Here is a 66438-nt window from a genome sequence, read left to right on the forward strand (position 1 = left end):
CTGCCCCAGACCCCCCCAAGCCTCCCTCAGAGCCCCCCAAGCCTCCCGCAGACCCCCAAGCCTTCCCCAGACCCCCCCCCCCAAGCCTCCCCCAGACCCTCTGAGCCTCCCTCAGACCCCCCCCAAATCCTCCAAACCTCCCCCAGAACCCCCCGAGCCTACCCTAGACCCCCCGAACCCCCCGAGAACCCCCGAGCCCTCCCCCAGATCCGCCGAGCCACCCCCAGAACACCCCCACCCCCCCCCGCCCCACCACCCCCGAGCCTCCCCCAATAGTAGCCCAACATGATGCGTTGCCTCCGATAGGGTAACAGAGTGGCCAACGCCGAGTGGGGCAGTGCTTTTGAAACCGTGTGTGAAAAAAAAAGGGTCCGTCTCGAAAGCGTTGGGGGAGGGGAGGTGTGGGGGAGGGGAGGTGTGGGGGTGGGGGGAGATGGGGGGAGATGGGGGAAGGGGGGAGAGAAACTAATAATATTTTTTTTAAAAAATCAAGTCAGTAGCCCAAACCCCCTTTCCTCAGGCACAGTTAACGGCAGAAACCCGCCCAATTGGGCGTGAGAGACCGCCCAATCTGCGCGCATGGAGTGGTGGTGGTGGTTGTCGTGGGACGAGGCGTGGTGGTGGACTCGCGCACGCGCATATCAAGCCCCCCCCCCCCACACAACTGCTGTGGGTGGGGCCGACTTGCGCACGCGCATATCGCACCTGCTGCGGCGGGGTGGGTGGGTGGGGCCGACTCGCGCATGCGCTGCGGCGGCGGCCGTCGTCATCGTCGAATCGCGCATGCGCACATCCTCCCTCCCCCCACCAGCTGCTGCTGCTGACGCCGCCGCCGCCGTCGTCGCTCCGGGAGAAGTCGCTGCGCAGGCGCAGTTGCGTCAGCTGCTCCACCCTCCGGAGCGCGTGCGGGCGGCCGTGTCGCCCCCTCACCGCCCCCCCCCACACACACCGGCTGTCTGTCTGTCTGTCGTAAAGTGTTCGTAAAGTTTTTGCTCACAGTTACTTTGCTTGAATTGGAGGTTCGGCCCTGTGGCGTTTGCTCTCAAGTCCCCCCTCCCCCCCCACCCACCCCCCCCCACACACACCAACCCCCCCCCCACCCATCCCAACACCAACCCCTCCATCCCCACCCCCCCCCACACACACACCACCTCCCCCCACCAACACCAACCCCCCCCCATACACACCCCATCCCCACAACCCCCACCCAACACCAACCCCCCCCATCCCAACTCCCCCCCCCACACACACACCATCCCTCCCCCACACCAACACCAAACCCCCCACCCCCACCCCATCCCAACACCCATCCCCCCCCCACACACACCCCATCCCCACAACCCCCACCCAACACCAACCCCCCCATCCCATCCCCCCCCCACACACACACCCCATCCCCACCCAACACCAACCCCTCCCCATCCCAACCACCCCCCACACACACCCCATCCCCCACCCACCCACCAACTCACCCCCCCACACACACACCCCATCCCCCACCCAACACCAACCCCCCCCGACACACACCCCATCCCCACCACCCAACACCAACCCCCACCCTTCACACACATCCCCACAACCCCCACCCAACACCAACCCCACACACCCACCCCATCCCCCACTCACCCCACACCAACCCTCCCACTCCCCCCAACCCCTTCTCTCCCACCACTGTAATGATGGACAAACGGTCTACCAGTACTAGTAGTGGTTGTCTCGCTGCATCTCTACAAGAGACGAGCACGACCGTTCCGAGTAAGGTAAAATAGCCAATGTACTGTTAACCCACATGTTGTTTTGAAAGATGGTTTGGGCTTAGCTGACACCGTGGACCAGGCTCAAGACTATTTTCTTGTCTATTGGGTGGGGGGGGGGGTGATCATTTCACCTCAGATATTGCTGGAGTGTTAACTGCTTTGAGTTTAAAAAACAAAACAATTAAGATTTAATTGTATTACCTGAGCTTTGGGTTCTTTGAGACGTCCTTTCCCTGCAAGACCCCTTCCAATCCGGTTACTCACGATACTGGGACGGCACTGATCGAAGTCACCAATGGCATTCTCTCTTATCTATGTGACCAGGGCTTCCACTATTCGTCCTTCTTGATCTCTCTATCATCTTCGACACAGCTGACCATTCAATTGTTGTCCACCGCCTCTCCTCTCAGCTCCACCTTCATGGTGCTTTCCTTGTCAACGGCTCCAATTTGTATATATCACTGGCTTCTCCCCTCAGCCCTGCACCGGCAGATCATACCCAGTGTTTAGGTTTCTGCCTCCACCCTTGTTTCTAGGACCAGTTGATTATCAGACCGATTGCTTGTCAGACATCAAGTCCTGGATGAGAGTTAACTTTCTCCAGTTGAATACCTATATGTCACAGGATCTCCTGATTGACTGCCATTTGTGACCTAAAGCCTTACCAACCTGCCACTCCTTCCTCTGAACAGACACTGGCTTCTCGCCCCCTGCTTGTCCACCAGACCAACAGAAGTTGGGCCTTCACTCTTTTCTGGAACTCCATCCATCGCTGTGCCTCACCCTTTCTTTTGCCTCCTTCAATGTCGGTCTCAAGATCTTCCTCCTTGACTGTTCCTTCTGTCATCTTCCCACCTCCACCCTCTTGGCTTCCACCCCTTCTAAAACCAACTCCCAGCTCGAAGCAAACTCTCAACTGTCCAGCCCCTTGGGAACGGATGTCCTCCCAAGGACAACCTGTACTCCAGGGAACTTGGCGAGATGAAAATGGGGATGTGTAAAGCACTAACAAGCAGTCAGTCAACACTAGAGTTATTGACAGTAAAAACAAGCAAATATAGTTGCTGTATTAAAGAAGGGTAGTTGGTTTGACTTTAATAATTGAAATTCTATTGGGATCAATTCTTAGAGGGAAAGTGTGAATATAACTTAATAAATGACTGTTAATGTAGATTCAGAAAGTGCAAGTCTAGCCTGCTCATACTTTTTGAAGATTGACAATTGTTAATAATTAATTATTAACGACTGCATTTTGATATAGTGCCTTATCGAATCATCAACTTTTCAAAGTGCTTTATAGGATTTTACTATAAAGTATAGACTGAATTTCTAGATGAATGTGGCAACCAATTTGCAGTGACCTACAAACAGCCATGGAATAAATCACTGATTTTATCTGATGGATTGTTGGTCAGGACACTGTGAGAAACTCCCTTAGAATATTTATGCATATTACATAGAATTATATGACACAGAAACAATACAAATCTACATGTATACAGTATCATGCCTTTCACGCAGGAGGGTGTCCCAAGGCTCTTAACAAATTAGCACTTTGACACGTCACAAAGACATGATAAGGCGCTACATCAAATGCAAGGTTTATGATTATTATTGGCACCTGAGCTGGGATTAATTGGAATTGCAGTGTTAATCAAAAACTTCGTCCATCGGGGTTACACTACCACAATAGGGCCACACTGTGCCATCCAGAATTCGAAGTTCACTGGGGGTCTGAGGCTAAGTGAATGTATGAACAGTCAGTGTATGGACATAGAGTGTTCTCCTGTTCTGCTTACGTCATTCGTATAGAAACTCACTGGACCAGGCTATTAGTTTATTGCAGAAACACGTCCTCTCCTAATCCTTGTGCTTGATAACGAGTAACATTTATCACTGCCATTAATTCAGATAATTCTTGTACTTCCCGCCACAGATCTCAGTTAATGAAAATAATGGCTGCTCTCAAAGTGAAAAATTAAACATTAAATCAGTTTGCGAGAAAGGTGGAAAAATGTGGAGGCCACAGTTAGGTATGTAATACAAGACGCTACTCGGGTGAAGAATGCGATATAAATGTAAATTGTTGTTGTATCATTTGTAACCCAATTTTGGTTTGTTATGTGTTATGTGTGGAGTCCTGTAGCTCAGTGGTTAGAGCACTCGCTTTGCAAGTGAGAGACCTGAGTTCAATTCCAGGCAGAGGGCGAAACCTTGGGCAAGTTTCCTTACTCCACACAGAGCCTAATAATAATCCCTCCAAAACAAAGCAATAATAAATTGGTCATTTTCAATCTACGACTGTTTGTGGGACATTGCTGTGCGCAATTGGCTGCCGCGTTCGCCCACAAATATACAGTCAATTCACTTTACAGTCTATTCTGTGAAGCGCTTTGGGACGTCCTCCCGACGTGAAAAGCGCTATATCAAATGCAAGGATTATTATTATTATTATTATGTTTGTATGATTGTATTATGATTTCTGTCGGAGCTATACTCCATGGTTATCATTTAATTCCTCGTCTATTTCTACAAATTAAATTTATAAGCTTCTTTGGTAATGTTGGACAAGTAGAGCGTTTTTATACCCATCGTTTCTTCTTAAACGTTGTGTGTTCGATTTTTCTAATGATTACTTCATTAAGTCCGGTAGCTCAGTGGTTAGAGCACTCGTCTCGCAAGCGAGAGACCTGGGTTTGATTCCCGGCAAGGCGAAACCTTGGGCAAGTTTCCTTACTCCACACGCCTGATAATAATCCCTCAAGAAAAAAAGTAATAATTTGGTCCTTCATCCACGACTGTTTGTGTGGACGCTGCTATGTGCAATTGGCTGCCGCGTTTCGCCCACAAAATATATAGTCAATTCACTTTACAGTATATTCTGTGAAGCGCTTTGCGACGTCTCGAAGACGTGAAAAGCGCTATATCAAATGCAAGGATTGTTATTATTATTATTAACATATGATATATTCCTGCAATAAACTGTACTTCCATTCCCCAGTCTCCTCTGGCTAAAAAGGAAAATTCCACAGGCACTGGTTACCCACAAGGATACTTGGCAACTGGGCAGATGAAATTCAGTGTGGAGAAATGTAAAGTCCTTCACATGGGGACAAAAAATCCAGGAAGGGACTATTATTTGAACGGAAGGAAAATAATATGTATGGAAAATTAAAAGGACCTGGGGCTCCTGTTTAACAAGAAATTGAATCTCTCGAAACAATGCTCTGTGGCAGTGAGTAAAGCAAACCAGATGTTGGGACGTATCAAAAGATCCAATAGCAAGCCGAAGCAGTGGCGTAATCCTGCCACTGTATAAATCATTGTTGAGGCCGTACTTAGAGTATTGTGTACTGTTCTGGTCGTCACAGTACAAAAAGGATATTGGAGAAATTGAGAGGAGACAGTGGAGGGCAATCAGAATGATTGAAGGAATGGAGGGACTGGACTATGAGAAGCAACTGAGTAAATTGGACAGGTTCACCTGGAAAAGAGAAGGTTGAGAGGCAATATGATTTTAAAGGGGTTAGACAATGTAGATCACGACAGGCTGTTTCAACTATCCCAGAATCATAAAACCAGAGGACATGGCCTGCGATTGAAGGGGAGGAAATTCAGAACGAATCTACGCAAACACTATTTCATTGAGGGAACAGTGAACCTGTGGAACAGGCTCTCTAGGGACACGGTTGAAGCAGGAAGTGTTGATTCATTCGAACACAGATTAGATCATTTTTCTTTTAGGAAATAGCATTATGGGATATGGTACATAGGTAGTTCGGGGCATTTGTGCATGCGACCGCCGGGAAGGTCGGTGGAAGCCGAACTGGACGGTCCTTGGTCTTTTTTTCGTCTAGCGTTTCTTATGTTCTTATGTTATGTACAATCCGGTTACCTACCCTGGTAACTGTTGTTCATGTAGGACCGTGGGTAGTGAGCGTCGGCTGACCACTTGGTTATAGAGGCTGTTGCCTGACCTCTCTCCACCCAGTTGGCACACAACCAGAAGAGGGTGCAGAATAGACCAGGCAATCTAGCTGATTTTACCCTCCCTAACCCTGGGGACACCAGGGTCAATTTAACCTCCCTCCTTACGCAGCCCCAATTGATCCCCAGGAAACTCAGCACCAACTTGGATTCAAACCGACAAGCTTCGGGTCCGTGAGCTGTAGCTCTGTGCGCGACACGTTCGCAGCTGATCTATACCACGTTTCCTCGTCGTGAGCTTCAGACAGAAGAGTCCAAGTTATACAGCTGACAGTACAAAAAAACAGCTGTTACTGGCTTGTAACCCCCAATGTTTAGATGAAAATAATGCATAAGAAGCAGTTGCAATATGCTGGACCGCTGGTGCATGTTGTTATGTAATTGGAGGCTTCCCCACAAGGCGGCAGTAGATTAATGCGTCTATTTGTCTGCATGAACCAGAACCTTGTAAGTTGAGGCTACGTGACTAATGGTGCACACGTTGTGTATGTGGAGCAAGTTACATCATCTGGACTTTAATAAAGTGTCGGAGGTGCTGTCTTTCCAGTGAGGCCCCCGCGTGCATGTTCCTGTGAACCTGACACTCATCGAAAAGAGAAGAGAGTTTCTTCCGACGTCTTGGCCAACAATTTCTCGAATAAAGTTAACCGTTCGCGCCACGGCTATCTGTAGGACGTTGCAGGGCCCAAATTGGCTGCCACGTTTGCCCGCAAAACACGCAGTCGCTCCACTTTATAATATATCCTCGTGAAGAGGTTGGCTCATCCGCCTGATACGAAAGGCACTGACTGCAGTGAGCGCAAGGGTTATTTTATTTTTTTCAATTATTATTAATGCTCACCAGAATTAGGTGAGCAGCGTGCACCCATCCTCCCGAAGTGAAAGGCGCTATACAATGCAATTTGTTTTTGTTGCACCCTTCCTTGAAATGCGCATTCCAGTCCAGACGCAGAAATGTCCATGTGTAGGTAAGCACAAAATGTGGAACTCTCAGTCTGACTTGGATACTCTTAAGCACAGTGATGGATTTCAGCACATCAAATACCTGAGGGGACAAAAGAAACAAAACAGAGGAAGTGTAAAGTCGTGCAGGGCCAACCGTGAAAACATATTTGTCACCATCATCTATAAATATTCCCCTTTTTTAGCCTTTAGAGTTCTCCTGTACGTTCTTCTTTCTGGTTGATCCTTAGCGATACCTGGATGCTGTGTTCTGTGACAGCAATAATAATAATAATCCTTGCATTTGATATTTGATAAACTTGTTGGATATCAACTGAAGAACTAGGGAGTAACCTCTTTGGAACCGAAATAGCTCCAAGGTGACATGCTTGGATTTGTCAGAATCGCGCCAGCCCTCTGTGGCCGTCATGGCAATTCAGTTCCTGATCCAGGCGAGTCCGCAGTATTGGACTTGGAAGGGCAGACCAGTCACTGGGGGCAGGGAATCCCCTCAGTCAGCTCCTGTTAACCTGCAAGCCAAAGCCCATAAAGTGTAGGGTGGTCCCAGCTAGAGAAGCAGTGGGAAAGCTTGCTCGACAGTGCTATTGAAGGCAAGCTACGCCGCAGTTTTAGCTGGTTAGACTCCAGCAGTTACCCCAATACACATTCTGGGATCACCAAGCCTCGTCAACCTGCGCCTAATACTTTCCGGATTTAGGTAAGCAAGATGCATCCTCAAGGAAGGGACATTTATTGGTATGTCATTCCATTAAGCATCTCTGAAATTACCATGTATTGGTGGGATACATGGAACTCTGTTTGGTTTGGATACCCTTAAGCAGGGTGATGTGTTTCTGCATGTGTCAAACACCTGGCTGATCAAAAAATATTTCTAGTCCTCTGTCTTTAAGACTATTTTGCCTTCACATCTTGGTGGTAAAGTGTTAAACAGAGAACATTGTCATTCAGCCCATAAACCTTTACTCCACATGAACCAACTAATCTCACTCGCGAAACTTTCTATGTATTTCAATATTCCTCTTTTTCAAACATCTGTCTAATGCCCTTTTAAAGTAACGATTCGTGGCAGAGAATTCCACATTCCAGTCATCGTCTGTGGGAAGATTTTTTTTTCTAGTGTCCCTTTTAATTCTGTTCATGATTATTTTCGTTTTGCACCCTCTCATTACTGACCTGCTAACCAATGGAAAATAATGTACTTACCGTAAGCTTTCATAATCTTGACGATCGTGTCTCAGTCTTTCCAACTATAATGGGGAAAAAAAACCTCTCATATTATTTATCTAAAACTCCTTCCTCTTGTTAACTCCCTAGTGAATCTGCACTTAATTTTTTTCTATTGCTTTTATATCCCTATAATAGGGAGCCCAAGACTGGACAATATTCAGCTGTGGTCTAAATAAGGTCTTGTACAGGTTAAGTATTGCCTTGCTATTGTATTGTAGACTGCAGGCTTTTGTTTGCCTTTTCATGGCCTTCTCTACCGATGCTGTCATCTTTATTAACTCGTGTATTAAACCATACGAGATGCTAGCTACCCCACTATATAAGGGCGCTATATAAATGCAAGCTGTTCCGAATCTGCAAAACAAGATTCCTTTGCTTTTCTACCCTATTTAAAATCTACCATTTATTGTGTATTTCCTTTCCGTACTTGTACTGCTAAATACAGTATACTACAGGTGATTCACCTTTTTTTTGACACTGAACTGCTTTAGTCTCCAAGCCGTCCTCTCTTTTAGATTTCTGAAATCAAATGTTCAGGGCATTATCACTGATGCAAAGTGGAATAGCCTGGATTCCCAACCTTAAGATGGCTCTTTACATCATCGGCAGCACTGAACAATTCTAAGTTGGAGTGCACTTCGAGATGCAATACATCTTGGATTCCAGTGTTCATGATAAATTCCTCAAGCTTAATTGCCATGGTTTATGATGCCAAACATTCAGTCTGGTGAAAGACCTTTTCACCCAGTATTTGAAGGAGAAAGTTTGGTTCCCTAATTTGTTTTAACTATAAGCTTTCAAAAAAAGTCTGGTTATTTGTTTCAAATTGTGCGACCACAATAAATCTGTGTAGAATATAGTTTTCTGCAAGTACGAATCACTCCCTAAGCGTCAGCATGATTTACTTCAATACAGGAATAAAGCCAACATCAAATTAGTTTTTCTTATTTGGGGAGAATGAAGAAAGAGACCATATAAACCTATTTAAATAGACTTGTGCATCTATCTGTTGTATTATATATTGTTGAGCATGGATTTGAATCATACTCCTATGTGATTTAAGTTGTATTCTAGTTAAACAAGTATGGGGAGGAGTTGGAGAAATTTGAGTGACTAAGGCAGTGCATTTCTAGGAGACCATTCATTTTCTGCACATTGTCCACGAGGTCATTGAACAGTAAAGAGTCTGTAAAACATTTTCATTCTTCAGTTCCTTTGTGTACCCACGTAACCCGAGTGTGGAGAATTGTATGGATTGCACATTTCTATACAATAGTTTTTAATTTATAGAGTTTCATTCTTCTGTCCTGATAGTACAAAATAATAAAGTAATAATAATAATCCTTGCATTTGACATAGCGCCTTATCACGTCTTCGAAACGTCTCAAAGCGCTTCACAGAATATTCTGTAAAGTGAATTGGCTGTATATTTTGTGAATTGACTGTATATTACATTTTAATCTACAAGGCAAGTCACGGGCATGTTGTGTGCTTTGACGGAATCTAGACTTTGACAGAAGTTTAATTAAAGCCGGTTCCTCCTTCGATGGATGGTGTGTTTTGAAGGATTTGGTTGACTAGGCTGTTGGGAAGGGTAGGCCCATGCCATTGAGAGTGTACAATCCTCATTCAGATTCCTAAGTTTCTGGTTAACGCTCAATCATGGCAGATTTGTGCTTATGTCCATGGGGGAACTGAAATTACTGACATTTAACTTGGTTCCTACCAATGGACTATTATCTCCTCTTTCTGGGTTTTAACCGCAAGTCCCAGAGGTGAGAAGGACTGTGTTAACCCACGTGCGCACTGTTATTGCAATAAAGGTTTGCAACAAAAAAAAAAGCTCCTGTGATAGTCATGGAATTCTTTCGTGATCAGTTCTGGGTCAAATTAATAGAACTCGTGGTTTTTGTTTTGCAGGACGTGCAAGGAAACTCGCCGAAGATCCTCTTTGTTTAGAATTGCAGAATCCGGAGGCGCTGAGCAGCACCTATGGTGCGGAAGACGTAGATAAGATGGAGAATGATGACGAAACAGATTTTGATAATTATTCAGACTGTGACATGAGTGACTCTGATTTCCTGCCGCTTGAGCCCAGACGGTCACCGCAGCTCTCCGAGTGCGGTCCTCAGCTGTTTACTGAGAAAGAGGACTGGGAGAAAGAAATTGACGAAGCTTATCCCTACGGTAATGTTTAGGTATAGTAGTAATCACAAGAATCCTTGCATTTGGTACAGCGCCTTATCACGTTCGTCAAGACGTCACCAAGTGCTTCACAGAATATACTGTAAAGTGAATTGACTTTATATTTTGTGGGCAAAATGTACCAGTTTATACAGAATTGAAAGTGGGTCTATTTTCAAAACATTTTATTGAGCTTGGGCACTTTTTTTGAACACATGCACATACCGGCTGCATTGAAGTACGCATGCGCACTGTGGATTATTGATTCAATCGGATTTTATACGATTTATACAGTTTGTCTGAGACTCGGACTTTGCGTAAATCATCTTTAATGTTATGGTCCTGACTGATTTGACTTATGAGTTTTACAGTGTAACAGTTCTGTTCTAAATATTGGTGTCCAGCTTATTTGAAAATTGTACTTCTCATTCAATTTGATTTTTTTTTAGCTGCTGCAACAATTCAGACAAAATAACTGTTGCATTGGTTCAAATGTCTGTTGAAAACTTGTTTTCAAATTTGTTCGTGCATACTTTTCACTTTGTAAAACTTTCAGAGGATAACACACATGTAAAAATACTTTTAAAAAAACTGTACATTTAAAATAGAACTGATTTATCCACAATTTTTTTTGATAACAGTGTTTCTACATCAGGAAGATGTCTCAAGAGCTTCACAGGATACACTGTGTATCTTGTGGGTGAATATGGCAGCCAAATTGAACAAGGCAACCTCCCACAAACAGCCATGAAGTGAATGACCAGTTTTATTTGTGGGATTGTTGGCCAGGACACCCAGAACAATTCCCTTCTCCAATGAAACAACATTGACCTTTCATGAGGGTGAAGGGCAAGCGATGTGGGTCAGGTTAACTGGCAACCCACGGTGACAACCTGGTATAAATTAGATGCATATTTGCGAAGCTTATCTCAGATTTAACTAGGGTTTCATTTGAATTATGGATCTGTAAGAACTTGTGAGGTTAAATGTGCTGGACTCAGCTGCTCCCAATGCTGTGCTGTCGAAACATCTGTAGAGTTGGTGACATCTGTAGAGTTGGTGAAGGATGCGTGTCGGGACTTACAAACTCAGGTAGTTTTACCTCGTGGACTCCAGGAGATGCCAGAGATTTGTGAAGCTGTCCCAGGGAAGAAATGGAGGGCAAAGAGAGAAGCAGAAATAGACTGATTAGTAACAAATACAGATACAACAACAACAACAAGATTCCATTTATAAAGCGCCTTTCACGTCAGGAGGACGTTCCAAGGCGCTGCACAGTTGGGTCATGACCCGAGCATTGGGGGGAAATGGTCAGGGTGAGGGGAGGGAGGGAGCGAGTTGGGGGGAAATGGTCAGGGTGAGGGGAGGGGAGGGAGGGAGCGAGGAGGGGGGAAATGGTCAGGGTGAGGGGAGGGAAGGGAGGGAGCGAGGAGGGGGAAGAGAAGAGAGTCGAGAGAGTCGAGATAGGAAAGGATACTAAAGAGGAAGAGCTGAGAAACACCGCCAATAGGAGGTAGATTTGGGGTCAGATGCTATTTTGCCGAGTTATTACATTGTGCAGTCTGCACAGTATTAACCCAGTTAATGATGCCTGGCTTGTGGAGAAGTTCTCTTCAGATGAAACTGAGGTATCTGGCTTGAGGATGTCCAACTAACTTGCGTCCAACTAACTTGCATCCAACGTTGGTTTTAACTGAAGTAGATGCCTTTCATCATGCCAGGAACATACGAATTTGCTGGCGAAAGAAGACCAAGGTCCATCTCGTTCGCCTTCCACCATCCTGGCAGTCGCTTGACATGTTGTGTCCAAAACTATATACTGTATCCCAAGATACAGTAAAGCCAAGACTTTTTTTGGGAGGAGTCATTTTTTTTTGAAAAAAAAACCCAAAATATGATTTAAAAACATTTACATATTCGTGTCTGTGTAAACTACTAATTCTGGTTCAGTTTTTACCTTGGCCATTTCTGAAATTTGCATTTGCACTTACTGGAAGGCATGTTCACACCCTCTCTCTCTCTTTCTCTCTCACAGAGACATGCACTCTCTCTCTCTCTTTCTCTCTATCTCTCCCTCCCCTGTGGAACGGAGGGGAACCTTGTCCTGAATTTACCTTTTTTTTAAAAAAAATGCATACACCCAACATTTTTTTATGGCTTGTAAGTCAAAAAAAAAATGCTGATTTCTTAACTGCTTTGTTTCCTTTTGCAGATGAGGACGATTTAGAGATATTCTTCCGAGCAGGGTGTTCCCAAGTACAGCCCATTTTTCAAGATGAGAAGATTTACAACCCCAGCTGTGATCACGCTCCCTCATTAACAACCGGTGTTATAGAAATCCCTTTAGTCCAGGGACAGTTCGAAGACGCTGATGAAAAGTAGAAGCCATTTATATTTTTGACATTCATTTCTTGGATGTTTCATAGTGTTATAATAAAATGGACTTAATGTTTAAAGTCTGCTACTCACCTTTTTTGCTCTGTGGTTTGCCACGATGATCACTATTTAGACTATTACCCTCCTACCCTCGCTCGCCTCCACTGGCTCCCCATCCCCCAGAGGATCGAATTCAAGATCCTCATCCTCACCTACAAGGCCATTCACGGCCTTGCTCCCTCCTACCTCTCCAACCTACTATCCCCCTACCTGCCTGCCCGTACCCTCCGTTCCTCTGGCTCCGGTCTGCTCCACGTCCCCCGCCCCAACCGCCCTACTATCGGTGGTCGGGCCTTCAGCCTCTCAGCCCCGAGGCTCTGGAACTCCATCCCCCAGTGCCTTCGCCTTGCTTCCTCCCTTTCCTCCTTCAAGGCCGGTCTCAAAACCTTTCTCTTTGACCGAGCCTTCAGCTCCCCTCTCGACTCTCTTCCTCCTCCTCGCTCCCTCCCTTCCCTCCCCTCACCCTGACCATTTCCCCCTCCTCTCTCCCTCCCTTCCCTCCCCTCACCCTGACCATTTCCCCCTGCTCGGGTCATGACCCAACTGTGCAGCGCCTTGGGACGTCCTCCTGACGTGAAAGGCGCTCTATAAATGGAATCTTGTTGTTGTTGTTGTGTTGTATTATGTTTAATCGTGATCTCTTTATAGAACCTAACTCCGACATTTCAGTTTTAATATTAAACTATAATGGCAGATTATAGAAACTATGCTGACGATGTGATATTCTGCAAAAGCAAGGTCTGAATTCACTAAACAGGAATGTACAATTAAAGTTAATGTGAATGATGAATGTTAATAAAAATGTATATAATAATCATTACAATTGTATAGCGCCTTATCACGTCGAGACGATTCAGTGTGCTTGACAGGATGTACCGTAAAGTGGATTGAGTGCATTTTGTGGGCAAAACACGGCAACCAGTTTGCCCACAGCAATGTCCCACAAATAGCTATGCCCCGTATCCCTTGATACCCCTACCTAATGCAATCTTAGTGGTTAAAGGAAGTGAGATGACCTGGGTTCAATACCCGGGCAGGGCGAAACGTTGGGCAAGTGTCCTTACTCCACACGCCTATGTTTACCTAGCAGTAAGCAAGAACCCGGTTGTTGGCGGATCGCTTCTCCAAGGGTAATAATCCCTACAATTTTTAAAAACAGGAAATTCCTGTGTTTGGAATGAAATGCACAATCCTCACTCCACACCCCTCTGTTTATCTAGCGGTACGTAGGGACCCGGGTTGTTAGTCATTTAGCGGATCGCTTTCCGGGGATAACAATCCCTTCAAAAGACGAATAAATAAATAATTGGTCACTCAATCCACGACTGTTTGTGGGACGCTGCTGTGCGCAATTGGCTGCCACGTTTCGCCCACAAAATATACAGTCAATTCACTTTTCTGTGAAGTGCTTTGAGACATCTTGGAAGATCGTGATAAGGCACTACATCAAATGCACGGATTAAAACGATTTATTTTATTATAAATTACCCTCACAAACAAACGTTGCTGGCACGGTTTATATTATTACATGTTTATTTACAGATCATCCCATTCTTTGATTGTGTGGTCTCTCGAAGACGTGATAAGGAGCTATAGCAAATGCAAGGATAGTTTTTGCTTTATTATTGCTGTTTACGGGGCATTGCTAGCGCAGGCTGCCAACCCAACCATCTTCACTCTCATTTCTAATCAAGTATTTTGTAAGGTTCTTCGAGATGTTTTTGTTTCACGTGAAAGATGCCGCATCAACGCAAGTCACAGTAGCGTAACGCGATAGATCAGAGGTGCTGTGTTAAAACCAAACTGCTGGTGAGAAATGGTCTCAGCACTCACCACCAGGAGCTGTACAAGAGCCATTCAGGCTACTTTCCCCTGTCACAGACTGCTTTACTCCACTCGAGCACACTCTCTCTCTCTCTCTCTCTCTCTCTCTCCTGTGCAGCTGTTAAAATGAGTAAAGCTTCTCAGCCTTTTGGCTAAGATCAAGTGATGTTTTAACTACTTGGTTATAGAAGTCGATCGATCCGGCGAAAGAGATCGTCTCGAGATGAACAACAATGACATCTCGCATTGATACAGCGCCCTTCGTCCGGGGTAGCCTCCCGGAGCGCTCGACAGTGGCGGAGTCTGACTCCGAGCCAGGTGGGAGAGAGGGGAGGCGGGAAGTGATCGTAAGCGCCATCAAAAACAACCCGCAGCTCCGTTACTGATGATGATGATGATAATAATAATAATAATTCTTGCATTTGATATAGTTCTTCGTCAGGTCGTCGGGACGTCTCAAAGCGCTTCACAGGATATATTGTGAAGTGGATTGACTTGTGCTTTTTGTGGGCAAAACGGGGCACCCATTTGCGCTCAGCAGCGTCCCACAAACAGTCGCGGATTGATTGAGTGACCAAATTGTTGTTGTTATTTTTGGAGGGATTATTACCCCCAGAAAGGGATCCGCCAATTAACTAACAACCGGGTTCCTACTGACTGCGAGATAAACAGGCGTGTGGAGTGGAAATGGCGTCTGTCTATCTTCTGGTGCTTTCAGGGTCGGGACTATGGTCATGTCATCGGTGCTCTTGATGTAATGTCAAGATACTGAGGCTGTGTAAATGGCGTATTTATGCGATTGGGACTAATTCAGAAAAGGAGGGAGGTTCCCCATCGTAGAACCACAGGGGGAAAAATAACTCCTGTTGCAAGGCTATCATTTGTATTATTCTGTGCTCCTTAAAGAACCGCCCACATCTTAAATGGTTAAAATTAAACGCATTTGAAGCTCATTGCCTTTAGCTGGGCAAAAGTGATGTGAAGGCAAACAAATAGGAGATACGTGGGAATATATTAATAATTATTAATACAGTAATAATAAACCTTGCATTTGTTTAAGAGCCTTTTATGTTGGGAGGACATTTAAAACGCCTGACAGGATTTACTGCGTATTTTGTAGGCAAAGTGACAAGCGGAATCCACAGCCTAAAATATATAAATACTCCCATTTAGCTATGCAGTCACAAGGTGTTCTTACAATGATAAACAGTTCAGCTGCCAACTTAAGTGGTTTCCTATGTGATCTCACATGACCCGTGATCTCCGCTGGGACCGCCGCAGAACACCAGTTCTGAAAAGGCATATATTGTACTGTACAGCCCACAGCGCAGACACACCACTGGTCTGAGAGACTGCCTCTTTCAGGACTTAAAACGTAGAATCTGCGGGCATGAATTTCACTGGATTTGCAAACCAGAAGTTAACGCGATTAACACAAAAATTCTGGTTGCGAACGTTGAACATGGATCTGATCCGCTATTCGTTTTGATGTCAATCGGATTCAGAAATTTGATGGGCGCGAATCCTTTGCCAGGACTTTAAGCTCATGTTCTCGGCCAGAGTAGCCCAACCCATCAAACCAGGCACCTGGCATTTCTTTTTTCAATGTGATCTCACGGAGCGAAAAAATAGATCTGAACTTCCACGAATCCCTGCCAGAACCCCACGCTGTCCTTCTCACTGAGGCGTCGCTTTCAGTTCGCCAGCCGACCTCTCCAATCTTGCTTGCAACCAAAAAAAAAAAACAATCTCCGTAACAGAACGCTTGAGGGTAGGTTCTGCCCTATTCCCAAAGTTATATTCTTGGTTCAGGTGATATCATTGCATGTTGGTTGCCACCACTACTCGAAATAGCTGGGTTTAAGCAGCAGGTGGAATGACCTTTGCAACAGATAGAATAACAGTTGGCTTCAGATGATGGTGGTGCGCGTGGTTTTGTGAGCATCATATGAAGACACGAGACTGTTACACCATTGCAGCTGTTATTTTAATAGCGTGAGTGACCATGATATCATGAAAGGTTCTGAAGCTGTCCGCTGGCATGGTTTTCAGGGAGAATGCTTGCTGACAAAATGGACTCCTAACAACAGCGAGAAGCAACTGCACTGAAGATATGACCCCGTGGTTAAGAGGGTAGAAAGAATTAGAGAGATTGGACTGCGGTAACGTGTCCATCACAATCCCCAACCATCTCATCCATGCTCTTAGGGTTCCTGCTTCAGCGAACGAGGTCTGAAGACCCCATCGTCCTAGTCTCATCACCTATGTCTTAAAATCTGAGATTTTTGTAGAACTTTGCAAAGTTCTTCAATTCAGTCTTAGTCCTTCCGAAAAACAAGATACATATTCAGTTGACTTTAATTCAACATGAAAGAATTTTCCAAAATATCACATGCTAAGTGTTTAAGGCAATGGTTTCAACGCCAAGAGAAATGTCAGGCCTGTGAGAGTAAACTGCAACCGGAGGCAGTGTTTTAGGTAGCATCACTGTCTAGAGTAAACTGATGCATTCAGAAGTGGTATACAAAGCTCTGATCCTAGTTTGAGGATGGACGTGCAGCTGAAACAGCTCTTGAGTTCCTTTCGTAATTCTAAATCAAAAATAATCCTTCCATTGGATTTACTGCGAAGTTCAGTGACTGTTTTGTAGGTGAACGTGACAGACATTTTGCACGCAGCAATGTTCCACGAAGTGAATGACCGAATCTATCTGGCCAAGTCACTTCTCCTTTAGAATTAAGGCCACTTCAATGTCCACCTGAACAGGTAGGTGGGATCTCAGTTTAACATCTAGATTTCCTGTTTGCTCGTCTAATGCGGTGTTGTTATTCTATTCAGTTCCAGGATTTACCGAAAGCAACAGAATCTTCCTCTTTGTTTGCTGTTGTGGAAACCTGTAGCCCAGTTGTTAGAGCACTCGCCTCGCAAGTGAGAGAACTGGGTTCGATTCCCGGGCAGGGCAAAATGTTGGGCGAGTTTCCTTACTCCGCACACCTCTGTTTATCTAGCAGTAAATAGGAACCCAATCCGTCAATTGGCGGATCACTTTTCCGGGCGTAATAATACCTTCAAAATAATAATAATAATAATAAATTGGTCACTTCAATCCACCACTGTTTGTGGGACGCTGCTGTGCGCAATTGTCTGCCGCATTTCGCCCACAAAATATACAGTCAATTCACTTTACAGTATACTCTGTGAAGGGCTTTGAGACGTCTCGAAGACGTGATAAGGCGCTATATCAAATGCAAGGAATATTATCAGTATCATCTGGAGCTGTTCACAATGTGATACATTTTGATCTGATTTCTTACATATCTATCTCACTGATGCTGTCCGTGGAATTACTGATCAGAAAACTGATGTGGGCCGCTGAAACAGATCGCTGGCCAATACATCTGCTTCTAATCTGCCAGAAACCCCAACAGCTAGCATTTCACATTGGACAGTGGGCCTCACAAGCAGCGAAGTGCTGATTGTGTTTTGGAAAACGTGGCTAGAAACTGGCATTTGAACTTCGACAATTCAAATTTCCACAGATGGGGGAAACCAAGAGAAATATGTATATTAAATGCCAAAGAAGCAGGAGAGGATCAATTTAAGCTATGATTTTAGTGTATTTTTCAAACCTCCGTTCATTTCTTTAAAGCTCAGGAGAAAAATCATACGCCAATTATCAACAAATTGCATTTACAGCAACTTGCATTCAATACAACGCACCTTGGAGCACTTCAAATTTATTTAGTGCCTTTCATGTTGGGAGACATCCCAAGGCTAGACAGTCGAGGGATTTCACTCGAGCTGGGGGTTGGATTTCGAGAGGGATGGGGGTCAAGGGAAGTTGGGATGGGAGGAGGGAAGAGGACCGAAGAGGAAGGTCTTGAGATGGACCTTGAAGGAGGCAAGGGAGTAGGAGAAGTGAAGAGAGAGCAGGGGCAGAAAGACTGAAAGCCCGACTGCCTATGGTGGGATGAAGGACGTGAAGCTGGCCAGTGTCTGCCGAGCAGAGGGAGTGGGCAGGTTGGTAGGACTTTAAAAGGTCGCAGAAGTAGGTTGGGGCAAGATGATGAAGGGATTTAAAAGTGAAGGTGAAGATCTTGAACTCAATCCTCTGGAGGGTATGGAGGCAGTGGAGCTGGACAAGGATGGGGGTGATAGGGTCACAGAGCCTAGTGCAGGATAGGACATGAGCTGGAGAGTTCTAGATGGTCTGCCGCTTGCTAAGGGAAGAGTTGCAAAGTCCGGTGAGCAGAGAGTTGGTGTTGTCTGGCCGAGACATGATAAGTGGACATCGTATGGAAGAACTTTTATTTTAGGTAAAATCCAACATTGTGATTTTTGTTTTAGGCACTGATTGTGTCCCAAAAATCTGTAACTCCTTTTCCTCACATAGTTTGATTCCTTCACGCACTATGGGGTGAAGTGTGATGTGATGATTATCACTGTAATATTCTCACGTCATTGAAAATTCCACTCTTGTTGAGCCTAAATCAATATCTGCTGAACTCTCCCCTGACTTTTCAATGCAATCTGTTGGCTCGAATAATATGCATTCAATTCACTTGTATACCCTTGTGAAGCACATGTGAGACGTCTCGAAGACGTGATAAGGCCCTATATCAAATGCAAGGATTATTATTCAAAACAGATGAACTTTTGCCCAAAATAGGGTGCCTGAAATATTTGACACTCTAAGGCAATTAGTCTGTCTGCTCATATCTGGATGATTAAGTAGTGAAAGCTGGATCTTGGTTTCTAAGAATGATTGCAGTGTGCCCAAGTAGTGAGATTCGCGTCTCATTCCTTTCATAGTTCACACATTTCATGCTGAGCTGTGTTGCTCACTGGGAAGCTCACAGGAAGTTCTAGGCTCCTGCTATCCATCTCGTGTGGTCTCAAACCTGTGCTTATTAGATAACCAACGAGTAACTATGCTTGGAGAGAGGGAAGCAGGGTCTGCTTGGGGCTGAGCTGGCTCCAAGGTGTTTTGCAATGGAATTTCGGAATCGAATCGACCTTCTGCGGCTGTCTCAGCAGTCTGTTTCCTGAGCGAGTCAGTACTGATGTCGTACTCCAGGGCACAACTGATGACAGACCAGTCAGCGTATCAGTATGTGTTACGTCCCACGTTGTGGATGTTTTTTCTCAGTTGTTTGCCACTGGTGGAAGTAAAAGAAGACGGCTCCTTATTTTAACTTGAGAAGGATTTTAAAGTCAAGGTAAGGAAAGAGCTGAGTTGAGAAATGAAACGTTTTCCCCAACTTCTGCCCATTCCAAGTGCCATTCCAAACCTGTCACCCGGAACTCCATTCTGCAGTCCCTCCGCCTCGCCCCCTCCCTTGCCTCCTTCAAGACCCATCTCAAGAACCATCTCTTCGACCGTGCCTTCGCTCACCATGTTGGAAGGGAGAGGCTTTTAAGGACGAACATAGAAGGGAAAGGCAGGGCAAGGATGACAAAGGAGAAAATGGGGTACATTTTCCATTTTCTGCAGCTACAGCTCACATTTCCCTTCCTCCTCTTCTGTGACCATTATCACATCATCTGGGACCCAGACACACCTTTCCTCTCACTGTTTTGTTCCAACCCCCCCTTTGTTTTGCATCATTAACATCTCTTTGACCCATCAATCCCTGTCCTCTACCCCATTTTCTCCTTGGTCTTCTTTGCCCTGCCTCCCCCCCTCTCTCTGTTAGTCCTTAAAAGCCTCTCCCTCCCAACGTGCCCCAGTTCTGACGAAGGGTCGTGGACCCGAAATGTTGACTCACTTTCCTTTCTCCCTAGACGCTGCCTGACCTGCTGAGTGTCCCCAGCGACTTCTGTTTTTCTTGCAGATTTCCAGCAACTGCAGTATTTTGCATTTTGTCTAGAATCTCTAACGTTCAGCTGAAAAGTACTCAAGCGTGCCGAAACACTACCCACGTGAAGGGCATAATATCAATGCAAGTTGTTGTTGTTCAAACAGTAAGACTGGACCTTGGCCTAACATTTCATCCAAAGGACAGTCCTCCAATCATACAATGTCTGCCACAGTGGAATGTCTACCTGGACTATGAGCTCCAGTCCTGGAATCCTCAACTCTCTGACCCACAGGTGATAACACCTCTTCTTATTGTGGCATGAATGATTCAATCTCTTATTTGCTATTATAGTTGCAAGTGCCTTCTCTGTACAGCTTGTACTGTATGAAAGATCTAATTGGGAGTATGTTTCTTGGATAATGTTTGCAGTTCTCAGGCAACACGACCCGCAGTGTTTAATTGATGCAATTTGTTTAAGAGTTAGAACTGGTTGTGTTTTTCCCCTGCACCTTAGTAGTGGTCTGATTCCCTGTTAATGATTCTGGTGGAAGCCATTACCGACAGTCAATAATGTCAAGAAGTAGCTGGAAACTGGCAATAATTCTGCCACCATCACATTTATTACCCCCCCCACCCAAAAAAAAATGTTACTGCTGTTATTAAATCTGCCCAATTGCTAACACCCAATGCAACGACACTTTACAATGTTTCTGAGACACAGAAATAGTTTTCACACTTTAGTTCTCCTATTTTACAAGTGCCATGAAATTTCTCGTGGTCTGAGCCTTAAGAGCATTGCGTTTCAAATTTAAGAGAAATCTTCTAAGATTTAAGACGATGCAGAATTTTGGGAGCATCTTTAAATTCAGTTTTCGTTTGGAAGATGATTTGCTGCAACTCTTAAAAAAAGACTGTGGGAAAACTATCTTCCAAATTAGGGCTTAATTGGACACTTTTTCAAAATTCCCCATGAATGTAAATTTTTAAGACAACAGTCTCGAGGCTAACACCTTGAGAAACTTCGGGCTCTGGAAATCATGCAAATAAGACATTTTTCCAAGAGTTTAACACGTATCTGCCTACAACAACAACGTGCATTTTATTTGGCTTCATTTAGGGTGACATCTTGGCGAACATTACAGGGGGTGGGGGGTGAGATTTAAGAACAGGTAGAGAGGGGGATGAGGCCAGGAGAGGCAGAGGGGTAGCTCCGGGACACAAGGGGAGGGGCCTGCCTCGGTCAGGGGGGGAAGGGGCCTGCCTCTATAATGTCACCCCCTTCCCTCTCACGTCACCCCTGTTCCCTTTTTTTTGAAAATATATATTTATTTATAAATATAATATTTAGTCCAACAGAAATCCCAAACCAACACCACATCTTCTGTCCCAATTTCTGTTGCAGGCCCTCACCATCCCCTCGTTCTGCCAGAACACCCGGTTTCGGGAATGCCAAAGGGCCTCCGTTACCGAGTTTATGATCTTCCAGGCGCACTCGTTGTGGGTTTCGCTGTGAATGCCCGGGATGAGACCGAACAGCTCCGAGTGCCGTGACAGGGACGAACCGGGAGAGAATCCATTCCATCTTTTTCCCCCAAAATCCTTCTGATTTCACAGTGTCTATCATTGCTCCATTTGTTTGGTTTATAATGGATGACAACCAACTGGGAATAATCAGCTATTTGACAACACAGTACATATAGAGTTCATCCGACATGAACAATTATTATTATTATTATTATTATGACGTCCCAATCTGCCTAAGGTTTCCTGAAATGTAAATTCAGAAGTAGGGGAAGCTCCCCAGTACATGTCAGGATTGACTAATTGTTGGATAGCTTCCTACCATGGTATTTGATATTATGCTCTCTCTCTAGTGTCTGACATGAAATGTGAGCCCACACCTGATCTAACTGAGTTTCCCCATCCCCTCCACCACCACCACCAAGAAATCGGATGAAATGAGATCCTGCTTTATTTTTAGATTTACTTCCGAAGCCAATTGGACCATCTCTCTATTCCTGTATGTGTCAAGGAATGAACCTTGGAATAGTGTGCAGTTAATCTCCTCTGCCTCTAGAAATTCAAAGAGTGGAGATTTGAACATTTACTCTTGTGTTTTCCCAGGCATACCTCCAAGATATGTCTCAATTTTAAAACCATTACTAATTGTGTTTTGGCCAGAACCGAGGTCTCAGCCAGATGGTTGAAAAAGCAGAAAGTAGCCTTTTGTATGAAATCACAAAGCTGTGCAGCTCCTGCTGCTTTATGGAGATAATTTTTAGCACGAGGTAAGCAATAATTTTCACCACCAAGCTTTCGTGTTGACCATTGCATGAGAAATAGGGATTTTTAGGGGCATTATGACTTGTGAAGATAAAACATAGCTGTCCCAAAAAACCCTAATTTTTCTTGCTGTTGTTTAAGCACACGGGGCTTTCCAAGAAATTAAAGCTTTTCCAATACGAGAAATAGTAAATGCCTCCATCTGCATTGAGCGCCAGGAACCAGAGCTGAAAACTGTAATGAGCTCAATACACCCGGAACTAATCAGCATTTTCTCCATAAGCTCCAGGGCTACACTAAACTTAGGATAACACAGCCTAGAGTGGGTTACATAAGAGCGACACATGAAACAGTTCAAACTGTGTGGTTCAAGTGGTTTCTTTAACACCAGTGTACTCCAGCTCTATTCAGAGATTATATTTTGTTGGTCAGAAACTTGCAGAAACCCATCACCGTACTTGAGAGTAGACTGAGTTCCACATATGTAATGGCGCATACACATGGAAAATTTTCTTTTATGGAATGCACACTCTCTCCCTGGAGGGATGAACCTCATTTCCAGAGAATATTGGGTGCAGGCGAGTAAGAGCCAAGATTTGGGCATCCCGAAGGATGTGTTAGGTACTGCTAGCTAAAAAAAACTGCATAAAGAGCATTTAGAGCACTGTCTGGCAAGCTTCTCGCTCAGTTAAGATGACACTAGCATTTAGGGCCTTGGCTTGTAGGGTTAACAACAACAACAAATTACATTTGTAATTTGTAAAGCACCTTTCAAGTCACCAGACCAAGGCACTGGACAGTCAGGGATTTGAACCTGAGTAAGGGGTTGGGATCGGGGGGTGGGGGGGAAAGGCAGGGACGCTAGGGGTTGGTGGATGGCCAAAGACATGGTCGAAGAGGAGGGTCTTGAGATGTGCCTTGAAGGAGGTAAGGGAGGGAGCGAGGTAAAGGGACTGTGAGATTGAGTTCCATAGGGTGGGGGCAGAGAGGCTGAAGGCCCGACCGCTGATGGTGGGGCAGGACGGGCGTGGGATGTACAGAAGCCCGGAGCCTGCTGAGCGGAGAGAGCGGAAATGTTGATATGGGGTCAGCAGGTCACAGAGGTAGGAAGGAGCAAGGCTGTGGAGGGCTTTGAAGATGAGGATGAGGATTTTCAACTCTATCCTCTGGGGGACAGGGAGCCAGTGGAGCCGGGCGAGGGTGGGGCTGATGGGGTCACGGAGCCTGGTGCAGGAGAGGTCTCGAGTTGCAGAGTTCTGGATGCTCTGCAGCTTGTGGAGGGAAGAGTTGGGAAAGCCGATTCTATTGTCAATCACGTCAACTTTTACGCCCACTCAGCTCCAAGGAAACCACTCTTTCACCACCCCCCACTTTCCCTTCCCGAGAAGATGGTAAGTTTGGAACAAACCTCTGTATTTTTCTAAAATAATCTGTGGTCTTTAGCAAAACATATAATTGGGATGGTTATTTTCAAAAAAAGACTATAGAAGCCCAATTGTCTAATCACTAGTCAAAATGAAGGGATATTTTTATCATAAATTCTCATTACAGTGATATTTTGGCTTGAAGGATATAGTACAGGGATGATGTGGGCTGGTGGGTTTGCATTCATCTCTTTACTCTGAGTCGATGAGGACTTGATGGGCCAAATGACCCTTTCTCCGCTGTAGATTTCCATGTTTCTATGCATCTTCAAAAGGAATTAGGAGGCAAATGATAATTACTTTTCAAAAAAAACTATGTAGCATTTAATGGTCACAGTAAATCTTGCCCTCCTAAATGTTTCTTGGTCTGGAGATGCCCTCCATCCCTAGATTTCTGCTGTTTATCACAGAAGCTATCCTGGCTCACTCATAGCTCTCAACAGCCTGGGTCTCTCTTGGATGGAAGTCTCCCACGATAAAGCAATAATCTTTTTGATCTGGATTCACGCCAAACCCGATGGGAACATGCTCTGTGCAAACTAATAGAAGCTTGCGCTAAGGTGCAGTGTTTGCACAGTGGTGACAAGTGAATAATGCAAGAGCGAACATTTCTGTAAGTTCCTTATCATGTTGAAACATTTGAAAGCAAATTACAATAATTAATGGGTAGGTTATAGGGAATATTTTCATAACCAAACGCATTTGTATGGCACAATCAGCAATGATGGCCAATTCCCTTCTCTTTTTGAATAGTGTCACTTGAACAAGTTCATTCGGTCTTCCTGGTGTGAAAAGCCAGAAACTCACTTACCATCTTACAAAACTACAATTTGATTCAGGCTTTGCTCTAAATACAACACAAAGTTACACTGATATACGGCACCTTTTACGTTGGGAGGATGTCCCAAAGCTGGTCAGGCAACCAAGCTGATGAGCGCAAATGTGATCAAAGAGGTACAACCTTGACACTTTAAATAAGCGAGACTTGCATGTACTTGGTCCTGATTGATTGCTTGTTTGCATTTAAGTGCAGAAATCTTTGGTATAAATAAGTCACCCGTCATTGCCCTGCGTTCATTATAGCAGAAGATTCGAGACTAAATCCAGAGCAGGCAGCAAATAATGCAAGATTAAAACTGGGACTTTGCAGGCCAGTTGGTGCAACTTTGTGACATCTTGCTCACAAAGACCCAGTCTCAAACCCACTGTACCCATCATTCGGTGATTGTCTCATTCAATAGGTACATTTCACTTGTTGCTCAATGTCTTTTCACCCTGTGTACCGATGTAGTTAAAATAACTTTATGACGTCTTTAGGGGTCGTTTGAATTTCATTTATAACAATATTGTGATGGCTGGATCAGTCTTGTTGTTAGTTTTCTGCCTTAAACCTGAGTCACTACCAAAACTTAGTCTCAGACGTGTTTGAATACGCTTGAAGCACAGGCAATAAACTCTGTGATCAGAGTTAAAGGCAGATCCTCTGCCACTCTCTATTCGCGGCTGCTATTCTTTCTGCTTCTGTCTGATCTGTCCAACCCACTAGACATAGCCTGAGCAGAGTCATTAAAAGTTTTGAAAGTGTTTCTAGCTACACAATTAATTGTAGGCAAATTTGTGCAAATTCCATTTTGCAGACATTGCTTCTCTTACTTTGTTCTGGAATTAAAGAGGAACAGTAATAACAATCCTTCCATTTGATATACAGCATCTTTCATGACAGGAGGACATCTCAAACAGCTTCACTGGACATACTGACAGGTCATTCGGTCCATTATGTCTTCGCTGGTGTTTCTCTCCACTTAATGCAATCTTATTTTTTTGTTTGCTTCTCCCATACTCTTTAAAGTCCCACCTATGAAAATTGATGGATTCTGGATTGGATTGACATTTAAATGGCAAGAAGAAGGAATTGGTAAGGTGCGTCCTCTAAAACAATCCGGTAAACATAGTTGACCTCAATTTTACTGGGCATTGAAACCCAAACAGGCCTTCCCTAGTACATATATTTAATATATTTAATAATAAGCATTGCACTTGATATAGCGCCTTATCACGTCTGCAAGACGTCTCAAAGTGCTTCGCAGAATCTGCTGTAAAGTGAATTGACTGTGTATTTTGTGGGCAAAATCGAAATCGATAAGAAAGTAACAAACAGTTAACATAGATAATGCTCTGTTGATCAGCACCTTCTTTTTTTAAAAAAATGAGATCTGGTTAGAACAGGATTGAGCGTTTCCAGCTAAGTACAGGTAATTAAATTGTTGTGCGAAACATGTGGAACTGTGGAAAATGTCACAGCAACTGGCCTGGGATGTATAGCGTAGGATAGAAAGATAATATTTCTTCTAGACTTTAGGATGAATAAACAGAACTGAAGAGGTGACACTTTGATGTTAACTCTCGGCAAAGAGATAGCTCTGCTGGTAACCCACTCCGGACCAAAGCAGCCTACAGTGTGACCTGCGTTGGAAAGTCGTATACATCAAGTCATCTGACAAGGGCTTAGCTCTGACTCGAAATATCCTCAGAACCGAGGTCTTGTGAGATGATACCTGTGTCTCCCAGTCACGGAGTTTCTAAATTGCCGCACACGTCATGACTGTAATCAGAAGAATCCTATCCCCTTGTCCGGGTTGTGATAGGGTCGTAAAAATTCTTGCAGCCAACAATGAGATTGGAGAATTATAAACAAGGGGCTGTGACCCAGGCTGGAACACTTTAACCCGTTAATAACTAACTGTGCTGGAGATTTTTTTCTCAACCAGGTCAAACCCAAACGTGCACAATCATCTGTGATTAAACTGTCAGGAAGGCGAAGCCAAGTGCGAAGAGGTCCTGGACTTCTTTATCTCCAGACCTGGCTGCCTCCTCCTCCTCCTCTTCCCCACCCACCACCATGTCATCGACCGCCTGCCAATGCCTCCTCCGCCACTCTCTCCTCCTACCACGGCCCACACCTTTGCCCCCATCTCTCCCTCCTCCCTTTCCTTCACCATAATCCTTGCATAATAATAATAAATGATCCTTGCATTTGATATAGCGCCTGATTGCGTCTTCGAGACGTCTCAAAGCGCTTCACGGAATATACTGTAAAGCGAATCGACTGTATGTTTTATTTTTAAAAGGAACTATTACCCCCGGAAAAGCAATCCGCCAATCGACTAACAACCAGGTTCCTACTTACTGCTGGTAAACAGAGGCGTGTGGAGTAAGGAAACTCGCCCGAGGTTTTGCCCTGCCGGGAATCGAACCCAGGTCTCTCGCTTGCAAGGTGAACGCTCTCACCACTGAGCTACAAGCCTCCATCTACATCAACCAGATGAAGCCAACCAACTGCTGCCTTGACCCTCTCCCCACCCAGCTTCTGGGCACTCAACCAGTCCCTCTCCTCAGGCTCCATCCCACTCCCCCTCAAAACCACTCACCTTCTTGAAAAACCTACCCTCGATCCCTCCAACCTGACAAACTTCAGAGCCTCTCAAACCTACCCTTTTGGAACTCGTTGCAAATCAACTTCACTCAAACCTCTCCCTCCATTCCCTACTGGAACCCTTCTAGTCCGATTTTTGCCCGGCCCACAGCACAGAGATAGCGCTCGTCAAAGTATCAAATGACATCCACACTCCAGGGCTCCCTCTGCCTCCTCATCCTCCTGGATCTCTCCGGCACATTCGACACAGTCGATCACGCCATCCTCCTCCACCATCTCTCCTCCCTCATCCACCTTAGTGGGACCGCACTCGGATGGTTCGAGTCCTGCTTAACTAACCGCCAACAATGCATCTCGGCAAATGGTTTCTCCTCCTGCCCGGAAACCTGCAGAGTACCCCAAGGCTCCATTCTTTGGGCCCCTTCTTTTCCTTATCTACACGCTCCCTCTCAGCAATGTCATCCACTGATATGGGGTCAACTTCCACATGTATGCGGATGACACCCAAATCTACTCCTCCTCCAGCTGTGACTCCCATGTCCTGTCAGCTTGTTTGACGGGCATCAAAGCCTGGATAAGCACAAGTTTCCTGCAGCTGAATGTCGGCAAGACGGAAGCGGTGCTCGTTGGCTCCCCGTCAACGTCTTCTCTCCTGCAGGTCTGAACTCCTCAACCTCCCCGGGCTCTCCCTCAGACTCTCCAAACCCACGCGCAACTTAGGCGTCAGGTTAATCCCCAGCTTTCCTTTCTACCCCACCCCGGTTCCCTGATCAGCACCGCTGTTTTCCAGCTCTATCACATTGCCCGCTTCCGACGGAAACTCACAACAAAAGCAGCCGAAAACCCTTGTACACGCCTTTGTCACTTCCCGGCTGGACCATTCCAATGCCCTCCTCGCTGGTCTCCCCAGCTCCACCGAACACAAAATTAAATTCCCACCCGCACCAAACTCTGTACCCTCATCGCACCAAACTCTGTACCCCCATCGCACCAAACTCTGTACCCCCATCACACCAAATTCTGTACCCCCATCGGCTTGCCAGGCTCCCCACCGGCTCCCGATGACTGAATGGATCGATGTCAAGATCCTCTCCAGCAAATCTATCCGATTTGCTTACCCGCCACTACCCCCTTGCCCGCTGCCTCCGTTCGGGCTGGCTTCGGCCTCCTGACCGCCCCTCCTCCTCTCCGCTCCACCATCGGTGGCCGTGCCTTCAGCCACTGCGCCCTGAAACTCTGGAACCCTCTCCCTCAATCCCTCCGCCTTGCCCCCTCCCTCCCCACTTTAAAATCCCGCCTAAAGACCTTCCTTTTTGATCGTGATTACAGACACCTCACCCCCTCCCGTATGATGGGCGCCTCATAAGCACAAGTTGTCGTGGACAAAGCTCGATCGTTCTGAAAGCTCACGAAAATGGGGTGAATCGTTCTCATTCAGAGTACGAACATTCTCCTGTTTAAGAAGAAACTTGAGAAATGCATGAGGGAGAGGGAAATATCGTGGTGCAGGAGAGATTAGGAGAGGTAGAGGCATGGTCTGGAATAAACCATATAGTATAGACGTCTAGAAGACGTGAAAAGCCCTACATCAAATGCAAGGATTATTATTATTGTGGTCAGGTCAAGTATAAACACTGGCCTGGGCGAGGCGGGCTGAGTGGCCTGATTCCGTGCTATCACCACGAGCAATTCTCTAAAATAGTTCTTTGCTACTTCCATTCGATCTGGATTTCTCCTCTTGCTATTTCTGGTTTTCCATTATTCTTTGTGCATTATCCTTTCGCTGAACAACACTTGAAAGTGCAACACACGCTTCTTTATTCAGTTAAAACCATGCAGTGAGCGGGGGGACACCGCCGCAAGGCAGCAAATGGCTTTAAGCTGTACGCTTGGGAGTCTTTTCGGAAAGAAGGACGGCAGTTGGTGGGTCCGAATCATTTCGTAAAGACACTCAGACCACAAGTGAAAACAACTGTTGCTTCGCAGCAGCGGAAACTGAACTTTGATTAAGTGCAGCAACCCCTCCTCTCCTCCCCATGTTACATAATCAATCTGTGGGACTGTGGTACGTCGAGGCTCATTTCTTGTTATTCCATTAAACATTCCTCTGCCTTTCAGACGGCCGTTGATGGAAAAGACAAAACAAAACGGGAGCCCTGAAGTGACATTGTTTATTATCGCCCACCGTTGAGGACCGCTCAGTGCTGCTTGCCTCCCATTTCCCTGACCGTGAAGTCCTCAGCGTCAGCTGTGTTGTCGGGATGCGCACAAAACTAATTCCCTGCGGACTGGCAACAACAACAACAACAACAAAATCACAACAACAACAACAAAATTACATTTGTAAAGCGCCTTTCGCGTCGGGAGGACGTCCCCAGGCGCTGGACAGATAGAGTTTCGGACCCGAGCTGGGGGGGCGGGGGGGGGGGGGGGCGCGGGGGGAAGCAGGGAGATCGAAAGCAACGGCGAAGAGGAGGGGCTTGAGATGGGTCTTGAAGGAGGCAAAGGAGGGGAGCGAGGCGGAGTGACTGCGGGATGGAGTTCCATATTGAATGTTTGCCTGCTCTCTTAGTTGGGGTTAATGGAAGCTTGGGATGGTGGTGGGAGATGGGGTGGGGGTTGCGGGAGGCAGAGGGGTGGTGGGGGGGGGGGTGTTGGAGGGTTAAAAGTTACAAAACTGAGGAACACATCCAAACATACAAAATGACTTCTCCCCTTTCGCACGACGAACATGGCCTGTTTGTAACAAAGTGTGAAACTGAAAGTGTAAATGCTTACTGCAGTACCGCTTTAAAATTCCAGCACCTCTCATGACCTACTTCAGCGCAGTTTGGAAACAGCCAGAAATCCAATCTTCTCCAGATACTGCACAACACATCCTGGTCATGCTGCACACTGCTGTTTGGTCGTTATTCTTTAAGTAACGTACTCCCCAAGTTGTCTCATCTGCCACCCGGCCATCTCAGGTCCTGGGGAGGAACACCCTTCACTCGTCTTTATCTCTTCCTTTGAAGTAGTTTGCTTGGTGTGAGTTGCCACTCCTTCCTACCAACTTGTTTTCTTTTCCTTAGCCCTTCCTCTTCACTGACGGCACATTGCTTTTATACCCAGAGACCAGTCAGAACCCACCCACCTTGGCGCGAGCCAGTTTTGGTAGATTGAATTGCAGTCTCTTCCAACCTTATCCCCCCCTCACACGCACACACACACGCACGCACACACACACACGCACGCACACGCACGTACACACACACACTCAACTCACTCACTCCCCAACCCTCTCGAATCACCTGACCCTCAGAAAAAGAAAAACTGCCAAAAATACATTTACACTGGACAGCCTGCAGTGAAACAGTTACATAAAACACGCTCGCTTAGTTTGACTTTTAAAATGGGAGGAAAAGAAGTTGGCAGAGAGCAGGCAGACAGGAACCCACTAACCCACTCTCATCCAAACCCAATTGCCTCGACAAGACAAAGGTTCGGGGGCCAAAAAGAAGCAAACGTGCACCAGCGTCCTCTCCTGTTAGCGGGGTTGGAACTTGAATCTTGCTTGCTATAAATATGGCCTAGGGTTCCTATATTGAAGCTGTAAGTCATTCCCCCACTCGGTCCTATTCCCTACCCTCCCCCCACCCCCCAAAAATAGCTTGGGTTTACCCCCGTTTCTGCATCCCCTGTTTGCCATCTGATAAAAACAGAGTCTCTATTTGCCAGATCTGGAGTATCTAATCTTTCCTCGGATGGAGGGGAGGGGAAGCAACACACTTTGGTTAGAAGGGTTAATATGATGAGTGCATATATATTATATATATAGCAACACATTGCCATCAAGCTCCAGCTTATAGCCAGGACATGAACCTCACTGAACAGCAACATTACCAATTGGAAGGTCAAACTGCTTATCTACACCTCAACCAGAATAGTCACCGAATCCCAGATATAAGAGTATGTTTTTTTTTTAGCGATTACCCTCAGCAGACATCAATCTAAGCCTTCCAGTTTACTTGTCAAATCTTTTGACAAGCATCAGCCTTCCTCGTGGTGTATGGATGTACACAACTTACCAGTCCTGGAGGTCCAAGTCCAATGTTGCTTGCAAAGCTTTCTGGATGCCAAAAGCTAAATCCAGATCTTATAGTAATAAATCCAGATCTTCACGTCAAATACGCATCCACTAACTCCAGGATGCTGACCGACAGTTTGTTTTATTTCTTTATACCTCACCTCACAGCTTAGAAGGGAGTTTCTCTCCTCTGGTGTCTTGGCCAACAATCCCCCAAATAAAACTGGTCGCTCACTCCACGGCCGTTTGTGGGACGCCGCTGTGCGCAACTGGCTGCCGCGTTTTGCCCACAAAATACACAGTCAATCCACTTGACAGCATATCCTGTGAAGCGCTTTGAGACGTCTCAATAATGTGATAAGGTGCCATATCAAATGCAAGGATTATTATTAGTAGTAGAATTATTAGACATGGATCTGACACACGGGCTGCAGGACACCTCCCCTTTGTATTCCTAGGAACAACGAGGGACAACTGTTTGGACATTCTGTTATATGTCGTAAAATGAACTTGTCTCGGGACTTTTCAAGCGATGAGAACGACTCGAGCTTCACTCCTTTTCAGTACGATCCTCAAGAATTGTTTCCAAGCAAAGATCAGGAATCCATCAAGACTCGAGAGGCCTAAAGTTCCGTCTGATTAAATTGTGAAGCCACATGTCCAAGGAATGAAACGGAACTGATCAGTTCGAGCCTCTTCAGTTCTTTCTAACATTCAAAAGGCAACTCTAAAAAAATTGGGCCGCACATTAGGTGCAGTTACACAGCAAGGAGTGAACACATATCGTAACTGTTTCAGATGATCCACATCTTCCACCAAACTTTGCGTTTCTGGAAACTCAGCAGTGCTATCATTACATCAAACAAATGTACAGCGACTGAGACATAATTCTACAGATTCTCAGTATGAATGTTAGTAGCTACACAACGCACTCGGCCACGAATATAACTTTGGGAAGCTATTATCTGAGTTCAGTCCCTCTTATTTCCAAGTGCATTGGCAGTATGGATTTCTATGTAGTTTGTAATGAAATTTCAGGCTGCTTTTTGGTGAACCCAAGACAAATTTGTCTCTGGATTCATGTGATTCTAACTGATGAAAATTAATTACTATGAGTTCTTTTACAAAATTAAACATCAATAATAATCCTTGCATTTGATACAGCTCCTTATCACGTCTTCGAGACATCTCAAAGCGCTTCACACAATATACGGTAAAGTGAATTGACTGTATATCTTGTGGGCAAAACCAGCAGCCAATTGCACACAGCAGCGTCCCACAAACAGTCGTGGATTGCATGACCAATTCATTATTATTTACTTTTTTGAAGGATTTATTATCCCTGGAAAAGTGATCCGCCAATTGACTAACAACCACGTTCTTACTTACTGCTCGGTAAACAGAAACATGTGGGATAAGGAAACTTGCCCAAGGTTTCGTCCTGCCGGGAATCGAACCCAGGTTTCTCGCTTGTGAGGCGAGTGCTCTAACCACTGAGCTACAGGATTCTGAATATCGACAACAATATTTTAAGTTAGTGGCGAAGCCAAAAACCTCAGAACAAGTGGAATTTTGTTTATCTCGTGGCTCATTTGATTGTTGCATAACGAAGAAAGTAAATCACTTTATCCACAAAACAATTACGGAGGGAGGGGGCGGGTGGGAAAACATATGCAATCGTGAACAGCATAGCTTGTCTTTTTCATCTCTGACCTTATCAACCCCCAATTCTCGTTGGGTTCCATTGGCCCCCCCCATCCCCCAACAAATCAAGTTGAAGATCCTCATTCGTACCTTTAAATCCCTCCATGGATTGGCCACACGCTGCCTCTGAGACCTCCTAGAACCAGCCCGGTTGCTCCCTCAGCGTGTATGGACTCCAACCCCCCAAAAACCTTTTCCCACCCAATCTGGCCCAACATTGTTGATTGAGCTTTCAGCAGCGGCAACAACAACAAATTACATTTGTGTAGCGTCTTTCACATCTGGAGGACGTCCCAAGGCTCTGAACAGTCAGAGAACCCCACCCATTTCAGCCATTCTGCCCCTGCTCTCTGGAACCCAAGCCGGGAGTCCCTCCAACTTACTCCCTTCCCCCTTTTGAGGCACGTCTCACCTCTTTGACTGCACTTTCGGTCATGTTTCCCCCTCCTCGCCCCCAACTCCATCTTGGGTGCCCTTCCAGCACCGTGAATGTGTTTGAGATGTCCTCCCGCCCCCTGAAAGAAGCCGTCCAAATGTAAATTGTATTGTAAATCTCTTTAAGCGGGTTAGGCTTGGAAAATCTAAACACAATTATCTGTGTTGGTAATATCCAAGCTGTAATGATATATCAAATAATAATTAAAGATAATCCTTGCAATTGATGTAGCGTCTTGTTAGGTCGATTAAATGTTTTTAAGTGTTCATAGGATTTTATTATAAAGTGTGGAGTCCTGTAGCTCAGTGGTTAGAGCACTCATCTCTCAAGCGAGAAGACCTGGATTTGATTCCCGGGCGGAGTGAAACGTTGGGAAAGTTTCCTTACTCCACACGCTTCTGTTTACTTAGCAGTAAGTAGGAACCCAGTTGATTGGGGGATCGCTTTTCCCGGGGGTAATAACTCCTCCAAAAAAATAATAATAAATTGGTCACTCAATCCATGACTGTTTGTGGGGACGCTGCTGTGCGCAATTGGCCGCCGCGTTTCGCCCACAAAATATACAGTCAATTCACTTTACAGTATATTCTGTGAAGTGCTTTGAGACGTCTCAAAGACGTGATAAGGCGCTGTATCAAATGCAAGGATTATTATTATTATTATTAGTGACTGTAGGCGAATCTGTGATGATAGGTCACATTTTTAATCCCATTATTTTTAAATATACAGACGTGAAAACAGCAGAACTACCATATTTAAGCTGCTGGCAAGTCCCTGTACATAATTAACTGGACAGTTTATATTGGAGCTTTAAGATTTGCAGCTGATGCACACTGTAATAAAACAAATTAATATTAGAGCGATAATGTTACCCAACTGGCACAAACACTTTATTTCTGCTTGTCCTGTCTTTTCCTTATTCTCTCTCTCGCTCTCTCTCCCACTTTATTTGACTACTTTCATTTGAGTCTAGATCAGAAACAAGAAATCAGTTTTTTTCTAACTCTTTTTACGGTTTTCAAAAAAAATAAAAGTTCTCCTTCCTATTGGCTCAACTTGAACTTCCCTGAGGTAAAGATGCACAGTTGTTCCATACCCAAGATAATGCGTAAACATTTGAAAACTAAACACAGGTTAAGTCAAGTGGTCATGAAAGAGACCTACTCCCAACTCTATTTCTCCCAACTCTGTGCACGCACCTCATCTACCAGCAATGCCATTTTCATTTATTAATAGGCTGTACCTTTTGTTAATACTTTTGGTGAATAAGGCATTGGCGTTCTTGAAGGAGAGATGCCAATACTGGGGAATGGGACATCATCCCATCAATTTTGCTCTGGGTTAGTATCAAGCAAGCTGGAGTTAGATATAGCACAAAACTCACTGTATTCTGCACCAGCAACATGTCTTCACCGCAGTCTCAGAAGCACATTCCTCGCTGCAACATTGTGAATAGAGTACTGTATTTCCATTTCTCACACCAGCCATACACATTCTCAGCAAACTGTAGGCAAGCTTGATCTGTGGAGCTGAGCGCGCGCGAGAGAGAGAGAAAGAGAGAGAGAGAGAGCGCGCGCAATCCATTCCGACAAACTATCTCTGGGATTTCCACGTGTAGGCGGGATGGGTGGGAATCCTCAGCTTGGTTCGGATGCTCTTAAGCAACGGCGATGGGTTTCCGTGCGTGTCAGACACCCGGCTGACCAAAAAGAAAAGAAAGCGTCTTGTAAACGAACAATGAGCAGAAAGTTTCAATTTTCTCAACGCAGCGCACAGTACATTGTGAAGTGTTGGGAGAATGTTTGCCACCTAGTGGTAGCATCAGTTGGCAAACGCAACCGGCATTTAACCTTTTGTTGAATCCTTACGAAATAATACATGACCATCCTTCAGCAATATTTCACAGTATTTCTAATCTGTTCATACTTATTGAAAATGCATGGGTTGCTACGGAGGAGGGGAGAAAGGACCTCTATCCACCGGCCATCACTGGCTGTGGCAAACAATATTTTCTGTTTCATACTTTCGCTGTCTTTCAGGCTGAGTGAAGTGTCTGTGTTTCTGAGTCGTTCTACTTTTTTTTTCTCTCTCACACACACTCTCTCTCTCTCTCTCTTTATCTCCCCCCCCCCCCCCCCCCCTATTAGGACAGACGATTGGGAGTATTTTAATAATACTATTTTTTCACCAACAAACAAGTCGGAATTAATGCCAGGAAAGGAAACGTGGAATTACAGAACCAGGACACTCCAGAAAAGGCTGATACACTGAGCTAAGCCGCAACCAGTCATTCTCTGAAACATTCCCTACCTCCATATCCAGTGCACACGAGCAGCATTTGCCATTTATTTTGGGTATAAATACCTGTTGTTCTGGAGCGTGTTAGTCTTTCAGGATGCTGCAGTGGGTGAGGTTGCTGTTAGCTTTTCGAAGCTAAAAATACTGCAGGGACCCAAGATATATCAAACTGCGTGAAACGCTGCAAACAGTACCGCACAGTAACAGAAACACATCTCTCTTGTTTCATATATTGCTTAAGTGGAGCAGTCAGAATCCATGGAAACAAAAATTCAATGTTTCTGGCCAAAAGATTCTGTGTCTCGCTTAAGGGGTGTGTGGGGGTGGGGGGGGGAGGGTTGCACTGGCTGGTCTGAATAAAAATTATAATATTTTATACAATGAGTGATCAATACTATTCAGGTTTAATAAATCCTGAGTATATGTGACAGGTAAATTACAAGCTATTTCAATACATTGTTGTTGTCATTTGCTTTATGACTGACTCGTGCAGTGCTTAGCAAAATTGTCGCAGATGTATTTGCATTAAATCGCATGAATCTGTGAATGAGGAGAATAGTCCTAATGGCTACTTATGTAGGAGAGATTTAGGAGGGCATTTTCGCAGCAGCTCAGATGCTGGTGAAGGATTGACCTAATAGGATTCTTAAAAATAATAATCCTTCCATTTGATAGCAAACACTTTTTCAATATCCACTTGTGAAGGACAACAGCTCTGACGATGGAGCTTTACCCAACAACTTTCCTCGAGAATACCAGCAATTGAGCCAATGAGAGGGGAATTCGAGGGGGTAAAGGCTGGTGTGGAGCATAAACATCTGCACAGATGAGGTGAGGCCATTATAACAATCTATGCAATCCCTCCTTGTTGGCCTTCCCAACTCTTCCCTCCACAAGCTGCAGATCATCCAGAACTCTTCAGCTTGCGTCCTCTCCCGCACCAGGCTCTGTGACCCTATCACCCCCACCCTCGCCTGGCTCCCCATTCCCCAGAGGATAGAGTTCAAAATCCTCGTCCTCTCCGTCAAGGCCCTCCATGGCCTTGCTCCTTCCTACCTCTGCGACCTTCTGACTCCATGTCAACCTGTCCACTCCCTCTCCACGGCAGACTCCAGCTGCTCCACTTCACTTCACCCTGCCCGGTTCGCCCCACCGTCGGCGGTTGGGGCTTCAGCCTCTCTGCCCCCCACCCTCTGGAACTCCATCCCACATTCCCTTCGTCTCGTTCACTCTCTTGCCTCCTTCAAGGCGAGTCTCAAGACCCTCCTCTTCGACCACACCTTCGGCCACCCTTCTACCCCCCCCCACTCTAGTGAGTGGTCTGAACTTCCAGGTCCCGCCGATGAGCCAGCAGTGCCCTGGAATACTGTGGACTCACCTGACTCAGGTACCAGAATACAGAGACCACCTCAGAGGGCTCGCTCGATTTCCGACATTGCCAAACATGTCATCCTGGAGCCAGTTCAGTTCCAAGGAGACCATACTTATCCCCCCCCCCCAACCCCCTTCCAGGAGGAATGGTCACCGACCCATTCCACGTCCATGGTTGGGTTTTTAGCCTATCTACCCCGACTCTCTGGAACTCCATCCCAGAGCCCCTCCAACTCCTTCCCTTCCTCCCTTACCTCTTCTAAGGTTCGTCTCAAGACTTCTCTGTTCACTTGTACTTTCGGTCATCTTTCCCCGTCCCACCACCTTGGCTCCCACCGCCCGCTCGGGTTGTCAAGCGAGGAAAGGTGGTGCATAAATATCAATTGGTATTGCATTGTACAAAAATATTATAGTTTGCTGTTGGTAACATCCAAAATAATTTCCCCCAACGTCTCCTGCCATATCTATTCTGGCCACCGGGAAGCACTGCGGCGAATTAGATTGGATTCTATTGCAATAATGGTTCGAAACGTATCGACGGCGGTACAATAGGAATATAGGAAAGCATGGAACAGGTAAAGGCCATTCGACTGAACAAGCCCACTCCTGCTGGAGAACCACACCGAATATGGGCTTCTCCATTTCTTGGGTCAAGGCTCCGCGATTGTAAAGTCAATAAACAAACAAACATTCCAGAATTCATCGGTGAACCTTGATCTCTTTCCCTTCACAAGCAGCACAGTGGCACAGCACGTGTTGTGTCCTACGTTTCATTCGTCCATCTTTCTGACGTAAAGGACGCTATACAAGTGTCATTTGTTGTTGCTGTTGTTGTTTATTTCCCTGCAAACTAATCGCGGTGGATTCCAATCGCTGGATACATGAATGAGTGCCAAGGGGTCCAGAATGTGTATAGTTAGAGCGGGTCACTTTAGTAACCAAGCTATGGGCAACGACTAGACACGCTAGAGATCTTCCATCTTGATACAGGATGACTCGGAGGGGATCTCATGATGACATACAACATTTTAAATGGGATTGAAAAAGTAAACCCAGATTATTACGTGAGGATGTATTGTGACAGTAGATCAAGAGGATCAAGAGGTTTAGAGTTGTAAAGGGCAATTTTGCAACATGTAACAGGACGTTTCTTTACATAAAAGGTAATCAATGACTGGAACAGGTTGCTAGGAAAGGTGGTAGAGGCCAGAAACTGGACCCATTGACAAAGCAGATTGATGCAGTGATGGGGGGATGGGGATGAGGCGGGAGGGTGTGTGTGTCGGAAGGATGTGATCAGATGGGCCAAAGAGCCTGCTGGCAATGATAAGCTATGTGCTTTTTGCTGGTTAGACTCCAGCAGTAGCCAAGCGCACACTCTGGGGTCCCCAATCCTTGGCTCTTGCCAACCTGCGCCTAATACTTTTTTGAATGAGGTAAGTGGGATGTGTCTCTTCAGGGAGAGAGATCTACGCATTCCATTCCAACAATCTACCTCTGAGATTTCCAATGTATAAATGAGATGCATGGAATTCGCAGCTTGGTTTGGATACTCTTAAGCAATGGTGATGGGTTTCCACGTGTGCCAGACACCCGACTGAAGTTCTTCATCCAGACCAATCGGAAGTTGGGCTCAGAGGGATGTGTCCCACCTCTTCTGCAATAACAGTGGAGTCCTGTGGCTCAGTGGTTAGAGTTCTTGAACTTACTGTGGACTTAACCTGCCGGTCAGATTGGGGTCCACTTTCTTTGGGGGGCGAGGAAGGGGGGGGGGGGGGGGGAGGTGACCGTAAGCACAATCAAAAAGGAAGGTCTTTAAACAGGATTTGAAAATGTGGAGGGAGGGGGCAAGGCGGAGGAATCGAGGGAGTTCCAGAGCTTCGGGGCGTAGTGGCTGAAGGCATGGCCACCGATGGTGAAGCGGAAGGTGGGGGAGGGGTGGGGGGGAAAGGGGCGAATAGGAGCCAGTGAAGTAGAGGGAGCGGGTGGTGGAGTGGAGCTTAAGCAAATCGGATAAGTTTGTTTGCGGTCGTAGATGGGGCTGAGAATTGTGCAAAGGAATTGACTGATTAAACTTTAGATACACATTTCTCCTGCTTCAGATCTTACGTTTTGGTTAAACTAATGATGAAATAAAGTAGTACAATAAACAAATGTGTAACCTATTTATTGTTTGCACATCGCTACATCAAACATGGCTTATTTCAGTGGTAGTTCTTGGTTTAGTTTCTTCATTTGGATATGTGAAGTCATCTTTTCTGCAAACGTTGCCTCAATCCACATAACAGGTAAGAAAATTAAATCCCACAGCACCAAAGGTTAAAATTCAAGAAAATAACAACCCTACCTACCATTGAAAGGCATGAGAAAATCCATCGAGGTTAAAATTGATTTTAAAAAAAATTGAGATGCATTTGGACGATAACCTGCATCAAACCTCCCATGTAGTACTTTATTTTGGGGGGAGGGGAGGGGTGGGGGGGGTTGAGGAGAGGAGAGTCACTTTCCTTGGTCCACAATTTAAATAGAATCAACTTTTGCAAGTTTTCTGAGTGCAGCTGCCGCTTATAAATCTCAGCCACATTGATCACCATCCTTTAAATACTTGTCATAAAGCACGAAAGAAGGTGCGGAAAGGCTTTGATTGAATGTTCAGCACATGGGAGGTAGTGACGCATATAGAATAAGAGAATTGACCACCCACTATACGAGCGGGAGAATATAGTGTTCGCAAACCCATAGACAAATGCAGTTGCGAACCCCTGTGCTTATATAAGGCCTTCTAACTTCAACTTCTGGTCAGTAAAATCAGGACAACGCAACTTATATTTCTACTTTAAGACTTACTGTTCCCAAGTTAGGCTTAAGGCAAAAATTGCCTCCACAGTAGCAGTCCAACGGGGGGCGGTGGGGGGTGTAGGAACCTGCTGCAGAGTGACTGCACATTTTGTCTTCTGCTATGGAAATGAAGCACTCTTAATAGCTGTGGGCAATTTGAAATTTCCCCTTATCCTTGGTGCAGCATTTCAGAAAATCTGGACCGATTGAGCATTTGGGCTAAGTGACATTACAAACATGTACATTATACAAACATACATCAAAATGTTTGAAGGTGATCATTTACTGAAAAGTTACCAGGCAATGAATGGCAAGCTATTAAAGCTAGTCAAACATCAAGTAGTATCGCCAAGGCATTGGCCTTAGTCAATAAATGATCCTAATCTAATACAGATCACCGCTAAGGTCACATTTAGAATATTTTGTACATTACTGTAGGTTTGGGTACCTTATCTTTTTTTTAAAAAAAATTGAAGTGTTAAAGGGTAAAGGAAAAATTAACAACGATGAATCTGGTGCTGAGCACCATCAGGTATAAGAGGCCAATAGACCCAAACAAAGGAAACATTGAGGGCGAGAGACTAGATCCAGGTGTACTGAGAGGCACACATGGAGGTGGAATTTGGGCTATTTGATTCAAGAATACAGAATAAGGGCACATCAGTTTAAAATGAACCGGGATCAAAACAAAAGACAACACCTTTTCTCATCGAATGGTTTGATTTCTGGGGTGGATTCCTCATAAAAGCACTTGATCCCACCACACTATTTGTGGAAAAAAAACTAGATAAGTGTCAATTTAGGAAGAGCAATGTAAATTATGGGGAATAGGCACACATAAGAGAAAGAGATACTCTGCCACACACAATGCTCCCTGGTTGCTGACTGGGGGCCCTTGGGAAGGAAGAGAATGTCTATGTTGAGTCTTCACTTGATTATCTCCAAAGGCTTTCTTCCAGGATAGTGTCGAGTCCACCCCGAATAGGCTTTAAGTCATCGGTTGAAGGACCAAATGGCCTTTTCTCAATCCGTGCTTTCTTAAATTATTTAGGTGGATTTATAATCTTATAGCGACCCAGGATTTAGCTATTAAGGACCGGAAACAAAAAACAGCTACAGGTCTGTGTGAAAACCTTACGCAATGGTTTTCGTTTACTACCACTCTCAATCCACAAAGGTGCAATTTTCCTCAACCTTGTCCTGAGGCAAAGTAGGAGGAGAAATATTCTTCACTGGCCAGCTGAGCACTGTGCAGCTGGGGAGGAAAAATGTGTGCGGATGACAAAACATTTGCCAGTTATTTTTCAGTTTACTAAGATTACAAACAGGATAAAGTATTAGTCCTGCGCTGAGCTCACCGATTACAGCTTGGGGCAGCAGTAGGTGTCAGATAAGGGCCTCAGCACACCTTGGTTAGATGGTGGTGGGGGGGTGGGGGGGAATGCGGAAGGGGGTAGCTCATCCACCTAAATCCCAACAGGAGTTGGCGATATTCAGCATAAAAAGTCATATTTACTATCTCTATAATATTAGCACAATACCAGAAAAAATGTGTGCAACACGTTAGACGTGAACTCACTCCAATAACCAGTGATGTGACTTGAGCACATGGATCACTAAATAATTTAAGACAATTCGTTGCTGCAAGAGAAATACCGAAAACCTTTCTTGCTCAGGCTGTTCCTGGAGGACTGGAGCCAGCAGACATTTACAGCAATCTCCAGTCCTTTTTATACCAGGCGCGCCCTGTCCTTCTTTCTTTTTTTNAAATAGTGTCGCTGTACTACATAACTAGTTGTGAATCAGGAACATACTATTTCAGGTCAACCATGAAAGTTTTCCGACTATAAAACCGTGGCCAGGAAATTCCAAGAATGTACAGAACCAGTGCCTGATCATTCTTTCATCTTTTTAAAAATAAAAACAATGCAAGATGAAAAACTCTCTGAAATCTTGATATTCAGTTTTACTCCAGTTACAATAGGAAACTGATCAACTACACAGGACAACCAACCTATTTCTCAACCTGCTGTTCTACAATGTGCATTGTTTACTTTTATATGAAAAAAGTTCAGGAAATTTGCTTATTTCTAATCCATTTTCATTTCATTATGACCACCTTTTATATTGCATGGGCACCAGTGAAATTTTTCATGGTGTGTAAGATTAGTGGATTTATATTCAGTTTTATTCCACAGTAAAACTGGCAGCATAACTGGCAATTTAAGTAATCGTCTTTAAGATGAATTTCAGATTTTGTATGGTCATCACTAAAAACAAAGTTGAAACAATACAAAATACAACAGTTTATCATCAACAATATGACCAGCACTTAAAACGTTTATCAGAAAAAATAGAAATTTACTGAGGTCTTTTTTTTAAAAAAAAACTTAACTTTGTCTGATCAAAGTACAAAGAGAAAATTGTCATTTCAATTTTGACCAAAAAAGATGTACTACCCATCTTCAATATTTTTCCATTAGTGGTATGAGTAAAATCACCCGAACAATCAGTATTTTGAAGTAATTTCAGATTAGGGAAGAATCTCTGACCAGATGTGTTTGTAAATGGTGTTTCTTTTGACTCAGTAGTGTCCATCCTTTGTAGACATGTCCAAAACAAGAAATCTTGCAGGAAATTTACCAGCTAATACGACAGCAGCTAGTAACACACTTTCCAACATCCCACAATCTATATAGAAGCCACACGTGTAATTCTATGAGAAACATTAAGATAGAAGCAGTAAGAATGCCATTATGACCAGAGGCACTCTGGAGGAAGAAACGAGAAGAGATATTGCGTACAGACTGTGCATCCAATGCTTTGCAGCATCCATCAAACCAAAAATATAATCGGTGACCTTAGGCATTTATTGAACTTGCAGGTGAAGAGTGCATTTCGGACATTGCTAAAAGCTTTCCCTGGAATCGCCAGCCAGGCGGCAGCTTTACAACTGTGTCGCAAAATAAGGACGGCCATCATCCTCCAGGCGTCGCGTCAAGATTTCACAGCCAGTCTCTGTGACCAGCAGGGTGTGCTCAAATTGTGCGGAACGCTTGCCATCTTTAGTTACAGCAGTCCAACCATCTGGCCAGGTCTCATCGTGCCACGCTCCTGTAGTTAAAATAAACACTCAAGTCACTTCCTCATAGCCGTTCAACCCACTACCTACTTGGATCATTTCTGTACTATTTCACAAGGACCATTTGATTCTCCTGTCTTTTCGCCCATAAAATACACAGTCAGTTCACTTTAGAGTGTTTTGCTGTGAAGCGTTTTGAGACGTCTCGAAGACGTGATAAGGCGCTACATCAAATGATTATTGCTATTATTTCACCTCCTGATGCTGCCACGAGTTAGTGAGTGTGTTCTCACTTAGTGAGAACATTCAGGCTAATCGGGTTAATATTTCATTGTACAAAGTGAAACTGTGTTGGCTTTACATGTTTCATTTAACCTGACAAACATTCAAAAGCAGACCTCTCTAGATTTCCACTGGCCTTCCTGACTGTACACGTTAACTGAATTCTGTAAAACATGCAATTTGTATCTTACCTTCACAAATCATAGGTTCAATTGTAAAGATGTGACCTGCCTTCATCACTCCAACAGCTTTATTTTCTATAAAGAAAGAAATGTGGCAGGAAGAGTACACCCTATTAGGCGCAAATCACTGAATTTTTCATTACATCGTCAAACCGCCCAAAGAAGTAGAACGCCAAACAGAAACGTCCAAGACCAAAATATACCACAGAGGAAGACAACATTGTGAGCTCCTGATCTGTGTTGGTTTGTATCCAGTCAGACAGAAATCCACATACGTGGGCTCCCATTACATGCAAATTTCCCATTTCTGGAATGGAATGCGCACTCCATCACTGGAGAAACACAGCAAATTATGGACAGGATTAGGCTTAGGAAATGGACTACCAAAACCGCCAAAGAGGGTTGCCTTGATTCTGGCATTCCGTTGTCAAGCATATGAACTACGACAGTCTCAAAAAGGGAAGTTAAAAAAAAAAACAGGCTATCAAACTCCCTGCAAACTTCCTGAAATGTGTGACAGCATTGCTGCTATTCTCCTGCCCACAGCTCAGGCACACATCCTTGAACATCAGACGATGATTTGACTAGTTGGAATTGCGGAGTTTTGAGCAGCAGCTGCTGTTTCCACATTCCAAGGGGACACCTGGATATGAGTGAGTGTTCACAAACACAGACTCCAGGTGAATCCTTCCTGCAGTCGTCTCAACTCTCAAGATTTGCTCAGCACCTACTGAACAAACACTGCCTTGCTGTATGGTGGTGGACCTATAGTGGACACCAGGTGACATGTCAGCCACCTAGTCCAATGCTCAGAGGGGAGCTGGTGCACTGAGATTAGGCACCATATGGAGAAAAATGGAGCGACAACAGATCATACTCAGACCATACATTCAGAAGCATTAAAGCTCTAAGCCTGGGAATGGCTTCTAAAGAAGGAAAAAAAACAAAGCTGAGCTAACGGCTGTTATAGTTGATAGGTGACATGGAATTATTGATAATGAGACATGATCAAGACTAATACACAAAAAATGCTGTTTGCGGACATACAATCACTGAATGTAACACTTATTTTTAGATTGAGACGAAAAAAACATTGGAGGGTGCTATAAATCATTAAACTTCATTTCATCTGTATAGGTTTTGAAACGGGTTGCTTACTTGCGTAATGTGGCACATTAGGTGCAGTGTGGAAAAGTCGGTGGATCCCATGGCCACAATAACTTCGGACAACTGAAAATCCATTTGCGTGTGCGTGCTTCTGAATGATATTCCCCAACTCCCTGTACCGAATACCTGGCTTTACTGCAAAGAGTAATATTTAACCCAACAAGTTATTCCAATTGTTTCACTTTAACAAGATTACCAAAAAGTGAACTAAAGCTAGTTCACTTTAATACATCAATACCCAGGCCCAATATATGTATATAATATAATATAATATATAATATGCATTGCCACTCAGGATGCAGTGACAAATAGAAGCAGCAGGATAATGGGACTTTGTTATGTGGGCGCATTGTTGTAGTGGGGTAAAGTCTGCAGCACTTCCCAACTATCTTTGGAATTATGTCAATATCTTTCATAAAAGTAGAGTGAATAATAACAGCACTCCACTTATTAAGTCTGTAATAAAGCACAATTTACTGATCTTTTACACTGATAAGATTTTTGTACAACAATAATAATAATTCTGTTCAGTTTTGAGTTAACTGAATTGTCAGGGCAAAAGAACACAATTTGCAATTTACTAACTGATCCCAGAACAGTCTGGATGAACAATTTATCTCATTCCGCAGGTGTAAGAACATATGAAATGGAGCATTGTTTCAATGATATCACAATCTTTCTCTTTCATATCAGTGGCAAATCAAACACGGGGGGAGAAACAGTATAATTTTTTTAAAAATAGTCAAGCTAACTGCATTCTAGTTATGTACTTGGCACTCAAGGCCCACTCACCTGAATCAATAGCATGCATAAGGCATTCAAATGTTGTCTGAACCAGTTTCTTTGCTCCTTCATCGATTTCTCCGACAAAAAAGGTCTCATTTAAATCACCATGAAAACCATTTCGGTAAACTGTAATATCCACTGTAATCAAAGAAAGCAGAGTTTCAGACATAATGTTTTATCGTTTGAAAAAGTAATGCTCTGGTTGTGGTAAGTTTAGGGCACTTAAGAGAGAGACTGCAAGAGTAAGAGCTCCTGTTAGTGTACAAGGGTTGTACGAACTGTACGAACCTTGTTAGGTAGAAAGATAAGGCTTCAGTCAGAACATACAGCGATGATTTAAAATTCTGCAACAATGTATTTGCCACTTCTGTCAAACTACGTAATAATGCCATTTGAGAAATGAGTTAATCTGAATAAAAGGTGATTTGTAGTATAATTCAGAGACATTTAATATCGGATTCATTTATACATTTAGTATAATACCTTGTAGGTCAAGAGGACATCCCAAAGCGCTTCACAAGATATACGGTAAAGTGCAGCGACTCTGTATTTTGTAGGTGAAATACGGCAGCTAATTACACAGAGCAATGTCCCACAGTCATGGCGCGAATGTTCAATTTTATTTGGCCGATTGTTGGCCAGGACACTGGGAGAAAATCCCTTCTCTCTTCAAATAGTCCCAAGGAGATCTTCAACATCAAACCCAAACAGGCAGACGGGATCTCGGATTAACATCTCATCCGAAGGATAGTATCTCCGACAATGCAGCACAGCCCCAGCATTGCATTTCAGTGCCATTTTAAACTAGCCCCAAAACAGAGCTCGACGCCACCATCTTCTGACTCAGACATGACATACTTAAATACTTCAATAATGATTTAACTATCTTACAATATTCTTCCAGAACAATTGCTTCAAATATACACAATTATGACTTGCCTGGGTTTATATTAAATCACCACTAGATTTTTAGCATGATGGCTTTATAGATTGCTTGGTCTTTGCTGCCATGGTTGATAAAGCCACATCAACCGTACAATTCAAAAGAAAATGAAACGAACAGCCCCCAGTAAATGGAACAAAATCATGCTGTCTGTTTAGTGTTTAGCGAGTCAAGTTGCAGTAATTTGGCAAAGCAATCCATGCCAAACAGCAGAGAGGATTTTTTTTAATAGAAAACTCTGTTCTCTGGTGAACTCTTCACCCAATCAAAACCAGATTATTTTGGTCTTAATTGGGAATAATAATCTGCAATCGTGTTGCAATATATTAAATTGCCGAATTCCACCTTTCTCTCAAGCCCCACATCAGGCTTTCAGCCTATAGTCTCGGCTGATACTCCAATGATGTGCTGCATCGTTGGAAGTGCTGACCTTCGGATGAGATGATAGACTGGGGTGCTGTCTGGATGTTCAGATGGACAACAAAAATTCCATGGCACTATGTGAAAAGAGAAGGGAGTTCTGCTGGTGTTCTAGCAATAATTCCCCAGAAACAAATGGGTCTTTTATTCATGGCTGTTTGTGGGAAATAGCCGTGCGCAGATTGGTTGCTTCACTGCCTATAAACAAGTCATTAAACTTTACACTAAACGCTGTGAAGCTTTGTGATATTTTGATGTGATAAATCAATAGTAGTAGTTTTTTTCACTACTTTACAATACTGTTCATGGTCACGACCCGTACTTTCTGGTTGACAGGACAAATACTTTGCTAGTAGTCTTTTAACATCTAACATACTCAGAGCAAACCGGAAAGACCGTTTTTCTTCATTTATTGTATTTCTTTATTACCATTAACAATGTCGCCTTCCTGCAAGGGCCGCACATCCGGGATGCCGTGGCAGATCACCTCATTCACCGACGTACAGCAGGACTTTGGAAAATTGTAATAATTCAACGGGGAGGGATAACAGTTCCTTGCTAAGCATGCCTGGACAGAAAAAAAAAAATCGGATTAACTGCACAGCCATTTAAAAAATATATAAATTACCGTTTCCGATATGTAATTACAGATTACAAAACCTATTGCCCCAGTCGCAAGTCTTACTTCAACCTTCGTGGATGCACATCTCTAACTTGCGGAGCCCGTTCTGACTCCTTGATGTACTGTTACAACCCCACAAGCATACTCGCTTTCACTCAGTTTCCCCTCACCTCTGCAATATTGCACCCCTCCACCACTACTTGATCTCTACCCCTAAGCCGCCAAGATGTCTGCGCGTGCCAACGGCTCTGGGTCTGCTTGAGGGATTCTCTAGGTCTTTCTTCCCTGCATAGACTGCAGACTACAACAACTTCGAAAACAACAAGTTGCATTTATACAGCGTCCTCCATGCAGTGCAGTGTTCCAGCGCAGCAACTATCCTGAACTTGTAAATTACTAAGCCGAGGCTAACAACATGCTCATCCCAAATTACTTCCTCCACAGATGTACTTGTGTTTCAGATTTTTTTTAAGAAAGCAAAAAAAAAAGGAACAGTTCTTACCAGATGAACGGCATGATCAATCTCTTCTGTTGTGACCCCTGGCCTCACCATCATTGAAGCCACATCTAATACTTCCCTGGCAAGCTGGAAAAGAAATAAGTTAAGTTTAAAAAAAACACACATTGTAAATTTAAACAACATGAACCACAGCAAAGGTAGAAAAATGGTGCTTCAATCGTCATAGAATGCAGCAGTTTCAATGTTCTCTTTACTAAAATATAGATGGGTTTTCTCAAGTTTTATTTCGATTTAATATTTATGAATAGCTATATATGACCAATAAAACAGAATTGAGAAAGAGTCGGGGGGCAAAATGGACAGGATAGTTCCTACATCATGTCCCTACAGAATGCTTGCTTTTAAATAAGAAGGTGAATTACCACAGGCTATACTCTCACACACCACACAGCACCCAACTCAGGAAAAACAGCTGTCCACTTGGCTAGTGAATGTTGTGAAATATAGGCGTCCAAAAGAGCTGCTAAATGACATACTCCCTCTAAAAACATCCCTGAACTGACATATTTCAGCCACTTTATAAGCCATATTGTTTTATCAGAGGAACGGTAACTCTTTGCACGGTTCAAACATTAGTTATAATTATATATAATATTCCTTGCATTGGATATATAATGAAATATAATAATAATCCTTGCATTTGATATTGTGCCTTATCACGTCTTCAGGACGCCTCAAAATGCTTCACAGAATATACTGTAAAGTAAATTCACTGTATATTTTGTGGGCGAAACACAGCAGCCAATGGCACACAGCAGTGTCTCACAAACAGTTGTGGATTGAAGTGACAATTTTTTTTAAAAAGGAATTATTACCCCCCGCAAAAGCGATCTGCCAATTGACTAACAACCGGATTCCTACTTAGCGCTAAGTAAACAGAGGCTTGTGGGGTAAGGAAACTTGCCCAACATTTCGCCTTGGCAGGAATCAAACCCAGGTCTCTCGCTTGCAAAGGCGAGTGCTCTAACGACAGGATGTTATCACATTGTGGCGAAGTCTCAAAAGCGCTTCACAGGACATACTGTAAAGTGGATTGACAGTGTATAATGTGTGCAATTTGCCAATTTGTGCTCAGCAATGCTTACCAACAGCCTTGAAGCGAACGAACCATCTTATTTGGGAGATGGTTGGCCAGCACACTGGGAGAAACTCAGCAACCTGTTCATGGCCCCCATCCACCCCACTCCACCATCCCCAGTCTATTATGAATTCCAAGTCCCGACTTGGGGTTTGAACCCCCACAATCTTGAATCAAGAGTGCTATCAAGTGAGCACGGCTGACACACACATTTAATTAATGTACACTGGTCTGTAGAGGATTAGTGACTCGTTACAGATTCCAGCAGTCACAGTGGGATGTAAATCCGGTTTTCTTCCAAGACAAACACAGTGATAGACGGCAGAAACAATAAAAATGAACCAAACTTGAATCTCACTCTGCATACTAGCCGCATTGCGTCTATGTCTTCCGCTGGCAGAACTTTGATCTGCGACGTCCCCTTTAAGGACTGCTCGGATTCAGACACACCTTAAAGGATCAAAGAATAATATGAATACACTTTTAAAAAGTTTCAATATTTTTAAAATTCCTTTTTTTCCATGTCACATGCAACTTAGCACTAGTTGAAAAAAAGCGGAGCCGGGGGTGGGGGGAGAGGCTGTCGAGGCTGCTGACAGTGTTATACCTGACAAAGAAGATACACAAGGTGGCTTGGGTAGACATGACATTCAAAAGCCAGTGGGAAATCATCTGTGACATAGTGTGCAATGCTCTGACAGAGAGATAGGGAACTCACCACTTAACCCGTTTCCCACAGCGCATGAAACGTGCATTAGTACTCACTGACACAGAAATGAATGATAAAATCAATCCTGTGAATTATCAGCAGCCACATTTCTAATTTTAGCGCCTCATGCATATATAATATTTTGTTCAACACAAGTGATTGTCTGTGAAAATGTATCATGTGATGGCAAATGGTAGGTTACCTAATGGATGATCTGCATAATCAGGCCACTGGACATAACTTGGCACAAGCCTCATGGGACTCTAAAGGAAAAAAAATAAGGTCTGTTATAATTTCCTACAAGCAGACAGTTACGTTTAAATTCTAAGCTAAAAATCCACTTCTCCTGTCAAGAATAATCTGATTCACCTTTTATACTCAGCTATTCAACAGTTTATTACTGAAAATACAGTGAAATTCAGTTAACGGAATATCGGATAATTGAACAGTTCGGTTTGTTCAATAGAATTTAGAGCTCCAGGAGATAAGTCGCCTGCTATGTTTAGTCGGGTTATATTGAATAATTTCTGCTGTCAAAATGAGAATTCAATTAACAGAATTTCACTGTACATGAAATCATGACAGATAGTAAAACCAGCCGTGACCAGAATGAAATAAACAGCATATCGCTCAAATCTTCCTGCTGAGCAATATTCAAGATCCTTCCATGGCCTCACCCCACACTCTCTCTGTGACGTCCCACAGCCCTACTGCCCTGACCGCTCCCTCCGCTCAGCAGCAGCCCGCTTCACGTCCTCTGCCCAATCTGCCTCATCGATCAAGCATTCCCCATTCTGCCCGCTACCTCTGCAACACTATCTCAGAGCCACTCTGCCTCCACTTCTCTCTCTCTCTCTCTCCACTCTTAATGCCTGCCTTAAGGCTCACCTTTACAACCATTCTTTCAGTCACCTTCTATCTCCCCCCCCCCACCCCCTCAGTTTCAGCTCCCAGTTAGTTGTGTGAAGCACTTTTAGATGACATCCCAAAGTGAAAAGCACTACATTGAAGGTGAATTGTTGTTGACGTTGCTCAAGGTGATACCAACAGAATGATAACAACAGAAAGCCCTGTTCTATAGGTGCAACCACCACCTAACAGGCAGGTTCAGAACTGATGGAATAAGGTCATCAAACAGACCATCAGCCACCCCCAACTCCACTGATAACAATAAAATGCTGAGATACGTTTTCTGGTACAATGGTCATCTCCACTCCCTCAAATCCCAAACCTGACTGCTCGAGTGCAGATGGTACAAACCCAGCCTCACGGTTCACCGCCAGCTACCACTGCTCCCTCTCGCAAACCAAAACTGCATTCTTTTCGCAGGTCATTCCGGAGGCCAAAAACACCAACGACATCCTGTTCTCCACCGCCCACAATCTCCTCTGCGTGCCCCATCGAGTACCCGCAATCCTAACATCAAATGCCAAGTGCAAAGAGGACTTGGGATTTATTTATCTCCAAGCTAGATAAAATCAGCCTGGCCACCTCCTCCTCCTGCCCCATGTACCCCAACACCACCCCCATTCCTTATCCGTTACCCAATCCTCCTCCCACGGCTCCTCCTATCACGGGCCCCAACCTACACTCCTTTGACCCCATCTCTCCTTCCTCCCTCTCATCTTCCATCACCCAGATGAAACCCACCACCTGCTGCCTCGACCTTTCTCCCCAGCCAGCTGCTGGTCGCTCAACTCCACCTCCTCTTCCCACTGCTGGCAGACATGATAGAATTAGTCCCTCTCCTCAGGCTCCATCCCACACCCATTCAAAACAGCTGACATCAAGCCCCCTCCTTAAAAAAAAACCACTCTCGATCCCTTCAACCTCACTGCTGTCCCATTTCAAACCTGACCCTCCTGGCCAAAGTCCTGAAACACATTGCTGCAAACCAACTTTGTTCATACCTCGCCTACTCGAACCCCTCCAGGTCAGTTTATGCCCAGCCCACACCACAGAGACAGTCCTCGTCAAAAGTAACAAACGTCATCCTCTCTCTCTCCCTGACCAGGGCTCCCTCTGCCTCCTCGTCCTCCTGAACCTCTCCACTGCGTTCGACAGAGTCGATCATGTCATCCTCCTCCACCGCCTCTTCTACCTCACCCACATTACTGGGACTACATTCCCTTGCACCTCCTTACCTTTCTCACCTACTTATCCCCCAATCCACCACCCAATTCCTCCGCTCGACTGGCTCTGGCCTCCTATTTGTCCCTTGTGACCTCCATTCCACCATCTGTGGCCATGCCTTCAACCATTATGCCCCGAAACTCTAGAACTCTCTTCTCAATCCCTCCGCTTTGCGCCTCACTCCCCACCTTCAAATCCCGCTTAAAGACCTTCCTTTTTGATTGTGCTTACGGACACCTACTCCTCCCTCTGGCTCGTTGTCAGACTCCGCCACAGTAAAGCTCTCCGGGACACTACATTGCGAATAAGGTATTCGCGTGAAGGGCGCTATATAAATGTAAGTTGCTGTTGTTTCTGTACCATCATCAGTTATTCGTTTCAAAAAATAAATGTTTATTTTTGTTAACCATAAAATTTTAACATATAACAAGCTCCAAGTATCCAAAGCCTTATGTATTATTTCAAAATAGGTGATGATGTTATGCATTTGCTTGCTTTGTCAGAGTATATGCAGACAGTACTTCACTTACCAATGGGTAATATGGCCTAAGTTTGCCTGTGTATCGATAGCCAGGCCAAGGATCCATATTAATTTCATCCTTAATAGACTTAGAATTTTCTTCTTTAGGTTTTTCATTTTCTGCAATAACAAAAAAAATCAGTTCACAATCTTGTTAAAGTATTTGATAATAATAATACTGTATATTTGGTATAGCACCTTTCACGTCAGGACAATGTCCCAAAGTGCTTCGCATAATATACTCTAAAGTGCAATGACTGTATGTTCTGTGGGCGAATGTGGCAGCCAACTTGCACACAGCAATGTCCCCAAAACAGCCATGAATTGAATGACCAATTTTATTTGGGGGGATTGTCGGCCAGAACACCAGAAGAAACCCCTTCTCTTTTCAAATAGTGCCATGATATCTTGAACACCCAGCTGAACAGGCAGAGGAGGTCTCGGTTTAACATTTCATCTGAAGGGAGGCATATCCAATGATGCAGCGCTCTTCCAGCACTGCACTGGAGCCTCAGCCTTGACTAGACTATATGGGTTTCAAGTCCCCGATGTGGGGCTTGAACACACAACTTGGGTACTTCTGATTCACTTACTCTTCATTGTACTGTTTTACTGTCCGAAATTCATTGGTTGAACAAATCTAATACAACCTATTTAATTTGGACTATTGTTCTTAGACAATCAAATTCCAATGCTAAAAGCTCACATTTTGCTCTGGCGTTTTGAACACTGAAGTCATCCTACATTAAGAAGACAAATCTTCTGAGCTTTTTTCTGCAACTCTCTAGACAGGCAACTGTGAATCGTTAGCAACCCGAGACTTGGCAAATGATCTCACTGCTGTGTATGTAGAGTATAAGATAACAAGCGCCATCTCCTGCACTCTCCTCAGACAATTTTTTTTTTACTGATCGACTCCCGAGGCCTTAGTTGCCCAATCTGTGAAGTTTTGGGTTTTCTTGGCACTGGTCTTGGTGTGTTGTTTACACATTACTAAAATAGGGTTACTCCTTTATCAGAGTTCATTTAACAGCTCAGTTGGTAAAGTCCCATCTACAGTGAAACTGCTATTTAAACCATACTGATAGGTCGTAGGCTCAATTTCCAGCTTGGGCTGAATTGAGTGATCTATGCTGGGCTAGCTTTTCATCTCTGAATGCGATTACCAATCTGTATAGATCAAGATCCATCATTTTGGATGAGACTGAATAAACCAATTTCAAATGGGAGCTTTCTTGTAAGGAGAGTTCGTACACAATTTAAATGCACATCCCTGAGACAAAAATCACTGTGTACCACCACCTAATTGCCTAATTTCCCAGGCTGTGCAATCTGAAGATCAGCTTGGTACAAGCTCATCGTTTAAAAGAAACAATTAAATGTTTTGGTTTTAAAAATAATACTTACTAGCGTTTTTATGAAGAAGCTTGTGAGTTGACCAGCTCCCTTTGAAGCATTCCTGCAGATGCAAATTTGAGAAAAAGTACAATTAGTACACCTGAATATATGAGGTACACAAAATAACAGGACAGATAGCTCTGTACTAAATTTGATTCAAAGTATAAACTCACTGGTTGTTCAGCTTTAATTATATTTGACAAGATAACCAGCCAGCCCTTATGTTTGGAAAACATAAATGTATATCACTTTAGGTTGAGGTTCAAAAAAATTATACCCATCTAAGCTTCAGTTTAGGAGAATACAAAACAGAATCCAAATCCCAACAATGCTAAACCTCACACGAGTCTTGAAAAACTTTTAATGCAACTTCCCCGACTAGTGATGGCGCCTGGCAATTAAGCACACAAGCCAGATTGCTACCTAAAGTTTACATTTTAGACTACTTTAAAGCCAATACTGAATTATTGGAGTCCTGTAGCTCAGTGGTTAGAGCGTTCGCTTTGCAAGCGAGAGACCTGAGTTCAATTCCAGGCAGAGGGCCAAACCTTGGGCAAGTTTCCTTACTCCACACAGAGCCTAATAATAATCCCTTCAAAAAAAAATAATAATAGTAATCCTATCATTCAATCTACGACTGTTTGTGGGGCACTGTGCGCAATTGGCTGCTGAGTTTTGCCCACAAAAATACAGTCAATTTACTTTACATTACACTCTGTGAAGTGCTGTTAGACGTGTGGAAGATGTGATAAGGCACTATATCAAATACAAGGAATATTATTACAATTTTTAAAAACGTGTTATAGATTTCGAAAGTTTTTCTGATGTATTTGTTTCTCGAGAAATATCATTCTTTATTGTACTGAAATGATGGAACTGTGTTTAATTGGTTACTAATACTGTGCAATTCTGGTTACAGATGGGCACTTTGGTTCTTCAAAAATGACAAAAACAAAACTTGGCAAGCTAATCTGCGTCTGATATCCAAATTTGATACAGTGGAAGACTTTTGGGCGTAAGTAGAAACACAAAATAAGTGAGAAGAGTATTTGTTTAAAAATATATATTTTCTGATTTGGTTTCTCTTATGCAAGCGCGCAACATTCTGGAATCGAGAAGGCACTTTCCTGTTGACGGTGCATAACAGGAATACAGAATGAATGACCCTTTGCCTATCATTGCCCATGTTCTTTTGCTGTTCTTCTCTTTACTCCCCCCCCCCCCCCCCCCCTCTAACCTTCTGTAGCTCAATTTACTAAATTGAGTTATTATTCTTTATAACCAATTTTATGGATGTGAAGAATGCTTTGGCATTCAGAATTGGTTTTCCAATGTTGGTTAGAATTGTAATTTTGGTTGAACTTGTTTTCTGCTGTTGTATCTTTATCAGTTTGATTTTGACACGATTGGCACGATTGACACGATTCTCATTTCGCTTTCTTAAGCTAAATTGCATTGCCTGGAGGGCAAATACAATGAAGGACATATCACATCTTCAGATAGCACACTTTCTAAAATTATCCTTATTCTTTTTGACAAAATTGACCATTCAACTTCCATGCTGACTTTGGAAAAACATTTGTATTGTAATAAAGGTTTTTCCATGACAAAATAGCAATAATATCATCATTACCCCCATGCAATTAGAATACCTGAAACAAATTAAAATATACCTTCAACACTTTTGTTTCAACTGTTGTCCGGCTACCTACTTTGCATTAAGAGTTCGTTATTTTGAATGTTTCTTTTTGTTCCTCATTTCTATTTTCTATTTTGTATTCCTGAGCTTGACTTTAAAGCTTTTAAACAGTTGAACTGTAACCAGGTTGCATTGAGATCATGGCACACAATCCTGAAACTTTCTGAGTTCTTCTATCACTACAAAACTGGAACTGCTTTATTGCGTCAAATGTTCAGTATAAATCTCATAATAGAGGTGTAAAGAAATGTTGAAATAATTTTAAATAGACATGGATTTTTTAATGTGCAATGGTTACCCCCATGTATTCTGACTACTCATGTTTTCTTCACCTCACAGACTTTACAATCATATACAACTCTGCAGTAATTTAATATCGGGCTGCGATTACTCTCTCTTTAAGGTAAGTAAGATAAATGCTTCAGTGTTTTTTTTTTAAATTACGCTGTTTATTTAAAAATGGAAAAATTTGGCCTGAGAAAAGCTCATTTGAGGAGGGAAAGTTTATTGAATTCCTAGTTCCATAAAAAATGAAGTGTGAATTTCAACTACACCAGAGATTGACCTTGTGTCCCATTGTCTGTGAGATAGTGTTGAAGCCATTGCACCAAAAACTCCCATTTAAAACAAATATTTTAGGCTTCTTTAATAAGTAGTGATTTTGAAGGAGGTAAACTTCATGAAGTGCAAATCAGAACATTTTGATCTTTACTGTGAGGACCTGGGATTATAAAACCAGTTTTGCAAGACAATTGTATTTTTGATTGTTTCTTAATTCCCCTCGGAGTTCCGATTTGGTGTCAACTGTATTGGCGATATATCCATTTCTGACACAGAACCAGTATTTTTCAATTCACAAAGATGCTTCTGTTCTGTTAGATTCAAAAATAAATTCTAACAAATGACTGTTTAAAGAGAATACTTAATCAATTACTTTAAGATCTCCTGTTTTTCAAATTCTGCACTGAGCATCAAAAAGCCATTTTAGGACCTTTACAAACAAAGGTGACAAAGCCACTTTGTACACATAGAACTGAATAAGGCTTACATAAGAACATAAGATACGAAAGACGAAAAAATACCAAAGTCCCATCTAGTTATCCTTCCACCTTCCTGGCAGTCGCACGCACACATGTCCCAAACTACCCAGCTTACATTTCCACTCTGATTTTGTTTGAACTTGGATCAATTTAATTTGCACTGGTACATCACCCAAACAAATATAATTAGACTTGTCCATTTTCCCTGCTAAAATAAATATCGATACATGGATTATATTTTAAAAATATAATTAATTTTTAAACTCTCAATGTAAAATACATTTCCCAAGGGTCCTGCAATACAATCAGCCCGTGATTATAAATGCATAATATCCTAAGCTTTTATTCACCGAGCGTTAACTTAGACATAATTGCAGTATTCTTCAAATCTTGTTGTAAATAGGTTGAATGTGCTTAAATGTCTACTTTGTGTAGGACGGTATTGAACCTATGTGGGAGGATGAGAAAAATAAACGTGGTGGGAGATGGCTGCTCACCCTTTCTAAGCAACAAAGAAAAACTGATCTGGATCGTATTTGGTTAGAAACTGTAAGTATTTTTCCTCCTTTTCAGAAAATGAACGACATTCGGATGTTGCTTTGAGCTCATGTTCTAGGCTTGACCATCCTCCAGTACAGTGCTGCACTGTCGGAGGTGCTGTGCTTCGGATGAAACGCACGTTCAACCGAGCAACAGTTCTCCAGGGAAAAAAAGAGTAGTATTGCTGTAGTTAACCACTAGAAGGCGCATTGAAACCTTTCAGAGTTAACTTGGCAAATTGTCGTTTTTTTCTCCCGACTGGGCCAGCCAGAGACCAGAGACTGCACAAACACAATGCTACCCGGACACTCTGGGACTCTTTTATTAGCGAGGAGGATCAACCTTTCACACCAAACGAATGATTAGAGGATAGAACTGTGATGATGAATCTGAAGAAGCGATAGAATCCATTTTGGATCTAAGTCAGGCTTCAGTGCAAACTTGTGCATTTTCTATCATATATGTTTTTCTTTATTGTTTAACTGTAGTTTGCTTGTAATTAGACGCTGGGATCTATTTCTTCATCCTTCCAGCCCCCTCATTCCTTCTCTCTTCTCTTCCCCCCCCCACCCCCCGCCCGCCCGCCCGCCCGATGCAGATCGAGATCCAGAACTAGGTCTTTTCTGCAATTGGAAACCAAAGCGTTACAGTGGCCATTTGACAGTGGGGGTTGGGGGAAGAGAAGAACATTTTTTAAAATCAATAATAGTGGCAAAACATTTGTTTAAAAAAACACAGCTGCAGCTTCCCAAGGGCTCAGTATCAGTTTATTTATTAATTTATTTAGTTGAACTTGGCCTGGAATAGTGGCAGTGCAACAAGTGGCATTTACACCCAGAGCTTGGAAGGGGAAAATCAGTCACAGTTACTACTCCCAATCATTAATCAATGGCCCCCTGTTTTCCATTCCCTCGGCACTCAGTTTTAAAGTTGTAAAATGTGACCTACACTTAAGTTTTTATCCTTTCACTCCCCTGCAGCTACTGTGCCTTATAGGAGAAGCATTTGACGAGCACAGTGATGACGCATGTGGTGCAGTAGTTAATGTTAGAAACAAAGGTGACAAAATAGCTATATGGACTACTGATTGTGAAAATAGAGAATCTATCACATATATAGGGTAAGTGAATCACTTGATACCCCTTAGACTTTATATAGTTGTCAAAGCAGAACTTTCGAGTGCAGTGAATAACAGCTTGCATAAAACATTCCCAACCCGTGATCCTCATCACACTGCTGGTTTGCAAAGTCTTCCCCGTGAATGGAATTTTGTGCTTTTTTTTCCCCCGCCCTCTTTGCAGATGCAAGTTTAGCATTTTGATTAGATGTTTTCACATAATAATAATATAATAATCCTTGCATTTGATATAGAGCTTTTCGTGTCTTCTAGATGTCTCAAAGCGCTTCACAGAATATAGTGTAAGGTGAATTGACTGGATATTTGTGGGCGAAACTTGGCAGCCAATTACGCACAGCAGTCTGTCTTCCCAACTCTTACCTCCACAAGATGCAGATTATCGAGAACTCTGCAACTCTTATCCTCTCCTGCACTGAACTCTGTGAACCTATCAGCCTCATCCTCGCCCGGCTCCCCATTCTCTCTGAGGATCGAGTTCAGAATCCTCGTCTTCGCTTTCAAAACCCTCCACGGCCTTGCTTCTCCCCATATCTCCCTCCGCTCAGCAGACGTCCCCCGCCTTGCTTGCCCCATCTTCAGCCTTACTGCCCTCATTCTTTGGAACTCCATTCCATAGTCCCTTTGCCTCAGCCCCCTCCTTTCATAGCCCTCATCAAGATCTTCCTCTTTGACCGTGCCTTCGGTCACCCTCCTGCCCCCACCCTCCACCCCTCCTGATCCCAACCCCCAGCTTGGGTGCAAATCCTTGAATGTCCAGCGCCTTGGGACCTCCTCCGGACGTGAAATGCACTGTACAAATGTAATTTGTTGTTGTATTTGACCACTGAGCAAACAAGTGCTTCAAGTTAGGCTCAAAATCCAGTCATAAAATTGCCCCCGTTTCTGTACAATTGGCAAAATTCATCACATTTAGAGGTTGAGAGTAAATTAAATGCTTAGGTATCCATCTTTCTTGTTCTTTGAACGTACTGTCATTCAACCCAACATTGTAATTTGTTTTTAACTTAATCAGCTCTGTCACTGCTGAAAGTAATTGATTTCCTGTTATCTGGAAACTTGTGGTAATTAAGGAAAGACTGAGTATTGAATTTGTTGAACTAACCTTTTCTTTGTCCTTTTCCTCTTGTCAACAGGAGAATTTATAAGGAAAGATTAGGTCTCCCTCCTAAGGTAGTGATTGGCTACCAGTCGCATACAGACACTGCCACAAAAAGTGGATCAACGACCAAGAATAAGTATGTTGTTTGAGAAGGCACCAGTTGTTCGTTCATCATTAGAAGACTGGACACGTAAAGCAATCTGAACTAAACCAAAGCTTCTAGTAAGCAGATTGGACTGCATTCTAATATTACACACAAGTCTGCAAGTTTTCAGTCAATTTTCTATTTTTGACTTTGTTCTCAGTGTTCTGTGGAAGTAACCCTTTCCCGTCAAAATGTTTTATTAAACCGATTGACTCCTGAAATTTTCTGGGAAAAGACATTGCTTTTAAAGTAAACCAATGTAAAGGATATAAGTTTTGTTATAATAGTTCCCCCATTTACACTAATATGGCAGGGTTTAGAAAATAAAACAATGCTGGGGGCGGGGGCTGGGTTTATAGAAGGATTGTTAGTCATTTTAGAAGGGAAAGGGTTGATTCTCGTGTCTAAATGTTATAGTGCTTAGTAATTTAGTTCTGATTCTTGGCTTTGTTTTTAACAGCTAGCAGTGAGACTTGCTATAATCTGTGCTTTGATGTTGGTTGTTAGATTTAATTTATTTTTCTTGATTTGAAATTTTAAAAAAAGCTCTGTAATAGCTTAGCTAATTTAGTTCATGAGATGTAATGCGTGGTTTGGGTCGGGGGGGGAATTGTATTGAATTGGTAGTATTAAAAAATTGCCACGTGTATTACTTACAGCTCTTGATATATTAATACAAGATACAAAGTTTGATTTGAAACTTTGACTTAAATAAGCTTTTTCAGTTCACGAGTCCTTTTTTGGACTATCGTGTGGATTTTTTTCTCTTCCAAAAAAAAGTATATGTTTTTTTTAAAATTGTAATTACATTCCTTGCTCGAGATGTTAAGATATATTAAAATCCTCTATGTTTTGTATTGTTACACTGCATTTCAAAACGTGTATTCCTTGGAAGAATCTATTTGCATTGGGTTGTTAAAGGCTGATTTAGGAAAGCAGTCCCAAAAGCATTCATATTAAAAGTGTAAAAATAAAACTGTAAATAAAACTTGTACAGTGAAATTTCTTTCAAAGAATGGTTGTGGTGCCTCATTTAATGTTCAATTTGATTCAACATTTATGTAGCGTCTAATACCAGATATATAGTTAATTGTAGTAATAGTTGCATCAAGAATAGCGAATGAAATGGGAGAGTGTTGTAAGGGTGTTTGACTTGATTCAAACACTTAGCACCTTATTCCAAGATGTGTAGTAATTCTGGAAGACAGCCGCTACAACCTACTTTTACAGTATTAATTATAGGAGGGTGTTTTTTTTAATCCGTTTTACATCAAACACCCAAAATTCAATAGAGCTGCTCGGTTCTGAGATTACAACTCAGATTGATTACCGCGCATCTCCCACACAATATACAGTCAATTCACTTTACAGTATATTCCATGAAGAGACGTCTTAACGACGTGATAAGCCGCTACATCAAATGCAAGGGTTATTATTATTAGAGGGTAAAATATTTGGTATTCATCATCTTCTGTTCCTTATTTTAGGAATGCTTTTTAGGAACACCAGCAGGTGGTGCAACTCTCCAGGCAAATGGTTTGTTCCACTCTGGAAAGTAGTGCTGCCATTTTGTTAACCGGAACAACCAATCCCATTTTGTAAATTTTAGGCCTCTAAATGAGTGTCTTTGAGTTATATTTGTGTCTTTAATTTTGCTTTTGCCAGGGACACAAATCCACGCTCTCCTGCACCAAAAAAAAAATGAATTATATCTGGGGAGGGATGCCACTTGCTGATCTTCCCAAAAGTGTTCCTTAAATAAAGGAACAAATGTGACTTGGAATACCACTTTTTGTCCCCCTAGAAACATAGACCATCAGATTGAGTGACCAAGTTATATTTACTGTATTTTGAAGGGATTATTATCCTGGAAAGCGAATTAAGGATCAGGTTCCTACTCACTGTTAGGTTAACAGGCTTGTGGAGTAAGGAAACTTGTCTGAAGTTACGCCCTGCCCGGGAATTGAACCCAGGTCCTTTTTCTTGTGAGGCGAGTACTCTAACCAATACACACTACAGGATTCCGTCCTGTATTCTGTCTTTAAAGTAATCCTGTATCTGTCCTTGCCCAATACCTACACACCTAAACTTATTCGCAGAGATCTTTGGGTGGCAATAAAGTGCAGGAAAACTAATTGGGCTTTTCACTCATTAGAACAGGAGCATCCAAACGGTTGCAGTGTACTTACTTCCTTTCCTTGCTGGTGCTCTGGCTACGATCAGTTAGATAAGAGATTGAATTTGTCACCATTCTGGCCCGGGTGGCTGAGTTTCACTTTAGGCTGTAATTTATCTTTTAAAAAATCCTTGCATTTGATATAGCCCCGATCATGTCTTTGAAACGTCTCAAAGCGCTTCACAGGATACACCCGTAAAGTGAATTGACTGTATTTTGTGGGCGAAACGCGGCAGCCAATTGCGCACAGCAGTGTCCCACAAACACTCGTGGATTGAGTGACCAAATTCTTATTTTTTTATTTATTTTATTTGAAGGGATTATTAACCCCAGGAAAGCGATTCGCCAGTCAACTAACAACTGGGTTCCTACTAGGTAAACAACAACAACAATAAAATTACACTTGTATAGCGCCTTTCAAGTCAGGAGGACGTCCCAAAGTGCTGGATAATCAGTGTTTGGGCCCGAGCTGGGGGTTGGTATCAGGGAGGGTGAAGGGCAGGGGGTGGGAAGGAGGTTGGCCAAAGGCACGGTCGAAGAGGAGGGTCTTGAGATGGGTCTTGAAGCTGGCAAAGGAGGTGGTGAGGTGGAGGGACTGGGGGATGGAGTTCCAGAGGGTGGGGCAGAGTGGCTGAAGGCCCGCCTGCCAAAGGTGGGGCGGGCGAGGCGGGGTACATGAAGCAGCCCCGAACCTGTTGAGTAGAGGGAGCGGGCAGGTTGGTAGGGGGTTAGTAGGTGGCAGAGGAATTGGGGAGCAAGTCATGGAGGGCTTTGAAAGTGAGGACCAGGATCTTGAACTGTATCCTCCGTGTGATGGGAAGCCAGTGGAGTCGGGTGAGGATGGGGGTGATGGGTCGTGGAGCCTGGTGCGGGAGAGGACACGACGGGCTGCAGAGTTCTGGATGATCTGCAGCCTACGGAGAGAGAGTTGGGGTGGTCGACAAGCAGGCGTGTGGAGTAAGGAAACTTGCCCAAGGTTTCGCCCTGCCCGGGAATTGAACCCAGGTCCTCTCGCGTGCGAGGCGAATGCTCTAACCACTGAGCTACAGGACTTCATCAATTGGGGAAAGTGACTAAAAGAAAGATTCACAGACAGTTGACTAATTCAAATATCTTATGACTCATTTACTAGTCCAGACATGCAAGTATTACAGAGAAACATGACAAACACTTTGTCTCAGGCGGCCCCTGTGTCAGCAAAGGGGATTCTGATGGGGAAAAAGAAAAGACACTAACAACGCAGTGGGCCCTTTGCCAAACAATAGCCAGTTTGATTGATGAAGATAGTACCTTTGGACCCTATTATGCATTCGAATGACAGGATGTTAAAGGAGAATTGTTGGTGAATTAGTTACCATAGTCAAATGGATCAACATAAGCTTTATTGCCACTTCATTGCTTCTAGCCGACATTCTGACCGAACCGAAACAAATTGCAAAGTCCCAGCACCTATCCAGAGTAGATTATGCCTTTGCCTCACTATTCCCCCCTATATGTTAACAGACTGCTTTAATCACATCCGAACCCTATTGAATCCTGCAAATTTCTAAACAATTAAACAGCAATACCCAATCCCCAGCCTGCTGATAAAATGTATATGGATCAGACTGATGGGTTATCCATTTGATTGAAGGGACAAGTTAGCAGAAACACTGCAAGGTACATTGCTTTAAATAAACTTTGCCTTGGAGGCAACAATACCATTTTAATATCGGTAATTGTCCATGTCTCGTTGACCTGAGAAGGTGGGAGTATATCTTCTCTTTGCAATGAGTGTCTTCATTGGGCCAATTTCAAGAGTCAACCACAAAATGTGGGTCTGGAATCACATGTAAACCAGACCAGGTAAGGATGGGAGATTTCCTTTGATTCGTGGAAGGGTTCTGTCAGAGAGCACTGGATGGTTGCGTGTATCATTCTTCGGATGAGACAATAAACCAAGGTCTCATCTTCCTGTGCGAGTGGATGTTAAAGATTCAAAAAGAGAAGGGAAAGACCTGAACCATTCAAGGACAGAACCTTGAAGGTGGAGGTGAGAGGAGAAGCGGTGGAGGAGGATGGAGTGGTCCACAGTATCGAAGGCAGCAGAGAGGTCGAGGAGGACGAGGAGGGAGAGGGAGCCCTGGTCACAGATGGACAGAATGTCTTTTGAGACCTTGACCAGAGCAGTTGGTTCAGTTAACAGTGGCACTACACTAGATCTTCACCCTAGCATTTGTCCATTCCTGGTTGAGTAATAATAATAATAATCCTTGCACTTGATATAGCGCCTTACCACGTCTTCGAGACGTCTCAAAGTGCTTCACAGAATATTCTGGAAAGTGAATTGACTGTATATTTTGTGGGCGAAATGCAGCAGCCAATTGTGCACAGTGTGAGTGTTTCTGGTTATGGAAATTCCATGGGCTTGACTCTCGAGACGCTGACAAACACGCAGAGTTCTGTCAGTTGCTTCAATACACAAATTGCTTCAATTAAATGACCAAAACCAGCCAGACAGGACTGCAATGTTGCAATCTTAGGGTGTGATTTTGAATCTCTTGCTTGAAAGTCAGTGCAAAGAATAATAGCAATTTGCCACCAATAGTTGAACTGGAAGCTGACTAACAAGTTATGTGCCGCACTCGTAATAATAAATAACAATCCTTGCATTTGATACAGCGCCTTATCACGTCCTCGAGACGTCTCAAAGCGCTTCACAGAACATACTGTAAAGTGAATTGACTGTACATTTTACGGGCGAAAAGCGGCAACCAATTGCGCACAGCAGCGTCCCACAAACAGTTGTGGGTTAAAGGGACCGATTATTTTTAAGGAATTATTACCCCTGGAAAAGCAATCCGCCGATCGACTAACAACCGGATTCCAATTACTGCTTTGTAAACAGTTTGTTGCATTGTTTAAATGCTGAGCTATGAGAATAGGCTGAATAAACTGGGGCTGTATTCTCTAGAGTACAGAAGAATTAGGGGAGATCTTATTGAAACACATAAGATTCTTAAAGGGCTGATAAAGTAGACACAGAGGGACTGTTTCCCCTGGTGGGAGAATCTATAACCGGGGGTCACAGTCTGAAAATTAAGGCTCAGCCTTTTAGAACAGAGTTGAGGAAACATTTCTTCACTCAGAGAGAGGGTAGTGAATTTATGAAATTTATGAAATTCACTCCCCCAGAAGGCTGTAGATGCTCAGTCCTTGAACATTTTCAAGGCTGAGGCTGATAGATTTTTTTTTAAAATAGAGGGATTAGGGGATATGGGGATAGGGCAGGTAATTAGAGTTAAGTCAGAAGATCAGCCATGATCTTATCGATTGGTGGGGCACAGGCTCGAGGGACCGAATGGCCGACTCCTGCTCCTAATTCTTATGTTCTTATATTCTTAAATATTCAGAGTCTAGACATATCCTTAGATTTTTATTGGGTTTCTCCACTCAGACTCCATCACGGGCTCCATCACTGGCAGTGCAGAGCTCAGCCACACAGACAAGCCACGTTAATCACAGTTTGTAACTGCTCCGTTTTCTCCAGTGTCTCATTTAGCCTGGGATTCACCTGGGATTCCCGCTCCCCGCATGTTGCGTGAATCACCGGTTTCACATCAACTTTCAATTTAATTGTGAATTCTCCTTTAATTGAACCCATTTCCCCTAACAGCTCGTGACTTTCTTCAATTATTTAACCATCTTCTCCCTTTTTGGTGCTGGTTCTACCGCTTTTAACCAACCTCGTATTTGTTATTATATCATATCGCCCACAAAATACACTCTACAATATATTCTTTGAGACGCCTCGATGATGTGATAAGGCGCCATATCAAATGCAAGGATTATTATCATCTCTTCTGTGATCTGAATATTGGTTCTCCATTAAATTTTACAACACAGAATTTTACCTGGTATAATTTGCGTTGTCTCCATAGTTAGTGTGACCTTAACTCCAGTGGCTAACCTTTCCCAACAATAGATGATCAGCCTCTCACATTTCTGTCCCCACCCCTCCCTGTGAGGTTGCCCTAACTTTTGATCAAAAGCAACAACAACTTGTATTTTGCTTGGTGCTGAATGACCTCATCTCAGTGCGGTGGGATCATTGCAGGGTATTAGGATATTTATTTGCCCCTGGAGTAAAGGGAGAAAAATTGCATTTTTGCAGCACTTTATCACCTTATCCTCCTGGATGGGTGGGGAAGGGGGCAGTTAAGCAGAGTCTGCTTCGAATTGAACTGACTCCAAGGTGACATGTTTAGCAATGGAGTGTCGGAATGAAGCTCACTCTCTGTATGGTCTCTGTAGTCCAGTTCCTGAGCCAGGTGGGTCCACAGTATTCCAGGGCACTGCTGATGACAGCACAGCCCAGCCTGGCTCATCAGCAAGACTTCGAAGGGCAGATCAGTCACTGGAGGTAGGGAACCTTCCCGCTCAGCTCCTGTTAGCCCTGCAAGCCAAAGCCTTGGCTGCTCGGGTGGTCCTAGCTGGAACAAACAGCGGCAGTGCTCACGATGAACATGGAATGGCGGAGCAGGCTCGAGGAGCAGAATGGTCTATTCCTACCCTTCTACGTGTCTATATCTGGGATTTCCATGTGTAGGTGGGGTGCAGGGAAATCTCAGCTTGGTTTGGATACTCTTAAGCACGGGGATGGGTTTCCCCACGTGTCAAGACACCCCCGGCTATCCTAAAAAAATTAATACCCATCTGGAAAGAAGCAAGCGATGAAAGACCTGCAA

General features: G+C 43.7%; 3 protein-coding genes across 3 annotated transcripts; 2 read left to right on the top strand and 1 right to left on the bottom strand.

The window, feature by feature from the left end:
• The first annotated feature begins 1629 nt into the window (after positions 1–1629).
• On the top strand, positions 1630–12628 carry LOC103182132. The gene is made up of 4 exons (XM_007899002.2): positions 1630–1760; positions 3694–3790; positions 9855–10121; positions 12331–12628. Exons 1-4 carry the CDS (start codon positions 1677–1679, stop codon positions 12498–12500), a joined length of 618 nt encoding a protein of 205 aa, XP_007897193.1. The 5' UTR covers positions 1630–1676; the 3' UTR covers positions 12501–12628.
• Positions 12629–39345: 26717 nt separating this feature from the next.
• metap1 (methionyl aminopeptidase 1) lies at positions 39346–53965 on the bottom strand (the record flags this gene model as incomplete). Its single annotated transcript, XM_042337743.1, has 10 exons — positions 39346–43146; positions 43588–43653; positions 44737–44880; positions 45538–45669; positions 47324–47462; positions 48019–48102; positions 49473–49564; positions 50026–50086; positions 52487–52596; positions 53884–53965. Coding segments are annotated over 10 exons (1077 nt in total), but the record flags the coding sequence as incomplete, so codon positions are not given.
• An 817-nt stretch (positions 53966–54782) lies between these two features.
• Positions 54783–60518, top strand: LOC103182130 (eukaryotic translation initiation factor 4E; the record flags this gene model as incomplete). The annotated part of the gene is made up of 5 exons (XM_042337816.1): positions 54783–54889; positions 55913–55976; positions 57049–57162; positions 58134–58273; positions 59425–60518. Coding segments are annotated over 5 exons (540 nt in total), but the record flags the coding sequence as incomplete, so codon positions are not given.
• Positions 60519–66438: the final 5920 nt, after the last annotated feature.

This window comes from Callorhinchus milii, unplaced genomic scaffold (genome assembly GCF_018977255.1).
Source record: "Callorhinchus milii isolate IMCB2004 unplaced genomic scaffold, IMCB_Cmil_1.0 Scaffold1, whole genome shotgun sequence".
NCBI lineage: Eukaryota > Metazoa > Chordata > Chondrichthyes > Chimaeriformes > Callorhinchidae > Callorhinchus > Callorhinchus milii.

Excerpts from the sequence above, each read along its gene's own strand:
- LOC103182132 (XM_007899002.2), top strand. The coding sequence starts at position 1,677 with ATGATGGACAAACGGTCTACCAGTACTAGTAGTGGTTGTCTCGCTGCA. Across the intron at positions 1,761-3,693 it reads GCACGACCGTTCCGAGTAAG|ATCTCAGTTAATGAAAATAA; the intron begins GTAAAATAGCCA and ends TTCCCGCCACAG. Across the intron at positions 3,791-9,854 it reads AATGTGGAGGCCACAGTTAG|GACGTGCAAGGAAACTCGCC; the intron begins GTATGTAATACA and ends TTTGTTTTGCAG.